The sequence below is a fragment of the Narcine bancroftii genome, chromosome 7, assembly GCF_036971445.1.
Source record: "Narcine bancroftii isolate sNarBan1 chromosome 7, sNarBan1.hap1, whole genome shotgun sequence".
NCBI lineage: Eukaryota > Metazoa > Chordata > Chondrichthyes > Torpediniformes > Narcinidae > Narcine > Narcine bancroftii.
In genome coordinates, this window is record NC_091475.1 from 99867956 (window position 1) to 99940044 (window position 72089).

A 72089-nucleotide genomic window follows, 5' to 3' on the forward strand; every position below is an offset into this window, starting at 1 on the left:
AAACAAAGATTAGAATAGCTTGAAAAATATTCATCTTAATGACATTAATTAATCCAATTAAAGACATTGAAAGAGGAGACCACTGGGATAAAGATTTCTTCATCTGATTTAATAAAGCAAGGAAATTCTCTTTAAATAGATGTTTATGACTCTTAGTGACTCTTAGTAATTGTTACACCATTACTAATTGGATTTTAGTAATCCTAAATGGAAAAGCAGTATGTAATGGTGCTAGAGTGTTCAAAAGAAATAATTTGCTCTTTTCTAAATTTAATTTATATCCATAAAACTGGCCATATTAATGTTAGTTCAGTAAGTCCCCAGGCTAAGAATGTACAATTTATGGAGAACTTGCACTTGCGCACAACTTTAGCTGTTCATCGGCTTGAAAAGGGAGAATGCCATCTGCCATTTTAAGTCAGATTATGTTGCCGTTACCATTGTGTTGAGTGTGTAATTTTGTATTTGGCTACTAACTGATACGAAATAAGGCCTGTATGTATCTGTTCTGATTTGATTTAAAGACAGACTTAGGAACAGATCTTGTTCATATCCCAGGGACTGCCTGTATAGCAAGAATTGAGGAGTTAGGATCTGATACAAAAAGCAAAAGGTTATCAGCATAAAGAGAACTTTAGGAACCAATCTTCGCCTAAAAATACCTGGAGTATCCTGAGATTCTCTAAGGGAAATAGCCATAGGTTGTACGACTAAATTAAACAACAATGGACTAAGAGAGCATCCCTGTCTAGTCCCATGATAAAGTTTAAAAGGTTTAAATAATATAGAATTTGTAAGAATAGAAGCAACAGGAAATAAGTATAATAACAATCCATGAAATAAATGTGGGGCCAAAATTAAACTATTCTAATATTGCAAGTAAATATTCCCATTCAACTCTACTAGAAGCTTTTTCTGCATCTAAGAAAATAACACATGCTAAAGAAGGAACAGAAGGGGAGTATATACTATTCAATAAGTGCTGAATATTGAAACGTGAATATCTGTTTTTAATGAAACCATTTGATCCTCAGATATAATAAAAGGTAAGATGTTTTCCAATCTACTGGCCTATATTTTATAGATAATTTTTACATCAACAATTAAAAGAAAAATTGACCTGTAGGAGGCACAAGCTGAAAAATCTTTATTCATTTGAGTGATGAGAAGAATAAGAAGTGCCAAGGCTAGGAGGAAAGGAAAAGAGAGTTCTTTGCCTACTGATCCAATGGTTACTTTGATGGATTACATTAAGGAGTTCAGGTAGGATGTTAAAGATACTGTTAATCTACCAAATGCAAAGTTGGTTGAAGTTTGTAAAATAACTGAAGAACATGGAGATCAGATTAATGCCCTTGAACGGTCAGTGGAATTTATGGATTTTCAGATGAATGGAGTATTTGTGACAAACACTCAACTATTTAAATCAAATGAATACATATTGAAGAAAGTCACAGACTTAGAAGCAAGGAGCTGATGGAACAATTTGAGAATTCTTGCTCTGAAAGAGGGTACAGAATCTGGGCAACTTTGCAGAATTATTTTGGGAAGTGTTTGATGACTCATTATGACCTACTTTACCTGAACTAAACAGAGCTCATAGATTGTTTGTTTCTAAGCCTGCTCCTGGGAATGAACCCAATTTGGTGATTGTTTATTTGCATTATTTCCAAGTTAAAGATTTATTAATATGTGTATCTTGCCAAAGAGGATTGTTGACATATCATCAACAGAAGATTAGAATTGTTGAGGATTATCCCATGGAGGTGATAAAACAGTGTGCTGAATACAATGATGTTATGTCCAGGATTTATAAAGGAGGCTACAAACCCTCCTTTCGCTTCCCAGCACATCTTTGGATCACTCTCCCGGACAAGTGATATTATTGGTTGGATGTTCAGGAATTTCTCTATGACCTCCCTTTTACCTCTACTTCTGTAAATCTGTAATGCTGATTTTGTTTCTGTGTTCTTTTCTGAAGTTGCAAGAAATTTGTGATTCAGATTGTAGAAAGGATGTTCCAGTGATTTCCTTTCCTTTTTTATTTTCATTTTACCATAAGGTCTTTTTTAAAAAAAAATTTTGCGTTAAGATTAGACATTCTTTTGTGAATTTAACTTTTCACTTTTATTAGTATTTTGTTCTATTAGTTTGGAATACTGTTATTTTTACATTTATTTGGCCCAATATATTAAATTAGTAAACTGTTAAGTTAGTAAATTACTTAATACATAATTTTTTTATTAGGACCATTTCTTTTGAGCTCTTGGAATCTGACATTGTTATTTTGTTATTAGCTATATCAAGTTTAGGTCTTTCATGGCTTGTTTACATCCGGTACCACACGGATGCCAGTCTCTTCAATCTGAGGCACCTGCAAGCTCACACCAAGACACAAGAGCCCAACTCGTCCATGAACTACTCTTTGCAGACGATGCTGCTTTAGTTGCCCATTTAGAGCCAGCTCTTCAGCGCTTGATGTCCTGTTTTGCGGAAACTGCCAAAATGTTTGGCCTGGAAGTCAGCCTGAAGAAAACTGAGGTCCTCCATCAGCCAGTTCCCCACCATGACTACCAGCCCCCCCACATCTCCATCGGGCACACAAAACTCAAAACGGTCAACCAGTTTACCTATCTCAGCTGCACCATTTCATCAGATGCAAGGATCGACAACGAGATAGACAACAGACTCGCCAAGGCAAATAGCACCTTTGGAAGACTACACAAAAGAGTCTGGAAAAACAACCAACTGAAAAACCTCACAAAGATTAGCGTATACAGAGCCATTGTCATACCCACACTCCTGTTCGGCTCCGAATCATGGGTCCTCTACCGGCATCACCTACGGCTCTTAGAACGCTTCCACCAGCATTGTCTCCGCTCCATCCTCAACATTCATTGGAGCGACTTCGTCACCAACATCGAAGTACTCGAGATGGCAGAGGCCGACAGCATTGAATCCACGCTGCTGAAGATCAAACTGCGCTGGGTAGGTCACGTCTCCAGAATGGCGGACCATTGCCTTCCCAAGATTGTGTTCTATGGCGAGCTCTCCACTGGCCACCGAAGACAGAGGTGCACCAAAGAAGAGGTACAAGGACTGCCTAAAGAAATCTCTTGGTGCCTGCCACATTGACCACCACCAGTGGGCTGATATCGCCTCAAACCATGCATCTTGGCGCCTCACAGTTCGGAGGGCAGCAACCTCCTTTGAAGAAGACCGCAGAGTCCACCTCACTGACAAAAGACAAAGGAGGAAAAACCCAACACCCAACCCTAACCAACCAATTTTCCCTTGCAACCGCTGCAACCGTGTCTGCCTGTCCCGCATCGGACTTGTCAGCCACAAACGAACCTGCAGCTGACGTGAACATTACCCCTCCATAAATCTTCGTCCGCGAAGCCAAGCCAAAGAAGAAAGAGGAAAAGATATCAAGTTTAGAAGTGTTTGGAAGTTTTAATGTAGTTTACATTTAGATAAGGAGTGTTGCCTTCATGAAGTATGGGGGGCGGGGGGGGGGGTATGGTTTGTTTGGAACTTCGCTTGCTATCATTTGGAATCGGTTTTGGGGTGGGGGAGACAGAATTTGTTTAATGATTTATGAAAGAAGAGTGTTTATTTTTGAGAATAATCCTCCTCTGGAAGATTCAAATTTAATTTTCTGGGATTCTTTTAAGGCCTATTTTAGAGGACAAATTATTTAATATATAGCAATAATGAAAAAAAGGCTAATGCTGAAAGAACTGTACTTATTAATTAAATAAAGCTTTTAGATCAACAGTATGCTGTTACATTGAAATCTGAGATATTTAAAAAATAGCTTGATCTTAAAACTAAATATGACTAGCTTCTGGCTGATCCTATCAAAACACAGCTGTTGAAAAGTAAGTGCCAATTCTACATTCATGGAGATAAGCTGGGTTAACTTTTGGCTAATCAGATAAAAGGCTTAGCTGCTAAATGTCTGATTACAGAGTTTCAGAGGAAGGATGGTAGTATTACCAATGATCATGTTGACATTAATGAAATATATATATAGACAATATTATTCCAATCTTTATAAATCTGATTTTCCTGTTAATCATACTCCTATGGAATATTTTAGATCATTTGTCTTTAGAAACACAATCTCAGTTAGAGAAAGCTATTCCAAAAGAAGAGATAACAAAGACTAGTAAATCTTTACATGTTGGCAAGTCACCAGGTCCTGACGACTTTCCTGTTGAGTTATATAAAAGTTTTTTTTTCCTATCTATGCTCTGTGTTTTCTGACTCTTTTAAATCTGGCACTTTGTCTCCTGTATTTTATGAAGCAATGATCTCTCTTAACACTATTTCCTTATAATTGATCTTCTTGCTTTCCTGAAAACTTCTGATGAATAAAGTACATTAGATTTGTGTTTAAAGCATGGGATAGTTGTAGGGCGAAGGTTTGAAATAAATCTTAATTTCAGTGCTTGTCATAGGCACTATTTTCCAAGATACTCCACTGAGCCTATTATGCTTCTCATTGCATCAGCTACCCAGTTACTGATATCTTTTCTAAGGAAAATGGCCTTTTCCAGTTCACCTGTCTGTGCCTTTCTGCATCTCAATATATCACACCCAGTCTCTTATAATCCAAGGAAAATTGTGCCAGTCTCAACCATCTTTGATGTTGGCTGCAATCTCTAACCTTGATTGCAAATTGCTTTCTGCAATCATACATTATATCTTTGAGCATCCTTCTTGTAGCATAATAAACTGCTGGGGCCTAATTAATGTTTTATGCAATTGTGGAAACAAACTGTTTCTCCTGAATTATTTGACCAGGTGAATAAAAGTAAGTATCCTGAGTGCAAAACTAATCATGTAATAACCTGTTCTGGTTCTTTCAGGGATAGGTCACCTTTTAAAATCCGTCTGATCTCTGACAAGTCTTGGTTTACCACCTTTTGTGGTCTTGCACCTTTTCTGGTCTTGCTCATTTTGTGGTTTTCCTTTGGCTTATTTGCCCTCCCCAGCTGAGTTATTTCACAGTTCTTGGGACTTAATTCCTTCAGCAGTCCATTAATATCTTCCTGTAACCTAATGCATTTTTCCTTCAGATCAGGCACACTGCCAATTTTGGTTTCATTCGCAAACCTTTTATTAACGACTACCTTCCCCTCCATACACATTTATGTGCAAATCATTTATCTGTATCCTGATCTTAAATTTGTTTTGAACCCTCCTACATTTTGCCCTTCATCATTAAAAATCATCTCTTTTTCTACCACTAAGCCAATTTTTAATCTAACTTGCCACATTCTCTTATATTTCATAAGGTTTTACTTTCATTATCAATTAGTCATGTGAGAATTTGTCAAATGTCTTGCTAAAATCCATATAAATGACATAAAATGCTCTAATTTCATGGACCCTCATAATTACCTTCACAAAAATTCAATTATATTAGTCAAATGTGACCTTGCCTTAACAAGTCCTTGATTTACTCCTCCTTCTCCAAATGCTGATTAATGCTATTTCTCAGCATCTTTCAACTATGTGCCTTCTCCGGACATTAGATTGATTCAAGATTCTTTTATTGTCATGTAATAAAACAGATGTAATATTAGACAAAATTGCATTTAATCTGCTATAAGGCAAACAAAGATTATTCATGAGCAGGAATTGACCAGTGCCTGTTACAGTAGCAAAAGAGAGTCCCTTCAGAGTCACTGAGTGTCCGTAGATTCACCTCCAGTATTCCCATAGCCTCTGTAGCCACAGAGACTTAAGTCCAAACCATTGGCAACCCAAGCTCCAGATCCAAACTTGCAACACGATTAGGATGCCTTCAGTGCCTGAGGCCCTTCAGGAGCCCTTCCCATCCTTGGTAACCTCGCATCCAGGTTCTGATACCAGGTAACCCTTCAGCCAGACTCAAGCTAGTCTCAAGCAATATACAGCCTGGTGTGGGTTCTTTGACAGCAAGTTGCCAGCAGCCCACAGCCTGCGTGGGTTTCTCACCTTGAGCCTTCAACAGCCTGCTGCCTGTATGTTCATCAGCCGCAGAGCCACTCACAGGTTTGCCCCCTTGGGCAACTTTCTGTGGAGTTGTTCCTCTGCTTCTCCTTCTCAAAAGTGGGATAGTCTCCCTTCCTGGTGCCATGCACAAGTCCTCTGCTTTCCTGGAGTCTGTAACCTCCTGATGCTCCTGCCAAACACAGGGGCTGCCATCTTGGGCTCAGATCCCACAGTTGCAGGATTTTAAAAGAATACACCGTTGGCTCCTTTAACAGGCCATTTACAGTCTGAACAGTGATGTTGGTTGTTGGACTGTGCAGTAAAACCCCGTGGAGGAGTACTTTGTCTCCTTCCTCACTTTCTGCACCAGCCTCCATTTTTTTTATTAGTCTATCCCTTTCCCTTTTTAAATAATGTACCACACCAGCAATCTTCTGGCTCTCATTTGAAAATTACACATGGAGACTGTGCTTACATCTTTATGAGACAAGAATACATTTTATCTCAGGCTGTGGATTGATTCACTTTAATTCAATTTATTCAGTTTTGGATCCCTCATAGATCTCATTTGTCTATGTATCATTTTCCATACTTAACATTCTTCCCTCTCAATGTCAGTACATTTCACCTCCTTTCTCTATGAAGACAACAGAAATTATTCAGAACATTCTACATTATTATGCTTCCGTAATTAGAGTGTGATTTGGTCTCTGATAGGACTCAGTCATGCCTTTCTCACTCTTTTTGTCTTCACATACTTAAAGGATAACCTTGTGCATTGAGTGTTGGTAAGATGATTTTTTTCAAGATGATTTGAGTAAGCAAATTTAAATTCCTGGAGGATCTTTTCTGTACCCAACATGTGTGAAGGAAGCATATCAGCGCCTCTACTTCCTCAAGAGTTTGCAGAGGTTGAGTATGACATTGAAAATCTCGGCAAACTGACCGATGTCCAGTGGAAAGTGTGTTGATTGGTTGCATCATGCTCTGGTATGGGGGCACTATTATCTCTGAGTGGATATAGCCCAACACATCACATTATCGAGAACATCTCCAGGAAATGATGCTGTCGGAGAGCAGCAGCAACCATCAAGGATCCACACCACCCAGCACACGCTCTGTTCTTGCTGCTGTCATCAGGAAAGAGGTGGAGGTGCCACAAGACTCCCACCAGGTTCAAGAACAGCTACTAACCCTCCACCATCAGATTCCTCAACACAAACTCAACTAGAAAATCATTTAAAGGATCTTTACTTTGCACATTATTTATTACTGAATATGCTGTTTTTCTGTATTTGCACTGTCAGTTTGTTACATTCCTTGTTTATATTTCTCTCTTTTGTATAGGTATCTTTTTCTTGGGTACAGTTTGCACTACAAATTCTGCCTGATCTGCAGGAAAAAGAATGTTAAGGTTCAATGTTGTGTCATGTATTTGCTCTGACAATAAATCTGAACTTTGAACTTTGAGAGTTTTGCTACAAATAAATATACAAGGTTTTGATAAGATCATATCATGATATGTACGTAGTGATTTGATGTTCATCTTGGAGGGGCAATATACATGCATTAATGGCAGTGAAGAGAAGGCTCACAAGATTACTTCTGGGATAAATGAATTATGATGAAATGGAATATCCAACTAACATTATTGTAGCTGCATAGTAGTGTTCTCAACTGTTATTCGAGGTCTGAAATCCCTGAATTAAAAAAAAACTTAGAAGACCATACATGACTGGTGGCTTCTGTGGAGAGAAAGAGTTAACATATCAGATTATTAAGCTATTAGATTGAGTTATAATTTTGGTACTCTTCCAGTTGACAACATTTTCTGCAATGTGGCAGTGAGAATGTGGGAAGTGTCTTGGATTTCCAACCTGGCATATCGTTTATTATCATCCTGGCAAAAATGTCTCTCCAGACCACAGTGCACACACATAAAAGCACACAATACGTAGTACATAATGATTAAATAATTAAAACAAATATTTACATATATGTGATTTTCAAGGTTACAGGATACTGTTCATCAGCTTGCAGCATATGGGAAAATTTGTTCTTAGCATGGCAGTCCTGGTTTGATGCTCCTTTACTTTCCTGATGGTAATGGGTTGAAGATACTGTGTGCTGTCTTCTATAATTCCTTGAGACCTTTATAGACAACACTCCCAGTAAATGTTGCCTTGAGAGGAAAGGGAGACCTCAGTAATCCTCTCATGGACATCTGGTCTGATGCTTTGCAGCTACCATCCCACACAATGATGCAGCCAGACAGAAGACTCTCAATTGTGCTCCTGTAAAAGGTAATCAAAATGGAGGCCAGTAGCCTTGCACGCCTCAGCCTCTTTAGAAAGTGTAGGTGCTGCTGCACCTTTCTGACTAATAAGGAGATATTGTAATACCAGGATTGGTCATCCCTTATATGCACACAAAGGAACTTTGTGCTTTCCACTTTCTCCATCTCACTAATGTGTAGTATAGTGGAGAAACGTCATCCTTTGTCCTTCTGAAGTCCACAGTAGTCTCCTTTGTTTTGTCCACATTGATGCTCAGGTTGTTCTTCTTGCATGTTCTGGAAGTTGGAAAGGTCCTGCTCTTCCTCTATTCACAAGCAGAAAAAATTAAATGTAACTGCTCTCCCAGATATTTAGCTGCTTTAATGATTGCTATTTTCTTAATAACTTAATCCCTGCTTCCTGGAGTTTCCCTGTTCACCAATTTCCATTTTTTGCTCTCATTAGCAGCTGCATTCCCTTAAAACTGCTCTTCATGTTGGAGTAGAACACAAAGATTTCCAGCAGAAAAGATGAAATGCTAAAACTCAGTTGACAGGAGTTTGGGGAGGTTTGGTATGACATCAGAAAGCCTAGCAAATGTCTAGAAAATGTGGTGACCTGCTGCATACGGTTTGGTATAGGGACACAAATACCCCTGAGTATAAAGCTCTGCAAAAGGTAGTGCATGCAGTCCAGAACATCACAGGCATCGAGAATATATAGGGAACATTGCTCTCAGAGATCAGCAGCATCCATAAAATATCCACACCACCCACCACATGCTCTGTTCTCATTGCTACCATCAGGAAAGAAGTATAGGTGTCACGAGACTCGCACCACAGGTTCAGAAACAGCTGCTACTCCTCCACCATCAGACTCCTCAACAACAAACTCAATTAGGGACTCATTTAATGACTTAGCTTTGCATTTTATTGATTTTGTTTTGCACAGTTTGATAATATTTCTTTGTTTACATATGTATCTTGTGAACAGTTTTTTTTTGCACAACCAATAAGTGGCAATCCTGCCTGACTAACAGGAAAAATAATCTCAGGGTTGTTTGTTCTTTCATGTATTTACTCTGACAAGAAATCTGAAATCTGACACCTGTGATGTTTCTTTTATTACAATAGAGAAACTTTGGTTCTTTTTATAACAACTAGACAGCCCTAAGGACAGAATATACACATACCAGACCTCATATAGAGGCATCCATCTTGAATCTGCTCAAGATGCAACAGTGGTGGATGTCATGTGATGTAGAGGATGAAGAAGGAGATGGCCTCATGAAACTCCTGGGTCATTATAAAATAAAAGGAAAATAAAATAATTTACAGTAATTTAAACAGGAAGAAAAGAAAGAATATAACTTTATGGTGAAGATGTAGAAGAAGAAAACAAAAATTGTTGGTGAGTTTGAGCCCCCAATGAGTTTTTCAAGGGAAAAGAGTCTACTTACAGGAAGAAGCTGGGAATTGTGGTTTGTTCTGCCTCCCATGCAGACAAACTGATGCCTGGGAGGAATGGTGGAACATCTTCAGTGTTATGAAAGAAGAAAAGAAGATACTGGGCATGCACAGAGTGAAGGAGAACTGGGAGAAGCAAGAAGGAGCTCTGCCTCAAAATGGCGATTCGGAAACTGATCAAAGTACAGAAGAAGAGAATGAACTGGTAAATGTTAAACCAGTGAGCCAAGTTAAAAAAATTAAAGTACAAACTAAAGAAAAATATATAATGAAGATATAATGAAAGTACTTTTAGTGAAAGATCAAAATACTAACATGAAACTGGATCGTATTTTAAAATCAGTGAGCAGGCTAGAAACAGAAATTGGGATTTTAAATTTAAGAGTAACGGAAGTAGAAGAAAAAAATGGATGAAATTATGGAAAGAGTGGTTAAAGTGGAAAAAAAATTAAATGAATGGACTACAAAAAAATGCAAAAATATTGGAAAAGGTGGATGCTTTAGAAAATTTTAGTAGATGTAATAATATTAAAATTATTTCCCAAGTGTTGAATCTCTGGGTCTCACTGTGTTATGTTGTGCTAGTGGCCCTAAGTTTCGCGCTGACTTGTCATAGTTAGTCTTTTGTCTCCCTTGCAGATGCTTTTTTTTCCACTTAACATCTCAGTTCTTGTTTGGGTCTGCAGAGTAGGGAAGTGTGGTGTGTAGTCTACATCCCATCAGAAGCTCAGTGGGTGACATGACATATTCAAGTGGTGAAGCTCTCTAACTCAATAGAGCTAGATACAGACCAGAGCCACTGTCTTATGCTTTCTTGAGCAACTGTTTAACTATGTGAACTCCTTTTCCTGCTTTGCCATTTGACTGTGGATGCAAAGGACTCTGTCACTTGTTGGAAATCATACTCTTCTGCAAAGTTCTGTAATTCTCTATAACTGTAGCTTTGTCCATTGCCTCTGTAGACAATTTGAGGAATTCAGTGTCTTGCAAAGATCGATTTTACAAATTTGATCACACAAGCAGCAAACATGCTAGGAAGCAGCGCAATCTCTGGATAGATAGTCAATATCCAGCAAGTAATTATTTTAATCCGTGTGGACCAGATCAGTCCCAACCTTCTGTTATGGTTCTGCCAGTACATCAGTTATTATCATGGGTTGCTTTGTCTGCTTTGTGTGATGTTTCAAACAGGTCTCACAGTTTGAACCATGCTGACAATATCAGCATTTATCTCTAGCCAATAAACAGTAGTTTTGTTTCTTTTGCCATTTTTCTATTCCAAGGTGCCCCTCTGAAGTGCCAGTTAATGAAGAAACCGAAGGCTGTGTAGTTAACCAGGAATCATGGCTTTTATTAGTAGAAACTCAGTAATACAATAATGAATGATAATGGGTGCGTACACAGTTATACCCAAGGGGAGTATCTTTAGTGGTAAAGAAAATACACATCCAAAGTCAGTAGAGCAGACTAAGCACAGCGAAAGACTGACAGGATGACACAGATTCATCATAGTCTCCCTCAGGTAGAAGTTGGGTTAATATTAAAAGAACAATTTCTAAAGTAACAATGAAGCGAGTAAGCAATTCTACTGTATGCATAACATAAAATAGTCACATAAATGGCATTGAGAATGTACTGATATAGCCAATCCAAGGCTAGCAACTATCAGCGCAATCAGAATATAATGAGATGTTTATGAATATTGGAGACTTTCAGGTTGTTTTCGAACACGAGAAGACCTCTTATCAGAGCAAGTGACTTTGCAGGAGTGACGACTTTGGAAACTGGCAGTGTTGATACAGTTCCCTGGTCTGTAGTGTGAGACGGCAAGACTTCTGGACCCACTCTAGAATCACCAGCGTGAGGCTGTGGGGCCTCAGCATGACCATCTGAATGCTTAGTAGGTGTCACAGGCTAGGGTGGTGCATCTAACCTCACAAGATCACTCTGAGTGGGGGCATGCAGAGGGGGTGAATCAGGTGGGGCTAGATCTCTTGGGGGTACTGTGTCCATGCTCCCATCTGGAAATTTAACGTGGGCATAATTGGGATTAGTGTGCAGTAGTTGAACTGGCCGGACTAGGGAGGTCCATTTTGCGCATCCGAGGGTGTCTCTTCAGCAGCATGGTTCCAGGTTCAGATAGACAGGCTGGCCAGTCCAGCACAGTCCCTGATTTCCTAGGAAAAATAAACATACATACATGAGGTGTTTGATTTGCTGCTATACATAATAGGAACCGAATAGAATGTAGCACTTCAGGCAGCACCTCCTGCCACTGAGTAACAGGGTAACCATGTGTCTTTAGTGCGTTAGCCCTCTCGACCTGCCCATTGCCCTTGGGGTTGTAGCTCGTGGTGCACCTGGTGGCAATCCTCTTGCATAACAGAGTCTGGCATAGCTCTGCACTCATGAACGCTGAGCCTCTGTCTGTATGAATGTAGCTGGGAAAACTAAATATACTGAAGATTCGGTCAAGTGCCTTAATGACAGACATCATTGAGATGTCAGGACAGGGTATCGTGAAGGGAAACCTTGAATATTCATCGATTATGGTAAGGAAAAACACATTTTTGTTGTTAGAAGGTAACGGCCCTTTAAAATCTAAACTGATTCTTTCAAAAGGTCAGGTTGCTTTAATGAGAGTGGCCCCTTAAGCTTTAAACTACTGTGATTTGCATTCCGCGGAAACAAGGAAGCTTCTGGTCAGTTTTCTGACTTCTTCGAGGAAGTAAGAAAGGTTGTTAGCCCTTATATAGTGGAAGAATCTTGTAACCCCTGGGTGGCACAGCTATTAATAAAATTGAAGTGCCAGTTAATGAAGAAACCAAAGGCTGTGTAGTTAACCAGGAATCATGGCTTTTATTAGTAGAAACTCAGAAATACAATAATGAATGATAATGGGTGCATACACAGTTATACCCAAGGGGAGTATCTTTAGTGGTAAAGATAATACACGTCCAATGTCAATAGAGCAGACTAAGCACAGTGAAAGACTGACAGGATGACACAGATTCATCATAACCTCATGCAACCTTTTCAGCATCTCTTGTGCAGTGATTGAGGAATTACAATTCTGCTCTGTCTGAGCAGAAACCCATCGACAACACTCAGCTCAGCTCTGATGTTATAGTATGGCTGATATTCACCTCTAGGCCATCCTTCATTCAGATTCTTGATGACATTCTGTAGAACTGTGCCCTTTTCTGTTTCAGTTGCGATCAGATGCAGGAAGAGACTGAGTGATTAGGTTCACATAGAGATTCACGTCTGTCTCTGTGGAACTCTCATTGTGTGCTTCACTCTGTGTCATTGCCCTGGATAACACATCAGCTAACACAATAAGTTTCCTGGTGTGTACACCAATTCAAAGTCATAACATTGTAGCTTCATCATCAATCTTTGCATTTTTGGTGACATTTCACATAGATATTTTGTGATTCTTGCTATTAAGAGCTGTGGTCTGTGTCTGCCACAAATGTTGGTAGACCATACACATAAATGGAATTTCTCAAGTCCATAGACCAGATGTAGACACTCTTTCTCTATCTGTGCATATTGACATTCAGATGTGTCATCGTCCTTGATGTAGTTAGAATGGTCTTTAGTCATCCCCATTCATCCTCGTAGTTGTCCATTTGTCCTGTTACAACTTCCTTAGGTATATTGGTAAATTCATTCCAAACCTGTCTTGAAAATAAAAAGATCATTCCCAGCACTCTCAATATACCTTTTCGGTCAGTGGGTCTGGGCATCTCTGAAATTGCTTTCACTGTGCTCTTGTCTGGCTCTATACCTGCCTGTGACAGTTTATCTCCCAAAATGGTGATTTCCTTCACACCAAACTGACATTTTTCTCTGTTTGACTTTAATCCATATTTCTGGATGCATTGTAGCACTTTGATGAGCCTCTTGTTGTGTTGTTCCTGTGTGGATCCCTATAGGATTATGTCATCCATGTACACACGTACCCCATTTATGCCTTCTATGATGTACTCCATTGTCCTGTGAAACACTTCTGGAGCTGAGAACATTCCAAAAAGCATCCTCAGATAGGAGTATCAGCCAAACAGTGTATTAAATGTACAGTATTTTGTGTTATCATCATATAGTTTTATTTGCCAGAAGCCCTGGGATGCATCCAATTTGGTGAAAAACTTGCACTGACCATTTCACTTGTCATTTTATCCCTGGTTGGAATCTGATAATATTCCCTCTTTATATTGGTATTCAAGTCGTTTGGGTCCATGCACATGAATTGACTTGTTGTGACTGTTCTTTTTGACACACACAATTGAATTCACCCTTTGTTTGCTCCTCCACTTTCTTTATGATCGCTAGTGCGGTCATTCGGTCGAGTTCTTGCTTGAGCTTTTCTTTTAGTGGCGCTGGAACCCACCTCAGGGCATACACTACTGTCTGTGTATCATCCTTTAACTGTATCTTTTAGGTAAATGGCAGACCTCCAAACCCATTGAAGATGTCATGAAATTAATTCAGTATTTCCTCTACTCTATTCTGCCCATTGGTCACTGTTAATGTAATACATCGTTTTGACTAGGTTTAAGTTTTCATATGCTTTCTCACCAATCAGTGAATAATGTCCATCTGGGGCTACTGTGAACATGAGGTGGTGCCATTTATCTTTAACATACCTTTCGTATGATGTTCTGTCCATTGTAAGCTTTGAGTAATACAGGATTTTCATGAAGGTATAGCTTTATCTTCATTGCCCTGATGTAATGCTCAGAGATCAAATTGACTTTGGCCCGGCATCTAACTTGAAATAAATATTTGTTAATTTGTATGCAATGACACAGTCCATTTATCCTGCTCAATATTGTTCACTTCCTGCACCACCATGCTCACGAAAACTGTATCACTGAGAGCTGTTTCTTCTCTAGTGTGTACAGTGTCTTCTCTAGTGTGAACACTTTTACTTCAGTTTAGTTTTCCTTTTGGAAAAACATTGCTTTGCATTGTGATTCTGCTCTTTGCACTTGTTACAGATCCTTCCTTAAGATGGGTATTGCTTCTGCGCATGTTTGGTGATGCATCGTTTACAATTGAATCTCTCATTTTTTTTTGTTGGTTCCTGAATCTTATTTTTTGTTTGTGTGTGTGTCCAGACACTGTGGCTACAAATATGCCTTCATTTTAACTGGCATTTACACTATCACCAAATTTCTTTGCATGCTGAAGAGATAAATCCCTGGCATGGCTTATCGACTCAGCTCCAGCTAAAGTAAGCTCCGTCTCTTGCAGCAGCATCTCACTTTCTTATTAGGCAACAAGGAGGTTGAAGAGGAGGTGTGTTGGCTGAGCGATAGTGTGGTAAGTACAAAAAGCTTACTTACCGGTCATGGGCCTACTCGGGTGATGAGGAGGTCAAAGAGGAGATGCATTGGCTGAGCGACGGGCATTAAATACATAAAGTAAACTTACTGGTAGGTTTAATTGATAAGAGACCAATAAAAGGAGGGGAAGGACAAGGAGCGGACAGTGAGGAGCAGCCCAGTGAATGAGTGGCACAGCGAAGGAGTGGGACTTGGGACTTCCAGGCTTTGGCTCAACAGGCTTTGGCGAAAGCAGATGAGGAGAAAGGTAAGCTGTATTATTTGCCTTTCTTAATAAGTTTAATATAGAATTCAGAGTCATGCCTATTGGGTTAATGCTCTGTTCTGGGTGTCAGATGTGGGAACCATGGGTAGCTTCCACCCTCCCCAATGGCCATATTTGCACCAGGTCTACCGAGATGGGGAACGGGAACTGCAGTGTGATGATCTTCAGCTTATTTGAGAGAGTGAAGAAATGGTAGATAGGACCTTCACCCTCCCCAATGGTCACACATGCATTGGGTACACCAGGATGCAGCTCCTTAAGGACTAAATTAGGGAGATGGAGTTGCAGTTTGATGACCTGTGGCTCATTAGGGAGAGGGAAGAGGTAATTGATAGCACATACTGGGAGGTAGTTACCCCTATGTGGTGATACATCACTAGCCTACTGCAGGGGGCGATCTCTGTACCTGCAGGAAGACCACCGGAGGACAGACCACACCTGGCTGGTTGTCAATCAGCCGACCTGAATAGATCTAACTTCACCTGGCTAGCTGTCAATCAACCGCCCGGGATATAATCCTGAGCCGGCCCCTCCCGAGCCAGTCACCCAGGAGTCACCAGTACAGCTACCACTGTAGCAGAGACTTTAACTGAATAAAGCCTGTTGTACAGTCTTTCTCGAGTTTTGTTTCTGCTTACTGCTGCAGCCGTGCATCACAATTTATTCAGTTAAAAATTTAGACCTGCTTTGGAAAAGCTCCAAACACGTCAAGGGCCTAGAGATCGGCCCTTCCCACCCAGAAGCCCAAGCATACTTCAAAATCTGGAGGCACGCAGTCAAGGCAGTCATCCAGGCACACTCTAATGTGGTAAACACGGATCAGAAAAAACTCGTGGTGCTCCGCACGAAGTTGGGTCCCTGTGCCTTCCAGGCCCTCAAAGACTACACAGAGTACCCGGAAGCAATGGCTACCCTGGAGGCCATGTATAAGCCCCAAATGAACGTGGTCTATGCCAGATACCTCCGGAGTATTTGGGCCCGACAGAGGAAGCCTACCTGGGAGCCCTGCGTGAGGTAGCTCGTCCATGCCTGGCAGATCCCGGGGTGAACGAAAAGGAAGTCGAGAGATTGGTCAGGGATGCCTGTGTTCGAGGTCTGTGCTCAAGAACCGCCCACCAGAAGTTACTAGAAGACAGTATCTACTCCCTGGCCCGAACTATGGCTCATTGGAGACTGCAGCCGTCCATGCTGAAGCCTTTGACTCCCGACTTCCCCAAGCCTCCGCGTGGACAGCCGCCATGACTCAGGGACCACTGGTAAATGAACGCATAGCTGCCGCAAGTGCCCCACGCCCGTGTAAGTACTGTGGGTCCCGGTGTGGGTCAGATCGATGATCATGCCAAAACTGCCCGGCAAGAAACCAGTTCTGTTCATGATGTAGCAAGAAAGGCTACTACACAAAAGTATGCATCTTGGGGCCCGCCGGCAGCTCAGCTGCCCTCTACGATCACCTTGCTACCCCCCCCCCCCTGGACACAGCCACGTGCGAGGGCCAAGCGCCACTATTATTGACCCAGTGACTTCCATCCTCCTTGCCAGCCCCACTGCCGGCCCTGTGTGCTTGCCCTACACAAAGCCTTGCCAGCCAAAGCCAGCGAAGATGTCACTTCTGCCACCACAGATGATGTCAAATCTCCCACGCAGGGCGCAATGATGTCACCTCCCCCGAACAGGAAGCATGATCGATTGGTAGAACCAACCATGCCACCACCACGTGCACCCACAGGCGCCACCATCTTGTGTCGGCCGAGCACTGCCGCCATCTTTGGCCTATTGTCCTGACCCAACTCACAACCCTACCTCCCACCCGAATAGAGCAAATACGATGATGACGTGGACGACGTGGTCAACGTGGGCGCTGACCAGGCCGCCCTCCCGACGCATCCCAAGCCTGTAGGCATCACCACTCACCTCCATCTACGCACCCCACGCCTGTGAAGGATGCCACCAGCTGCCACTCGCCTCAACCATTGGGGAGCAGTTACTCAGACACTGAGATGGTCCTAGTGGTCACTACACTAAAGAGAGACATACATCATGGCCTTGGGTGCTCCATGATGGACTTTGCAATTAACGGTCAGGTAAAAAATGCCTGTTCGACAGAAGCAGCCTGAGAGCTTCATACACCCGAACATTGAGACTTACAATCTACCCTATAGGCTTTGCTATCGCTTTCGCCGCCCAGAACCACTCCATAAAAACTCTCAGGTACTGCTCCATTGACCTGACTGTGGTGGGAAGACATACAATGGGTTCAGGCTCCTGGTCATGCCCAAACTCTGTTCCCCAGTCCTCCTAGGCTTAGATTTCTATTGCCACTTACAGAGCATCACCCTCACATTCAGTGGGGTCCTACCCCCGCTTATGCTTCACAGCGTGCTGTCCGACCAGCCCCAGCCCACCTGCGGCCTCTCCACACTGCACATCACCCCTCCCGCCCTCTTTTCCTATCTCATGCTAAACTGCAAACAGATAGTGGCCAGAAGCAGGCGCTATTGCGCAGCCTATAGGGAATTCATTAAAGCGGAGGTAAAGCGGTTCCTGGCAGAGAGCGTCATAGAACCCAGCACCTGCCCATGGAGAGCCCAAGTCCTGGTGGTCAAAGAGGGCAGCAAACCGAGAATGGTCATAGTCAACAGTCAGACCATTAACCGGTACACCCAGCTGGATGCTTACCCCTTACCCAGGATAGCTGACATGGTCAATGAGATAGCCTGCTACAGGGTCTTCTCCACAATTGACCTGAAGTCAGCCTATCATCAGTTCCTGATCCACGCGTGGGACAAGCCCTACACTGCCTTCGAGGCAGACGGGGATCTTTATCAGTTCTGCTGAGTTCCATTCAGGGTCACTAATGGGGTATCTGTTTTTCAGCGCGAAATGGACCGCATGGTTGACCGGCACTAGCTGAGAGTGACTTTTCCATATCTGGACAATGTCACCATCTGTGGCCAAGTCCAGCAGGACTACGATGGCAACCTGGAGAGATTTCTCTGGACGGCCGAGGAGCTTATAACAAGAAGTATGTGTTCTGCATCACCCACCTCGCCATCCTGGGGTACATCGTGGCACATGGTGTCATCAGCCCCGATCTAGAGCACATGTGCCCATTAATGGAGCTACCCGTCCCACACACACTCAACGCCCTCCGCAAGTGCCTCAGCCTCTTTTATTACTACTCCTGGTGGGTTCCCCCCTTCTCAGACAAGGTCTGCCCACTGGCCCAGGCCACCACCTTTCCCCTCCCACCCGATGTAGCCCTCACCGCCTCCCTCAACCAGGAGGGGCGACTCATTGCCTTCTTCTCAAGGAGCCTCCATGGTTCTGAGCTCGGGCACTCTGCCATTGAAAAGGAGGCGCAAGCGATTGTGGAAGCGGTCCACCACTGGCATTACTACCTGGCAGGCAGGAGATTCACCCTCCTTACTGACCAGCATGTAGTGTTGTACATGTTCAACACCACCCACAAAGGTAAGATCAAAAACTACCAGATCTCGAGCTGGAAAGTCAAGCTAACAACATTCAGCTACAACTTTCAGTACCGAACGGGGAAGTTGAACGAATCCCCCCGATGCCCTATCCCAGATCTGCGCGTCAGCCCAGGCTGACCAACTGCAGACACTCCACGAATCCCTCTGCAACCCGGGCGTCACACGCCACTACCATTTCATCAACTTGCAAAATCTCCCATACACAATTCAGGAAGTTCGGTTCATGACTGAGGCATGCCAGGTCTGTGCGGAATGCAAGCCCCGCTTCTTCCGTCCATGTCATGAAGGCCACCCGGCCTTTCGAATGCCTCAGTATTGACTTCAAGGGCCCCCTGCCTTCCATGAACCGGAATGTCAACTTCTTCGCGCGATAGACAAGTACTCCCAATTTCCCTTCGCCATCCTGTGCCCAGACACATCCACAGCCACCATCATCAGGGCACTAACACAGATCTTCATTCTGTTCAGGTACCCCACGTTCATCCACAGCAACCGGGGGTCCAGCTTCACGAGTGAGGAGCTGTACCAGTACCTGACAGCAAGGGGCATCGCAACTAGTTGCGTGGCTAGTTACAACCCGAGGGTCAATGGACAGGTGAGGCGTGAAAATGGGGTAATCTGGAAGGCAGTCCTCCTGGCCCTTAAATCAAAAGGCTGGTCCATGGACTATTGGCAGGAAGTTCCCCCCCCCCCCCCCCCCAAGGTGCTCCATGCCATCAGGTCGCTCCTGTGCAAGGCTACCAACGAGGATACCCCCCCCCCCCCCCATGAATGCCTGTTTTTATTCCCGAGAAAATTGGTGACTGGAATCTCTCTCCCAGCGTGGCTCATATCTCTGGGACTGGTGCCTCTGCGTAAACACGCAAGGGCCCACAAGGCCAACCCCCTGGTCAAACTGGAGTTCCTCCTACATGCCAATCATAACTACACCTACGTCAGGTATACCAATGGTCGGGAGGACATTGTCTCAATCAGGGATCTGGCCTCAGCAGGTGCACCTACACCAGCCTCCACTGCCCCAGGACTATGTCGACCCAATGCAGCTTCCCCATCTTGAATACTCATTGCACACTCATGCTGCAGTGGATGACCTTTCTCCCCTGCCCCTCCAACACCTCACAGCCTTGCCAATCCTGGCTGCCCTGGCCACCCCACCATGCTATGCCATGCTAACCACTCCAGAGCCAGCCCTAGCCGCCCCATCTAGTTCTCCCAGCATGCCCTCACTGACCTTTGACCAGGAGCCAACTCTTCGACGGTCACAGAGACTCCGACGGCCGCTGGACCGTCTAAACCTGTAAATACATATATACCACCTATGAATGTTGCTAAATCCCCCTCTCCGGGACAATTTTAAAGAAGGGGATAAATGAGGTGATACACCACTAGCCTACTGCAGGGGGGCGATCTCTGCATCTGCAGGAAGACCACCGGAGGACAGACCACACCTGGCCAGCTGTCAATCAACCGCCCGGGATATAATCCTGAGCTGGCCCCTCCTGAGCCAGTAACTCGGGAGCCACCAGTACAGCTACCACTATAGCAGAGACTTTTAACTGAATAAAGCCTGTTGTACAGTCTTTCTCGAGTTTTGTGTCTGCTTCCTGCTGCAGCAGTGCATCACACCCTACACTGGAGGTGTTGGGTAAGTGGTCAACTGTCAGGAAGTGGGAGGGAGGAAAAATGCCAGGTTAGTGGATAGTACCCCATGGCTATTCCTCTCAGAAAAAGGTATATTGTATTGGATGCTGCAAAGGGGATGACCTGACAGAGGATGGCCACGGTGACCAGGTCACTGGCACTGAACCTGGTGCTGTGATGCAAAGGGAAGGAAGAGGAATGCAGTGGTCATGGGGGACTTCATGGTCAGGGGTACAGACAAGGGATTCCGTGAGCCTGATAGATATGCCCGCATGGTGTGTTGCCTCCCAGGTGCCAGAGTATGAGATATCTCAAATCGGGTCCAGAGTATTCTGAGAGGAGAGGGTGAGCACCCTGATGTCTTGGTAGATGTGGGTACCAATGACATAGATAAAAAAGATGGAGGAAGTCCTGAAGAGGGATAACAGTGAGTTAGGATGGAAGCTAAGAGACAGGACCTCTAGAGTAGTAATCTCCAGATTGCTACCTGTGCCGAGTGCAAGTGGGGGAAAAAATGGAAGGATGAGACAGATGAATGTATGGCTGAGGGGCTGGTACAGAAGGCAGGGTTTCAGATTCTTAGACCCTTGGGATCTCTTCTGGGGGAGGCATGACCTCTACAAGAGGGATGGGTTATACCTGAACTCAAAAGGGGCCAATATCTTGGTGGGCAGTTTTAATAGAGTTGTGGGGTATGGTTTAAACTAATTTAGCATGGGGATGAGAACCTGAGTGATAGGGCAATGGATAGGAAAGAGAAAATACGAAAAGTTCAGATAGGCAGTGAAATTTAAAGGGCAGAAAGGGATTGGAGAGTATGGCCAAGTGTGTCAGGTAACAAGGTGAGGTGTGTGGGGAGTAACAGATTAAAGGTATTATACATGAATGTACAGAATACAAGAAATAAAATGGATGAACTTAAGGCTCAACTGCATATTGGAGGGTATGATGTTATGGGAATAATGGAGATGTGTTTGCAGGAGGGCCATGATTTGGAAATTAATATTCCAGGGTATACGTCCAATCAAAAGGACAGACAGGTGTGATAGAGTATATAGATATGTTTTTGGGAGAAAAAATGGGAAAGGTTTGTTAGAGTAGGTTACATACAAACACTTTAAAACAGATCTTATTTAAAATACTGGAGATCTGCTAATCTGCTAAGGCCCCACAGCCTTTACAAGAGCTTTGGAGAGTGCCCAAAAGACCACTAATGGATTGTTGTTTCTAAAAAGGCAACAGAGAAAAGATCTTGTTGGAGCCGCAGATTATCTGGAGCTGTTCTAAGAGCGTCATGTGGTTTGGCAAGCAGAGAGAGAAAAAAACAGGCTTTTTATCTCTCGGAGGGAGAGAGAGAGAGAGAGAGAGAGAGACAGAGATAGAGATCAGTTCTACAGTGTTACAACCAGCAACAGCAGCTGGGACTGGAATAGGACAAGCTGGCAAGCTTGTGGAAAGCCTTATTTTGAAGATGGGATGTGAGTTCTAATTCAGCCTGTCAAAGCCCTTGTGGTTCATGCAAGAGGAGAGGACTGGCTGTCTAATGTTTCACTTGAAATAAGAGAAACAAAATGGAACTGTGGTGATCTGAAAGAAAAAAGATTATCATTTGGAAAACCCTGATAGGGCAAGTTTCGTCAGCAAGACACTGAAATGGCTGATTAAAAAGGAATTAGTTGTGGAGATCCTGGAAAAGCAAATCTCTCTCTCTGAAAACCGACAAGAACCTTCCTGAGTGGTAACCAAGCACTGAAGCCTGGGGAACTTTATAAATGTTAGATTCTGTGCACAATGCAGATTCTGCAACCAGTGAACTTGGAGGAACGAGAAGTAAGATTGGACTGTGAACCAAAGAACTTTTCTGAACTTACACACATATTACATACACATGAGCATAGAATTAGAAGGAGATTAAGTTAGGTTAGTTAAGTAAATTGTGATAAGTTGAAGTGTGATTCTGTTTTCATGTTTAAAGATAATTAAAAGCAACTTTTGATTAAGTAACCATTTGGCTTGATGAATATCTATTGCTGCTGGGTTTATGGGTCATCTGGGCTCATAACAATGGTGGGTAGAGGGGGTGGGGTGGCTCTGTTAGTGAGGACTGATTTTCAGTCCCTTGAAAGGAGTGACATAAATCCAGGTGGAGAAAAGTCTGTTTGGATAGAGTTGAGGAGTTGCAAGGACAAGGGGACCATAATGGGAGACATATAGAGGCCCCCAAACAGTAGCTCGGATATAGGAAGCAGAATAAATCAGGAGTTAAGATTGGCATGTCAGAATGGTAATGATACAGTTGTTATGGGAGATTTCAACATTCAGGTAGACTGGGAAAATCTTGTTGGTGCAGGACTGCAAGAAAGTGAGTTTATAGAATGTCTCCGGGATACATTTTAGAGAAGCTTGTGATGGACCCCACCAGGGGGGAAGACAATTCTGGATTTGGTGTTGTGTAACAATGCAGATTTGATAAGGGACCTTGAAATAAGTGAGCCATTAGGTAACAGTGACTATAATATGGTAAGTTTTAATATGCAATTTGAAAGGGAGAAGGAAAGAATGTCAGAAGTATCAGTATTACAGTTGAATAAAGGGGATTATGCAGCCATGAGGGAGGAGCCTACCATTATACAATGGAAGGATACCCTGGCTGGGAGAACAATGGAACAAAAATGGCAGGTATTTCTGGGCATTTTTCAGAAGGTACAGGACCAGTTCATTCCAAAGCGGAAGAAAGGTTCTAAGGTGAGAAAAGGGCAACCGTGGCTGATAGAGGAAGTCAAGAACAGTATCAAGACCAAGGAGAGGAAGTATAGTATAGCAAAGAGGAAGGGGAAGCTAAGGGATTGGGAAACCTTCAAAGAGCAACACAAGGTAACTAAGAAAGCTATACAGGAGGAAAAAATGAGGTACGAGAGTAAACTTGCCAATAATATAAAAGAGGATAGTAAAAGGTTCTTTAAGTATGTAAAGAGGAAAAAATATATAGTTAGGACCAAATTGGGCCCTTAAAAACAGAAGCAGGTGAAATTATTACAGGAAGCAAGGAAATGGTTTACTAGTTTAACAGATACTTTAGATCTGTCTTCACCAGGGAAGATGAAGGTAAAGGTCAGATAAGGGGTAGAGGTCCTGCGGTATCGAAGGAATTGATAGAAATTCCAACGGTAATGGAGGAATTGATGGAAATCCAGATTCAGAAGCAGGTGGTGTTGAGCAAATTGAAAGGACTGAAGGCTGATAAGTCTCCAAGGCCTGATGGACTGCATCTCAGGGTGCTTAGGAAGGTTACTCTTGAAATTGTGGATGCATTGTTCAACATTTTGCAGTGTTCTATAGATTCAGGAGAGGTGCCTGTGGATTGGAGGATGGCTAATATTGTGCCACTTTTTAAGAAAGGAGGGAAGGAGAGAACGGGAAATTATAGACTGGTTAGCCTGACGTCAGTAGTGGGGAAGATATTAGAATCTACTATAAAAGAAGAAATAACAGAACACTTAGACAGAAGTAATAGTATCCTTACAAGTCAGCATGGATTTCTGAAGGGAAAATCATGCTTGACTATCTGAAATTTTGAGAATGTGACAAGGAGGGTGGATATGGGAAAGCCAATGGATGTGGTGTACTTGGATTTTTGGAAGGCTTTTGATAAGGTCTCACATAGAAGATTAATATGCAAAATCAGAGAGCATTGTATTGGTGGTTGGGTGCTGACATGGATAGAAAATTGGTTGACAGACAGGAAACAAAGGGTAGGGATTAACAGGTCACTTTCAGATGGCAGGATATGAAAAGTGGGGTCCCGCAGGGCTCTGTGCTGGGTCCTCAGTTGTTTATTATACATATTCATGATTTAGATAAAGGGATTATAAATAACATTAACAAATTTGCATGAGATGAAACTGGGAGGCAGGGGAGGAGGTCAGGAAAATGCAGGGGGACTTAAACAGGTTAGGTGAGTGGGCAGATGCATGAAAGATGCAGTTTAATGTAGATAAATGTGAGATATCCTCTTTGATGACAGGAACAGGAAGGCGGATTATTTTTTAAATGGAGTCGTTGGGGAGTTGGGAAGTGCAACGTGATCTAGGTGTACCTGTACATCAGTCACTAAAAGCTGCATTCAGGTTCAACAAGCTGTGGAAAAAGGTAAATGGCATGTTAGCCTTCATTAAAAAGTGGAATAGAGTATAGGAGTAAAGATGTCCTTCTGCAGTTGTATAGGGCCCTGGTGAGACCACACCTGGAGTACTGTGACCAGTTCTGGTCTCCTAATTTGAGGAAGGATATTCTCGCTATTGAGGGAGTGCAGTGTAGATTCACAAGGTTTGTTCACAGGTTGGTGGGACTGATGAATACCAAAAGGTTGGATAAACTGGGGTTGTATGTGTTGGAAATTAGAAGGATGAGGGGAAATATGAATGAGGTATAAAAGATTATTAAGGGATTGGACACGATGGAAACTGATTACACTTTCCCGATGTTGGGGGAGACTAGGACTAGAGGCCATAGTTTAAGAATATAGGGAAGGCCCTTTAAGACAGAGATGAGAATTTTTTTTTACTCAGAGAGTTGATGGTCTGTGGAATGCTTTCTGCAGAGGGTGGTAGAGGTGGGTTCTCTGGATAAGTTCAAGAGGGAGTTAGAGAATGTTCTTGTGGACAGGAGAATTAAGAGTTATGGGGAAAAGGCAGGGAAAGGGTACTGATAGTGGAAGATCATCCATGATCTAAATGAATGGCAGTGCTGGCTCAATGGGTCAAATAGCCTACTCCAGCACCTATTGTCTATTGCTTATTATCATTAATTCTGAACACAATTTGATCACAAATCATTGAATCTTGCAGTGATCCAAAACTACATATTCTTTCTTTTAATTTTAAGTCTGATTTTAAAAAGTATCAAATCTCTATCCCTGCAATTGCATACATGAGCAAAACACATAGCTCTCAAAGGATCCATTTTCCTTTGGTGAACTGTGTACATCAAACATCTTGATAACCTTGTCAAATTTGCTCTGGTCTTCTGCCTCAGCAAAAATAAATATATTGAAAACCTCTAGTGCTTGAGGTCCTGCCACAGTAAGTAGCAGTGCAATCTTACATGTATCTGGTTTGCTATCGATTTCAGGTACAGCATAAAGCCTCCACTCATTGTCGCCATTTCCAGCCCAATTTACAGCATTAGGAGTTTTAAACTCTCCATATTTTTACTGCTGATATTGACTGTTACTCACTCTGCACACTATGGTTTCTTTTTTTTTCTTTCACTCCTTTGCACAGCAGAACTTGGCTATTTCTTTCATTCCAGGAACCATGCACACTCCTGGTACCATGTGATGTTTCTTTTATTACAATAAAGAAACTTGGGTTATTTGAATAACAACTAGATTTATTAACTAAGCAAACAGCCCCAATGACAGAGCATACACATACCTCTTGTGGAGGCATCCATCTTGAATCTAACCAAGATGCAACATTCCCCAGATGTTACACACTCTGCCTCCGACTCCTTCTGGTGGTAGCACTCTTATTACTACAACACGCAGATCCTCCAGTGCAGAGACTGCAAATATTGGAATTTGAAGCTAAACACAATCAGCTGGAGGAACTCCGTGACTCATGCAGCATTAATGGAAGAATAGAAATGTTGATGTTATGAGCTGAAACCCTTTATTGAGACTGGTCTAAGAGGTAGAAGCAGGAACTGCAGGGTTGGGGCATTATCTGTTGGTATCTGTGGAGGGGCGGTCTCCTGATACAATAAGATCTATGACAGTCAGAGAGAAAATGGTCTGGTGTTTACTGGTGGTGTTGTGTTAGAGGATATGAGCAGGTAACAGAGAGCTGATGTCTCCCTGTACTTGACAAATGGCTTAAGATCAAAACATTGACCATTATTTTTCTCCCATTGATACTCAACTTGATCTGCTGAGCTCCTCCACCAAATTGCATTTACCCTCTAATAACCATATTGTTTCCAAATGTGCATCCGGAGAACAGGAAGGAGATAAAAAATCTGTTGTCATGGTGTCAGTATATCAATCCCTTCCTTAATGCAGCAAAACAAAGGAGCTGCTCATACATCAATAAGCTGTCCTGATCCAACTATGTTGACGTTATAGCCAAGGAAGCTCTAACGTAGATATCAATGGCTCAACGTTCTCAGAAACCTAAGGAAATTTAGTATATCCCCAATATCAATTTCTAGAGATGCACCATAAAAAGTATCCCATCAGATGCATCATAGATTGATATGTGAACTGCTCTGTCGAAGATATAAAGAAATTGTGGAGAGTTGTGAACACAGTTCAAGCCATCATGCAAACCAATATCCCCATCCACTGATTGCATCTAAATCTCCCACTGCATCAGGAAAGTGTCTTAATAAACCCATTCCACCCAAGGCCACATTGTTGATTTTTACTAAAGTTAGACCAGAATAGTGCTTTTGACAGAACTACCCAGAGACCCAGACTAATAATTTTAATAATTTGTAGTCCTGTATTCAAATACCAGCAGGACAGTATACAAATTAAATTTATTTCATGAACTTTGAAATAAAGAATAATTGTGACCATGAAACTATGATTGATATTAAAACTCATTTTATTCACTAATGATATGCTATGAGAACTTATTGTTATGTACAAAAGTATATTATGTACAGATGCAATGAAATTCTTTTTGCTGCAGCCACATACATTAAGAAACACAAAAGCAAATTAAATTACTTCTATGTGCCATAAGACAAAAATATATGAAATGATAGATGAATAAATATTCAGAGTTGCATTTCAGGGAATGAAAATGATCTTCTAACCTGGTTGTGACTTGAAGTGGGACATAAAAGTGGCTAAATTAGAGAATAATTAAAAGCCAAACAGTTAAAGGGCAAGAGGGATGGACAATAAATGCTCATCTGTCCCCACTCACAAATTCATTTAAAAAATAGGTTGAACATGAATATTAGCATCTTATCAAAAACCATATATTAAATATAAACACAAAAGTAAATATTCACTGCTTAAATCCTTTTGAATTAAAATATAAAAAAATTTGGAATGCAGGTTACAAAATTATCATTGCTTGAAGTTATTCTTTGGAAAGGCATTAAACAACATTAAAAGCAGCCTTCAATCAATTAAAATGTGTGTTGTATTCCCTTTGCTTCTCCTGGAAAATAGAAATTAATACATATGGCACAATGACAGGATATCTACAGAGCACCATATGGTGAAAGAGGAGAGAGGAAATAACATGCTGAGGTCAGAAAGGCAAGTGATCAAATGTGTGAAATATCATTTCCATTTTGACCCCGTGCCCCAATCAATTTTAGATAGCAGAGAGGTTAGTTAGTGGTAACTGCAATACAACTTAACTGCTGTGTGCTGAAGCGCTTTGAGGTTAAAAGTTGATTTTGCATCTACTGCACTTCAGTCTTCCTTTGAGTGAAGGAAAACTATTAAGGTATTATCTCGACTGACACTCTTACGACTGTTGTTAATCAAGTAATGGCCTTTTTAAAATTCTTCAAAACATTAAACTGGGAATTTACTATTCAATATAATTTTGGTCACTAGATTTTGAAATTAAAGCTTCCACTACATATTGTTAGGAGCTTCAGATTGCCTAGGTTTGTGTAATAAGAATGAACTTTATTTGCAGAAAATTCTGCAAATCTGCACTGACAGATAAAAAAATTACATTCTGAACATGTGGCATTGCATCCGTGCTGTTTACCATAATTGAACTGGGTACATTTAAACTTTAAATGTTAACCAGGAAGATATTGAAAGTGCACAAACTATGGCATTGCTCTGGAGAACCAAACTGAAGTACTTCCAGGTTTAACTTAATGTTTAAATAGTTAACAAAATACTTGGACCAGAGCAGTTCGTTCATCCCTTATGATGTCATTTGTGCTATTCCTGGAGCTTAACATTCTATAGCCCCATTCACACTTGTATGCCACTAAATTGGCTATTCAGTGTCCTGGGATAGGAATGGGGGTTTGGCTTTTCACATTTGACCACTCCTAACTTTGGAACCCTTTCACACTTGCAAGGAGCAATCCCCGGGGTTAGGACAGTTCTACCTTCTACTGGTAACGTCATGACTCATCAAGTGATGGTGAACCTTCCCTAAATTCTGATCAATATATTATAATCTTATTTTTAAACAAAATTAATCATGCATAATTATAACATAATTAAGCTTTATGTACAGCACAGTATGAGCCCTTCAGCTCCTGTTGTTGTGCCAACCTATATAAACCTTTATAAGGAACCGTGCGAAAGTGTGAGCAATAAATAGTAATCGCGGACAATTTTTAAACAGGGTAGGAAAGTTGGTAGTACTTTAGCGCACAATTTATATAGCGTGAGAAGTTTGTAGTGCTATAGCGCTCAATTTATATAGCGTGGTAAAGTTGGTTGCACTATCGTGTACTATTTATTAATACCGTGGAAAAAAAGCAATGGCTGACCTGCCCTCCCAGAATTCCATGTGACAGAGAAAGGGCTGAATGCCCAAGTGCATACATGGAGCACTCATAGAGGGGTTTCTCTGCTGCACGACATTCTGGAAGTCAGGTCCACCATTGCCTTTTCCCAAAGCTCTTTATAAACTGCGCACTATCACACTAACAATTTCCCCACACTGTTTAAAAATTGTCCGCTATTGTATTTATTTCTTCTCACTCTTCCACTGCAACTTTCCCATGGCAAAGTTTATACCTTCATTTTAATCTTTTCTTCCTGCACTCATGCAAAAACTTTCATCATTTCAGTCCCACAATCCAATGAACCCTTTCACACTTGCCTGGTTGCAACGCCAGCGTCTGCAGACACCAGGATTTGTACTAGAGGTCAAGGCTGTCAATCCCCAGCATGAGATGATGTCATTTGACACCAGCATTGAGCTTATTTTGCTTTCACACTTGCCACTTTGAAGGCTGATTGGTGTTTGATTCCTGTGATCACTTGCAAGTGTGAAAGGGGCTTATGTTGTTCACCATTTAAAAAAAACCCCTTATATTGTAATTTAAAAAACACAATAACTATGTCTATAATGCAGAACATTGCAATGTAGCTTTATTGTAAATTTAGTAGGTAAAGTATGCAACTTTTATTTTTTTTAATTGATTTTCTGATAATGTTGACAATTTGAAAACAGCACATTAACTTTTAAATACATCATAATAAAGTCAGCCTGAAGAAAACTGAGGTCCTCCATCAGCCAGCTCCCCACCATGACCACCAGCCCCCCCCCCCCACCCACATCTCCATCGGGCACACAGAACTCAAAACGGTCAACCAGTTTACCTACCTTGTCTGCACCATTTCATCTGATGCAAGGATCGACAATGAGAGAGACAACAGACTCTCCCAGGCAAATAGCGCCTTTGGAAGACTACACAAAAGAGTCTGGAAAAACAACCACCTGAAGAAACACACAAAGATCAGCATGTACAGAGCCGTTGTCATACCCACATTCCTGTTCGGCTCCGAATCATGGGTCCTCTACCGGCATCACCTACAGCTCCTAGAACGCACCATCCTCAACATTCATTGGAATGACTTCATCACCAACATCGAAGTACTCGAGCTGGCAGAGTCCGCAAGCATCAAATTCATGCTGCTGAAGACCCAACTGTGCTGGGTGGGTCACGTCTCCAGAATGGAGGACCATCGCCGTCCCAAGATTGTGTTCTATGGTGAGCACTCCACTGGCCACCGAAAAAGAAGTGCACCAAAGAAGAGGTACAAGGACTGCTTAAAGAAATCTCTTGGTGCCTGCCACATTGACCACCGCCAGTGGGCTGATATCGCCTCAAACCGTGCATCTTGGTGCCTCACAGTTCGGCGGGCAGCAACCTCCTTTGAAGAAGACTGCAGAGCCCACCTCACTGACAAAAGACAAAGGAGGAAAAACCCAACACCCAACCCCAACCAACCAATTTTCCCTTGCAACCATGCCTGCCTGTCCTGCATCAGACTTGTCAGTCACCAACGAGCCTGCAGCAGACGTGGACATACCCCTCCATTAATCTTCGTCCGCGAAGTCAAGCCAAAGAAAAAAAAAAGTAAAGGTTCAACATTTGATTAATTTAGTGAATTTAAGTTTAATGAACAAATTTCTTGAAGCAAAATAATTCATTGTTGTGTGGGAAGTAATCTGCATTAGTTCATGATAATTAGTAACTGTGAGGTTTCCCGGAATCCATTTAACCCAAGCTTTTTAAAAGTCATCAGTGTTTTATCCATCAAGAGTGATTGTTGCAGGCAAATCTTAAAAGACCATTGCATTGTCATTTGCTAATCCCTTCTATATTCACCTTTTTAAATTTGCAACACATTTTCATCACCAGACTTCACTGTACAATTAATAATTTTCCAACAGAATTTTTCCACTACTACGTTTCAGAGATTCCTAGGTCAACTCAATTGGTTTAAAGGATAAATTTCCCAATGCTACTTTTCAGAGATTCCTAGGTCAACTCAATTGGTTTAAAGGATAAAATTCCCAATGCTACATTTCAGAGATTCCTAGGTCAACTCAATCGGTTTCAGGATAAAATTCCCAATGCTATGCTTCAGAGATTCCTAGGTCAACTCAATTGGTTTAAAGGATAAAATTCCCAATGCTTCATTTCAGACATTCCTAGGTCAACTCAATTGGTTTCAGGATAAAATTCCCAATGCTATGCTTCAGAGATTCCTAGGTCAACTCAATTGGTTTAAAGGATAAAATTCCCAATGCTACTTTTCAGAGATTCCTAGGTCAACTCAATTGGTTTAAAGGATAAAATTCCCAATGCTACTTTTCAGAGATTCCTAGGTCAACTCAATCGGTTTCAGGATAAAATTCCTAATGCTATGCTTCAGAGATTCCTAGGTCAACTCAATTGGTTTAAAGGATAAAATTCCCAATGCTATGTTTCAGAAATTTCTAGGTTAACTCAATCGGTTTCAGGATAAAATTCCCAATGCTATGCTTCAGAGATTCCTAGGTCAACTCAATTGGTTTAAAGGATAAAATTCCCAATGCTACGTTTCAGAGATTCCTAGGTCAACTCAATTGGTTTAAAGGATAAATTTTCCAATGCTTCATTTCAGAGATTCCTAGATCAACTCAATTGGTTTAAAGGATAAATTTTCCAATGCTTCATTTCAGAGATTCCTAGGTCAACTCAATTGGTTTAAAGGATAAATTTCCCAATGCTACTTTTCAGAGATTCCGAGGTCAACTCAATTGGTTTAAAGGATAAAATTCCCAATGCTACGTTTCAGAGATTCCTAGGTCAACTCAATCGGTTTCAGGATAAAATTCCCAATGCTATGCTTCAGAGATTCCTAGGTCAACTCAATTGGTTTAAAGGATAAATTTTCCAATGCTACTTTTCAGAGATTCCTAAGTCAACTCAATTGACTTAAAGGATAAAATTCCCAATGCTACGCTTCAGAGATTCCTAGGTCAACTCAATCGGCTTCAGGATAAAATTCCCAATGCTATGCTTCAGAGATTCCTAGGTCAACTCAATTGGTTTAAAGGATAAAATTCCCAATGCTTCATTTCAGAGATTCCTAGGTCAACTCAATTGGTTTAAAGGATAAAATTCCCAATGCTTCATTTCAGAGATTCCTAGGTCAACTCAATTGGTTTAAAGGATAAAATTCCCAATGCTTCATTTCAGAGATTCCTAGGTCAACTCAATTGGTTTAAAGGATAAATTTTCCAATGCTACTTTTCAGAGATTCCTAAGTCAACTCAATTGACTTAAAGGATAAAATTCCCAATGCTACGCTTCAGAGATTCCTAGGTCAACTCAATCGGCTTCAGGATAAAATTCCCAATGCTATGCTTCAGAGATTCCTAGGTCAACTCAATTGGTTTAAAGGATAAAATTCCCAATGCTTCATTTCAGAGATTCCTAGGTCAACTCAATTGGTTTAAAGGATAAAATTCCCAATGCTTCATTTCAGAGATTCCTAGGTCAACTCAATTGGTTTAAAGGATAAATTTCCCAATGCTACTTTTCAGAGATTCCTAAGTCAACTCAATTGGTTTAAAGGATAAAATTCCCAATGCTTCATTTCAGAGATTCCTAGGTCAACTCAATTGGTTTAAAGGATAAATTTCCCAATGCTACTTTTCAGAGATTCCTAAGTCAACTCAATTGGTTTAAAGGATAACATTCCCAATGTAAAATGATTCTGGCCAGTCAGCTACTTCAAATATATTTCCAGTGCATGATAGTAGACATATAGATTTATAGTAAATTCATGCAGCAAGTGAGTGTTATGTAATTAAGGACTATTATATGCAAAATGTCTTATTTATCCTTACGGCATTATAGTTTGCAGTCAAGACACCAGCTTGACTTCTGAGCTATTACTACCCAAGATAAATTTGACTTCCATTTACATCCATTTCACAACAACATAAAATTATACTTGAGATCATGTAGAAACTGCCTATAAGATTGTTGTCTGTAAACATTTTAGGAAAGAGTATCAAAATATTTTTAAATTTAAAACTAATTTAACTCTGTTGGAATTCAGGTCAGCAAACTTCAATATATCTGTCTCTGATACTTCCCTTGCACATCATTTATATTTTGCAATTGCCAGCAGCTAAAGAACACTAAAGCCAAATTAATGATATCAGCATCTAATTGCTGGTCTAATTGCTGGTGATGTAGTTGTAATTAAGTAATTAATCCCAGATGTGGGATAAGAATTACATTCCAATCATTGGCCAGCTGGAAGTGGACCTATTTAAATTATGGCTTGAATATTGATTGTTTGGTAACCACATGCATATTTATCAGTTGATTTTATTGAGGTTGCAATGGATTTTTTAAAACTTATACTGAGTAGGATACAAAGGTGTCTTCAGATGACAAAAAAGACTAATGATGTTAATGGTGAACAGATTTATAGTAAAAGTGAATAGACTATCCCAGTGGTACTCAACCTTTTTCTTTCTGCTCACATACCACTTTAAATATGCCATCGGTGCTCTGTGATTAGTAAGGGATTGCTTAAGGTGGTATGTGGGTGGAAAGAAAAAGCTTGAAAACCACTGTTTGAATCGTGCATAATTGACTTATTATATCCATGATTTAATAGCACCAAAGGAAATAGGCCAATGGCAATTTTTCTCAAGCAAAATATTTCAGTAAAAACTGGGTCTGGAGCCGTGATTCTCAACTTTCAGGGATTACTTAAAGTGATATGTGAGTGGAAAGAAAAAGGTTGAGAACCTCTGGTCTATCCTCTTCCAATACTTCAGTATCTTCTGTAGCCCAGTGGTAGCAATCTCACCAATCAAAAGGTAATGGGATCACACTCATTGCAGAGTCATGCACTTTAGGTTGACAACTCAGCATATTACTAAGAGAATTATGCTGAATGTGTATCTTTCAGATGAGACATTATGATAATGCATAATGCTTACTTAAGCTGTAAAGCATTAAGCATGAATAATCTCAACACAAAGAAGATAAAAATAAAATTGGCCCAATAAGTGGTAGATCAGCTCCCATCATGAGAAAGTTTTGGCCCATTCTTGTGCAAAAACTTAAATTAAAAATAAAACTTGCTTGGTTTCTTAATTCATTCTGGAAATGTTGGGTGACATTCCCTCTTTTGCTGAAGAACTCTTGCTATCAGATTTCTCTAATTATTTGCTGGAAATTGTGCCTGATTGTTATGTGTCAGTGGTACATTGAAATAGCTCTGTGTATATTTAAAGATGACATCTGTTGCAAAATTGGCCTAAGCATTTTAGCCTTGAATTTCAAAGGTTTCCCAGCATTATTCTTATAGCTATTGTTAACATCAATGTGCATGGCATTCATTTCCAGTTTTAGAGGCATAAATTGGGTTATATTGGAGCAATTAATCTTGTTGGTCTTCACAATTCAACTAGGAGTACATTGTGCTACATTTCAGTTTTATTTTATATTTCAAATGACACAATATCAAGGTGCTTGACTACCCATTTTTAAAATTTACTGAAGATACTAGTGTCCAAAGGAAAGGGGATGGGAAATCATATCCAATACAAACCTTATCCTGATGGCCTCCTTTGTGTGGAGCTACAAAAAAAAAGAGATTACATTTGTTCAAACATCCCCACCCCACTCCCCACCCTGCTGTGCAATTTCCAGAGTCAATCGATCTCTTAACTCTGGTTTATTCTCCTATAAAACAGAGAGTTCCAAATAAAGGGAGTTGTTTCAATATTTCAAAGGATTTTCCATTTCAGCCTGCAACCTCCTTCATATCTAACTATTTCGGTCATGAAACCTTGCCTTAGAATCCTTGCCAGAATCATATTACTTCAGTACAAAGAAAAGAGAAAATAAAAGAAAATGCAAACAGCCACTTATATCGGCCCAGATACAAACATCATCAGAACATAACACTGGCAAATGGCTTAAAGTGTTTAAAGAAGGCGAAGGCTGTTGCATGTTACAATATTATCCTTCCTTTATAAATACTATTGTAAGCCCACACATCAGCAGGTGCCATGATTATCCTTACTTGACAATGGGGGTAATCAGAACCAAATGTGATGGAGCTTCAATAGATGGGGGGGCAGGGGGAACAGTGGAAATGGATTTAGATTGTGAAAAAAGAGATAGTTAAAATGTATAAATGTCAGCACGAAGAGCATTATAGATATCTGATCAAATCATGGAACTCCATCTGATTTCCATTTTTGCTTTCAATTTAGAAACTATGACCATGGTCAGATAGCACCGTAACCTCTCTGGTATTCCACAAGTGCATGGCCTAGTGAGTTTCCTGCCTCATCCACCCACAACTCATTCCAACCCACATCATAGTGCACCATATCTTTCTGGCCTCTTTGGCACTTCAGGTTCCCTTTGACTAAATCTAAGTGTTCAATCCTACTTCTGTAAAATTCTGTGTCTCCTCTTTGGCAGGGATTATGTATGTGATAGGCACAGTAGCTTTGGCCCTTGTAGAAATAGAGCATGGCCAAGGCCTAATTTGACAAATTGGGTAAAGACCCTTTGGGAAACTTTGAGATCCCAGTTTAATGCATGGTTTTGGGTGCAAATATCAAGAAGAATTAGTTAAGGACATATCTGATCAACTACATGATTTTTTTTAAACAAGAAAACTGAAGGGTGTGAGAGGTATATTGTTGCAGACCAAAAATGAATGAAACTTTGTCAATGCTGTTTCTTGACCCATTGTTGCTCTCATAGTTTAAAAATTGTCATATATTTATTGCATTGCATGCATTTGTTTCATTCATATTGCTTCATTTGCTAGTTATCTCCAAATGAACTAACGTTTGATGGTGTTTAAATGCTAAAAGACAGAATTTTTCTGGTAAAGAAGCTTCAGAAAGTCAAGTATCTGTATTCCTCTAATCTGAATTTGCAATAAAATAAATATGTGTGGCAACACTGTGTCAGGTAAAGAGGTATTGAGGAAAATCACAGGATCTTACATATTCTTACTTGATGCTATTACAAAATAGGATGTAAAATAGTTGGAAAATCCTACAAAAGTATTCCGACAGGCAAGATGACAATTGTCATAGCATAACGTTGACATCAATAGAGAGATATCATAGTGACCGAAAAGTTTGTTACTTTGAATTTCTCAGTGATTTTCATAAGTTGAAGATGATTTGAAAAAAAAAATCAATTTGCTGCTGGTTTGACTTAATTTTAAAAATAGTCATACCTATTTTATATTATTTTGCTTTGTTAATGAAAGAATTCCTGAGAAAAATTAATGTATTGTTAGACCCTCTCAGACTGATCCTACTAGGAACAAAGGACTATTTCAAAATCTTTAGCAGCAATCATTCATCCTCACTGACACTCCAGGGCTCAGAGCAACAAATCAACAGGCTCAAAGATTAATGTTCCTAAAAAATATAATCAATAATTCATATCAACTGTAATTTTTAGGTAACCTCTTTGTAATTCACTGCCTCATGAACAAATATGGACAATATTAAAAGAAAATGAACATTTGTCTGAAACTATTGATTATAAATAGGAATACATTTCTCTTTCTTTAGGCACACTGCTAATACTTCAGTGTCAGATGTGAATTATTGTTTTAATTATCTAATGCCATGCATGTCAAAATGTATGTCTTTTGGTTAAAAGAACAATCATTGCAGGATGGTAATGAGGAGGCGTACAGGACTGAGATAGAGCAGCTAGTTTATTGGTGTTACAACAACCTTGCTCTCAACATTAGCAAACCTATGCTACTGATTGTGGACTTCAGGAGGTGGAAATCAGGAGAACCTGAACAAGTCTTCTTCGAGGAGTCAGCAGTGAAAAAGGTTAAGAACTTCAAATCCCAGAGTTTCAGCATCTTGGGAGATCTATCTTGAGGCCTCCATGTTGATCCAATCACATAGAAAGCTCGTCACTTCATAAAGAATTTGAGGAGATTTGGTATGTCAACAGAAACTTCTACAAGTGCACCATGGAGAGTATTCTGATCGGTTGCTTCACTGTCTAGTATGGTGTGCCAATGGACTGGACAGGAAAAGTTTACAGTTGTCTTCACTCCATCGAGGGGATCTACAAGAGGCAGTGTCTTAAAAGGGTAGTGTCTATTCTCAAGGACCCTTACCATCCAGGTCATCAGGAATGAAGCACAGGAGCCTGAATACGAACACCCAGAAGCATAAAAACAGTTTAATTCCCTTGGCCAACAGATTTCTGAATGGACAATGAACCACAGACACTACCTCACTCTCTTCTTTTGTACTAATTAATTTGTTTTTAAATATAATTTGTACCATCAAAATAGTGAATTCCATGACATGTTCATAACAATAATTTCTGATCCTGATTGTAATGTCAGATATCCTATGTTTGAATCTATATTATTATTTATTGTTGTGAACCCTATTCTCATGTTACATAAATTGTATGTGAAATAAAATATTGCAATGTAAGACTGACTTTGAATGTTGGAACAGTACTTCAGAAAACAATCCTGTTTAAACATAACCACTTTACAAATTTACTTGCATTAAAGTAACATGTTACAGGGCCTCAAGATGTTCAAATGTCCTATCGAGCTTATCATGAACTTTTTTTTAAAGTCTAGTCACTGTTGCATTTTGGAATCTCCACTCTTAAGTTTACACAAAGTTGGATCTAACAATGACTGTATAATCTGATCTATATATTGATTAAGGAATGTATAGTGGCAAAGCCACCTTTAAGTACTTGGTGAATTTGCTTCAATATTGCTATGGAGCACTATTCGTCTAACAGAAAATGTAGATAGAGCCTTGGTTTAATATTCTTTTGAAAGATAGTATCTTCAGTGATGCAGCATTCACACAGCACTGTTGTGAAGTCTCAGGCTGAATTAATGACTCAATTAGCTGGAGAGGCTATCACTGAGCTGACAGGTAAAATTGAGTCAAATGTCACAATTGTTGTGTTTTGTTCTCTTGGAAACAAAATACTTCAAAGTTGCCATTTACCTTAAAATTGACAAAGGATAAATAAAGGAATAGTTCCTGGTTTATTTGCTTGAGCAACATTTAATAAATTGTCTCCGGACCCCGAGTTCTATATTGTTCATCTCTTTGGTTAATCCTGCTTTTTCAAATAAATGCGATTGGGAGTTCAACCTATTACTCAAGATATTATATGCATTCGATGTATATGGATATTATAGCATTTCAAAGATGTCATTAAACATTTTGGTACATCTGTCAATAAGGATTTACAGTGCTGTGGTAAAATGTCAATATTTATCCAAGTTAATGCAAACAAATTCAGGGCTTCAAGGTGTGATTCTAAAAACAAAAGCCCAAAATTATTAAAAGATTGCAGCTGATGAATCTGATAGCATCCCCTGCCAGTGAAAATCAGGTGTAGACATAAATTTGTTGTGCATCTCCATTTGTGATCCAAGAATCCATTCATTTTAAGAGAAATTTGCAGCTGACAACTGAGGGTCATAAAGCTACTCAACTTTTAAATGATTTATGATTGTTTCATTGTAAATAATACAAATGTATAAAGAACAGAGATCCTCAATGCAAGTGCTGGAGAATCTCAACACATTCACATTAAATTCAAAGGTGGAACACACTGACAGATTCCATCTCGAGTCTCCCAGGCTCTGGACTGGTTTATACAAAGCAAATTGAAATATGTTAATTAAAGGCCTATACCAGCACTCTGATAGTGATATACCTCATTATTTCCTGCATTTAGGACCAATTTGAAAATTACCATCAAATCTGTTTACCCATCTCTTCATATTTCAAATCACAACCAAATGTGCAAAAAACTGGTTAAATTGCAACATATCTAGTTTCTGTCAATCACCTTAGACCAGTGGTTCTCAAACTTTTTATTTCTACTCACATACCACTTTAAATATTCCATATACCATAGCCCAGCTTGCTTGGCCATGGCACACGAACCATGGGTGTAAAGGGGCCAGTACTGCGCACACTTCCTTTGCTCCTTTGCGTAGGCCCGAGGACAGGTTCACGTCCTCCCCCTCAAAAGATGCACACAAACTCAAGCGAGCATGTTGGAACATCAGAACCATGCTAGACAAGGTTGACAGCCACCGACCTGAACGTCGGTCTGCCCTCATCGCACATGAACTCCTCAGACTCGACATCGACATAGCCACACTCAGCGAAGTCCGCCTTGCAGATGTAGGCAGCCTCCAAGAACACGGAGCGGACTACACACTCTACTGGTCTGGCAAGCCACAGGCTGAACGACGCCTATCTGGTGTTGGCTTCATGGTCAAGAACTCCATTGCCTCCAAACTCGAAAACCTCCCGACAGGCCACTCTGACCGGATCATGTCCATGCGACTCCCCCTTCAAAACAAGCGATGCATCACTCTCATCAGTGTCTATGCTCCAACCCTTCAGGCAGAACCAGCAGAAAAAGACAAGTTCTACACTGATCTGAGCAACCTCATCCAAAGCACCCCCACAGCCGACAAGGTTGTCATCCTTGGTAACTTCAACGCTCGAGTCGGCAAAGACTCAGAAACCTGGCTAGGAATCCTTGGCAAGCATGGTGTCGGCAAGTGCAATGACAACGGGTGCCTCTTCTTGGAACTCTGCGCAGAACAGCAGCTTGTCATTACTAACATCCTTTTCCAGCAGAGAGACAGCCTGAAGACGACCTGGATGCATCCCCGATCCAAACACTGGCACCTCCTGGACTACGTTCTGGTGAGAGGAAGAGACAAACGAGATGTGCTCCACACCAGGGTCATGCCCAGCGCGGAATGCCACACTGACCACCGGCTTGTTCACTGCAAGCTCAGCCTTCACTTCAAGCCAAAGTTCAAGAACAGTGGAGTCCCCAGAAAGAGGTTCAATGTTGGAAACTTGCAGTCAGACGTAGTGAGAGGAAACTTCCAGGCAAACCTCCAAGCAAAGCTCGAGGATGCAAACTGCCTCATGGGCACGTCTCCTGAAACCCTCTGGGATCAGCTGAAAACGCCCATACTGCAATCCAGGGAAGAGGTACTGGGCTTCTCCTCCAGGAAAAACAAGGACTGGTTTGACAAAAACAACCAGGAAATCCAGGAGCTGCTGGCAAAGAAGCGATCTGCCCACCAGGCTCACCTTGCAAAGCCTTCCTGGCCAGAGAAAAAAACGAGCCTTCGGTCTAGCATGCAGCCACCTTCAGCGCAAACTCTGGGAGATCCAGAATGAGTGGTGGACTAGCCTCGCCAAACGAACCCAGCTTAGTGCCGACATTGGCGACTTCAGGGGTTTTTATGAGACACTAAATGTGGTGTACTGCCCCTCACCCCAAGTCCAAAGCCCTCTGCGCAGCTCAGAAGGTGAAGTCCTCCTCAGCGACAAGATCTCAATCCTCAATCAATGGTCAGAACACTTCCAATCCCTTTTCAGTGCCAACCGCTCAGTCCAAGAAACCGCCCTGCTCCAGCTCCCTCAACAACCCTTGAGGCTAGAGCTGGATGAGGTCCTTAACCGGGAAGAGACATATAAGCCAATTGAGCAACTGAAAAGTGGCAAAGCAGCAGGTATGGATGGAATCCCCCCAGAGGTCTGGAAGGCTGGCGGCAAAGCTCTGCATGCCAAACTGCATGAGTTTTTCATGCTCTGCTGGGACCAAGGAAAGCTGCCTCAGGACCTTCGTGATGCCATCATCATCACCCTGTACAAAAACAAAGGTGAGAAATCAGACTGCTCAAACTACAGGGGAACCATGCTGCTCTCCATTGCAGGCAAAATTTTCACTAGGATTCTCCTTAATAGTCTAATACCTAGTGTTGCCGAAAATGTCCTCCCAGAATCACAGTGTGGCTTTTGTGCAAACAGAGGAACTACTGACATGGTGTTTGCCCATAGACAGCTCCAAGAAAAGTGCAGAGAACAAAACAAAGGACTCTACATCACCTTTGTTGACCACACCAAAGTCTTTGACACCGTGAGCAGGAAAGGGCTCTGGCAAATATAAGAGCGCCTTGGATGCCCCCCTAAGTTCCTCAACATGGTTATCCAACTGCATGAAAACCAAGAAGGTCGGGTCAGATACAGCAATGAGTTCTCCGAACCCTTCTCCATTGACAACGGCGTGAAGCAAGGCTGTGTCCTTGCACCAACCCCCTTTACTATCTTCTTCAGCATGATGCTGAAACAAGCCATGAAAGACCTCAACAATGAAGATGGTACTGCACGGATTGCAGTCTCTTCAATCTGAGCCGCCTGCAAGCTCACACCAAGACACAAGAGCAATTTGTCCGTGAACTACTCTTTGCAGATGATGCCGCTTTAGTTGCCCATTCAGCACCAGCTCTCCAGTGCATAACGTCCTGTTTTGCGGAAACTGCCAAAATGTTTGGCCTGGAAGTCAGCCTGAAGAAAACTGAGGTCCTCCATCAGCCAGCTCCCCACCATGACCACCAGCCCCACCACACCTTCATCGGGCACACAGAACTCAAAACGGTCAACCAGTTTACCTACCTCGGCTGCACCATTTCAACTGATGCAAGGATCGACAAAGAGATAGACAACAGACTCGCCAAGGCAAATAGCACCTTTGGAAGACTACACAAAAGAGTCTGGAAAAACAACCACCTGAAGAAACACACAAAGATCAGCGTGTACAGAGTCGTTGTCATACCCACGCTCCTGTTTGGCTCTGAATCATGGGTCCTCTACCGGCATCACCTACGGCTCCTAGAATGCTTCCATCAGCGCTGACTCCGCTCCATCCTCAACATTTATTGGAATGACTTCATCACCAACATTGAAGTACTTGAGCTGGCAGGGTCTGCAAGCATCGAATCCATGCTGCTGAAGACCCAACTGTGCTGGGTGGGTCATGTCTCCAGAATGAAGGACCATCGCCTTCCCAAGATCGTGTTCTATGGCGAGCTCTCCACTGGCCACCGAGACAGAGGTGCACCAAAGAAGAGGTACAAGGATTGCTTAAAGAAATCTCTTGGTGCCTGCCACATTGACCACCGCCAGTGGGCTGATATCGCCTCCAACCGTGCATCTTGGCATCTCACAGTTCGGCGGGCAGCAACCTTCTTTGAAGACGACCGCAGAGCCCACCTCACTGACAAAAGACAAAGGAGGAAAAACCCAACACCCAACCCCAACCAATCAATTTTCCCTTGCAACCGCTGCAACCGTGCCTGCCTGTCCCGCATCGGACTTGTCTGTCACCAATGAGCCTGCAGCAGACGTGGACATACCCCCCCATAAATCTTCGTCTGCGAAGCCAAGCCAAAAAATACCATAGGTGATCTGTGATTAGTAAGGGATTGCTTAAGGTGGTATGTGGATGGAAAGAAAAAGTCTACAAACCAGTGTTTTAATCATACCTATTCAACTTATAAAGTGCACAGTTTCAGAACTCCAAAGGAAATGGACTAATAACAATTTTTCCTCAGGCAAAATATTTCAGTAACAATTGGGTCTAGAGCAGTGATTCTCAACCTTCCCTTCCCACTCACATACCACCTTAAGCAATCCCTTTCTAATCACAGAGCACTGATGGCATAGGGATTACTTAAAGTGGTATATGAATGGGAAAAAAACAGGTTGAGAACAACAGCCTTAGACCCTCTAAATACCATCCTTTGGCTATATTATTAATTAATGAATGAAGAGTCATTTACTCAAAATTATCCAGTTGGAAAAAATATCAATAAATATATACTTCAGTCGACAAGGTTAATAATTATAAATCTGTACTAATTCAAAGGTATTCCAATGGGATTAATTTGTTAGAAATAGAATCAGAATTTATTGTCATGAACAAGTCAAGAAAGTTGTTGTTTTGTGGCATCGTCATAGTGCAATCATTCATATTAACTATCTTACAAAAAAACATGCACAAAAAGTCAAAGTAAGGCAGTATCTTTGGTTCATTAATCATTCAGGAATCTGATGGAAGAGGGGAAGATGCTCAATTTTGTGTCTGCATTTTTAATTTTGTCTGACCTTGTCACGGACAATTTTCCTAATCATAGAGAAAGGTGGCTAAGATCTTATTCTGTTTTATATTTCTCAGCATTTGACAGACTTCTTTTTGATCATAGGGCAATGAACTCTACCTGATTAGTTCACATCAAAGGAAAGCAGGCTGTTTAAAGAGAGAGTTCTTGATCTTCCACTGCATTTCTCATTGGATCCAAATATTTACCCTTGGCATAAGATGAAGAAGTAAGTTTGCCTTTTGGTTTTAAAATGCATTATTTATAATTATCTTTTTAATGTTCTGCATATTGAAAACAACTGAACTAGAGGATGAAGCAAACTTTTTCTTTCCAATCACATACCACTTCACGTAATCCCTATGCCATCAGTGCTCTGTGATTAGTAAGGGACCAACATCGAAGTACTCGAGCTGGCAGAGTCTGCAAGCATCGAATCCATGCTGCTGAAGACCAAACTGCGCTGGGTGGGTCACGTCTCCAGAATGGAGGACCATCGCCTTTCCAAGATCGTGTTCTATGGCGAGCTCTCCACTGGCCACCGAGACAGAGGTGCACTAAAGAAGAGGTACAGGGACTGCTTAAAGAAATCTCTTGGTGCCTGCCACATTGACCACCGCTAGTGGGCTGATATCGCCTCCAACCGTGCATCTTGGTGCCTCACAGTTCGGCGGGCAGCAACCTCCTTTGAAGAAGACTGCAGAGCCCACCTCACTGACAAAAGACAAAGGAGGAAAGACCCAACACCCAACCCCAACCAACCAATTTTCCCTTGCAACCGTTGCAACCGTGCCTGCCTGTCCTGCATCGGACTTGTCAGTCACCAACGAGCCTGCAGCAGACGTGGACATACCCTTCCATAAATCTTCGTCCGCGAAGCCAAGCCAAAGAGCACTTAAGGTTATATGTGAGTGGGAAGGGAAGGTTGAGAATCACTGCTCTAAGTGCAATTGTAACTGAAATATTTTGCTTGAGAAAAATTTTCATTGGACCATTTCCTTTGGAGTTATGAAACAGTGCACATAATGAGTCAATTAAGTACAATTAAAACAGTGGTTTTCAAACTTTATGACATAGGAATTACTTAAGGTGGTATGTGAGTGGAAAGAACAAGTTTGAAAACCACTGCTGTAGTTTAATGAAACTTAAATTTGCCATGAAAGTCACTGACTTTGATTTTGAAGAAGAATATAATTTTGGGTATCCTTGCATTTTTCTGCATGGTAATGTATCTACTCTAAAAAATCTACCTCTTTGAAGGGCTGTCATTGTCCAACAAAGTTTTCACATGGATCAGATCCCTTTTAAACTTACAGCTTTAGACTTTATCCATTGAAGTATTTTGTCACTTCATTGTTTATTCTTATTCCTTTTTCATAATTATTCTAATATGATATTATTATGGTTAATATTATCTTGTGGCAGCGCACATCCTCATAGCGAACCGGCCCTGCTTGTATTGCAATGTGGCGGGGCAGCCATGGAGAAATGGCGTCATCTCTGACTCCAGCATCCCTTCAAGCATGCACCCTGGGCAGCGATTATGATGTCACAATGCACCAGGTGACTGAGCTCATGCTGCCCTTAAAGGGGCGTGTTGAATTTGAATAAAAACAGTCGTTAATGACCCTCAACATGGTGACTGTGTTTCTTCTACTGCTCACACCGCCACAGTGGTGACCCCGACAAGCCCAGACGTTTTACTAGATTTAAAACACCATGGATTCAGCAGAAGTTAATGCTGTCTCCATCAAGCTTTCCCCCTTTTGGACCCACTGACCGAGAATGTGGTTCAGACAGGCGGAAGCACAATTTCAACTCCGCAACATCTCCTCAGACACCACAATGTACTATTATGTCATGAGCGCTCTGGACCAAGATACGGCAGCGAGGGTGGACGATATCATCCACCACCCCTGGCTACGGGCAAGTACACTACCCTCAAAGACCTGCTGCTTGGAACTTTTGGGCTAACTCCCCAGCAACGGGCTTTCAGGCTTCTCCACCTAGAGAGGCTTGGGAACCATAGTCCATTGGCGCTGATGGGCAAAATGCTGGCCCTGGCGGAAGACCACAGGCCTTGTTTTCTCTTCCACCAGATATTCCTGGAACAGATGCCGGAGGACATCCAGCTGCTTCTCACAGATGAAGACTTCTCAAACCTGAGGAGAGCAGCAGCCTGAGCGGATGTCCTCTGGTGCATGAAGAGGGAGAACGAGGCAGCCCTCAAACAGGTGGCACGACAGGAGCCAGCCAACTGCAAGCCGCTCCCAAGACCAAGCCAGAGGAGGGCCAGTCAACCTAGTGTTTCTACCACCAGCGCTGGGGGGGGGGGGGGGGGGGGGCGCAAGGCCGTAAGTGTCACCAGCCCTGCGGGTTTCAGGAGAATGATCATGCCAGCCACCATTAATGGTTGCGACGGCTGCCCACACAAACAGCCTCCTTCATGTGATGGACAGATCCACTGGGCAGCGATTCCTGGTGGACGCAAGGGCTGAGATCAGCGTCCTTTCCCCCACATTATTAGAGACTCGCACCCTATCTCGAGGCCCAACTCTGCGGGCAGCCAATGGCTCCATCATCAGGACCTATGGCACCCGCAGGGCACAGATCCAGATTGGGAAGGAAACGTTCCACTGGAGGTTCATCCTAGCCTCCGTGGGCACCGCGCTGTTAGGGGCCGGCTTCCTCAGAGCTCGCAGCCTACTGGTTGACATGAAGGGCAAAAGGCTGGTCAATGACTGAATGTTTCACTCCACCCGACTGGACACAGCAGAAGCCCACAGGCCCAAAATTGCCACCATATCCGCCACCAGGGATGAGTTCGACGAGATCTTTCATGAATTCCCTGCCATCTTAGAGCCACGGTTCAACGCCGTCCTTCCCCAGCAGGTGGTCTTCCACCACATCACTACACAGGGCCCCCCACTGCATGCTAGACCCAGACACCTGCCGCCTGAGAAGCTCCAGTAGGCAAAGAGGGAGTTCTCCAGGCTCCAGGAACTGGGAATCGTCTGGCGCTCAGACAGTGCCTGGGCATCGTCACTCCATATGGTCCCAAAATTGTCCGGGGGCTGGAGACTGTGCGTGGACTACTGTCAGTTGAATGACACAACCTCCCCCGACAGGTACCCAATGCCCCATATACAGGACTTCTCCGCCAATCTCCATGGTGTACGGGTCTTCTCCAAAGTGGACCTCATGCTGGGATATCATTAGATCCAAGTGCATCCAGATGACGTGGGTAAGACTGCTATTATCACCCCTTTCGGCCTTCGAGTTCCTGCGTATGCCCTTTGGTCTAAAGAACGTGGCCTAAATGTTCCAGCTTCTCATGGACGTGGTTGGAAAAGACCTGGGCTTTGTGTTCATTTACCTGGATGATATTCTCATTGCCAGTTGCAACTGCGACAAACACAAAGCCCACCTCTGCACACTCTTTGCCTGGCTGGCGGACTTTGGCCTCACGGTCAATGCGGCCAAATGCCAGTTCGGGAAGGAGTCCCTCCAGTTCCTGGGGCACACCATTTCGGCAGCTGGGGCCGCGCCAGCACCAGAGAAGGTGGCGGCTGTTCTTCGATTCCCCAAACCCTCCACCCTGAAAGGCCTCCAAGAGTTCATGAGGATGGTGAACTTTTACCATCATTTCATCCCCGGAGCCATGCGCACCATGCGCCCATTGTTCGCGCTCATGGCCACCAAAGAAAAGATGTTGTCAGAGGAGACGGACAGGGCTCTCATTGCAACAAAAGAGGCTCTAGCCAGCGCCACGCTGCTGGTGCACTTGTGTCTGGAGGCTCACACGGTGCTCTCCGTGGATGCCTCAGCTACGGCAGTGGGGGGGGGGGGTGTGAGGATGCTGGAACAGTGGCTCGATGGAAAATGGCCCCCCTGGCCTTTTTCAGCAAGCAGCTGCATCTGCCAGAGCTCAAATACAGCACTTTCAACCGGAAATTTCTGGCGCTGTATTTGGCCATCGCCATTTCTGCTAATTCCTCGAGGGCATGCCGTTCACAGCCTTCATGGATCAGAAGTCCCTCACTCAAGCACTAGCGATGGCCAAGGATCTGTGGCCCACTAGACAGCAGCGCCACCTCTTGTACGTGTCTGAGTTCACAACCGACATCCGACACAGGGCTGGCAAGGACAATTTAGTGGCAGATGCACTCTCCTGTCCAGCCATCAACACCCTTGCGCCCAGCCTAGATTATGAGCAACTGGCAGAGAGGAATGATGCGGAGACGCAGGCCTTGTGGACCGCCACCTCGGGCCTCAAACTCAAGGATGTCCGGGTGCCCAGCAACCCAGACACATTGCTCTGCGACGTCTCAACAGGCATGCCGCGCTGGTGGTCCCGCCACACTGGAGGGCGAAGGTCTTCAGTCTGATCCACGACTTCACTCACCCAGCGGTAAAGACAACTGTGCAGATGTTCACGGAGCAGTTTGTGTGACATGGGCTGAAGAAGGAGGTAGCGAAATTGGCCAGGATCTGTACCAGGTGCCAGACCTCCAAGGTCCAGTGACACATGCTAGCCCCCATCGAGAACTTCGACCCGGCGGTTCGCAGATTTCAACACATCCATGTTGATGTTGTCGAGCCCCTGCCGGTGTCAAAGGAGGCTCGTTACCTCCTCATGGTGGTGGATCGGGCCACAAGGTGGCCGGAGGCCAGCCTGATTAAGGAGGCCTCTGCGGAGATGTGCACCAGGACTCTGGTCAACCAATGGATCGCCCATTTCGGAGTCCCAGCGCACATCGACGGAGGGGCACAGTTCACGTCTGCCCTGTGGACTCAGATGGCGAAGCTCCTGGGGGTAAAGCTCCAACACACCACAGCATACCGCCCACAGCCCAACAGGTTGGTGGAGAGGTTCCACAGGCACCTGAAGGCATCGCTTATGGCCAGGCTCTCTGGACCAGACTGGGTGGACAAACTACCCTGGGTCCGCCTTGGGATTAGGACAGCACCCAAGAAGGACCTGCAGGCTTCAGCAGCAGAGATGGCCTATGGCGCACCGCTTTCCCTGCCGGGTGAGTTTTTCGGCCCAGACCCTGACACCAATGCCACCGACAAAAACCTGCTGGCAGACCTATGCAGCAACTGGCCTCCCTAGCTCCCCTACCCCAGCATGCCACGGCACCCAGCCGTTTCATCTCTCCAAAGAGCTTGTCTTGGCCCAGTTTGTTTTCATGTGGAGGGGATTGTACGAGGGGCCATACAAAGTCTTGCACCACTCCGACGGAACATTCACCCTGGACACTGGGGGGAGAGAGGAACTTTTTACGGTGGACCACCTGAAGGCGGCCCATCTAGACATCACATTTGGTGCAGACAGCAACGCCCAAGCACCGGGGCCGGCCGCCAAAGCAACAGGACGTGTAGCTGGTTCTGGGGGAGGTGGGGGAGTGTTGTGTGGTGGCACACATCCTCATGGCAAACCAACCCCGCTTGAATTGCCATGGTGCGTGGCAGCCACGGGGAAATGGCATCATCAGAGGTTTCTCTCCGACTCCAGCATCCCTTCCAGCGCCCACCCTGGGCAGCGATTATGATGTCACAATGCACCAGGTGACTGAGCTCATGCTGCCCTTATAGGGGCGTACTAAATTTGAATAAAAACTGTCATTAACGACCCTCAATGTGGTGGCTGTGTTTCTTCCACTGCTCACACCACCACAATCTATAGGCTTCCCATTAAAAGTGCTCGTCTCCATTCATCAGAACCACATTCCAGTACTCTTTTACTGGGCTGGAAAAACAATGGTTCAAAAGTACTCTTGCATATATTTCTCTTTTGTTCTTTACATCATTAGCTTCATTCCCATCTGAAGATTATTGAAAAATCACACTTTCCGCATGCAGAAGTTCCTCCTAATATTCCCTTCAAACATTTCACCTTTCACACTTAACCCATGTTCTCTAGTTTTTTTGTCACACCAAACCTCAGTGGAAAAAAATCCTGTTTGCAATTATACTAACTATAATTCTCATAATTTTATATTGCTCTATAAAATCTCCCTTCATTCTCCAAAGCTCCAGGGAATAAAGTCCTAACCTACTTAATTCTTCCCTGTAACATAGCTCCTCAAGTTCTGGCATCATCTTTGAAAATCATCTCTGCTATGCTGCTATTTAAGAACCCAGAATCAAACATATTTTTACCAATCACACAATCATACTGTCCCACCACTTTGAAAAATTTAAATCCATGTACTTTGATTTCAATATTCTTGCATAATTTTTAGAACAGAACCATTTAATGGATATTGTCATTTGAATTATTTTTCCAAAATATGAAACTAAATACATCTCTGTATTAAATGTATTTTGAAACTTGACTGCCAGTTGAAAAATTCTTTAAGATCTACTGTCAGAAATAAAACTTCTCACACATGAGTCTCTTTAAAACTGATGACACGACAAGCTTTATTTACAAGTCTGCAGAGTTGGACTCAACTGGCTTCTCACCAGTTAAGCCCCGATACATACAGTGCATTGATTTTTATACCCTTGTTGTTTGCCCTTCCCCTTCTTATTAATACTGTTTTAATTGGTTAGTATTGCAAAAGCATTCTAAGTACAACTGCATTTTTAATTATCACGTTCGTTACGTACGCTGCGAACTCTACATACACTAAATTCTGTTTCTCACCCTTCTTATCAATCTTTTGTCTCCTGCATGTCTCTCACTATGACCATGAAAAGATATGTTTAAAAAACATATCCAGCTGAACTTTTTGTCCTTGGCTGCTAGTAAGCTCCCTGTCCGTTCTGGCTTCCCTTTTTATGATTAATCATCACATTTTAACTTAAGCCATTTTAACCTAAATTCTCTATCTATAACAATCCACCCCTTTCTCTCTTTAAAATGTGTGTATTATATATATATATATGAATGGGGATTTTAACTCGGGGAAGAGAAACGTCTCATGATAAATTAATTTCGTGCTGAAGTAAAATTCTAACGGGGTCTCCCAGTTCCCCTGGTTGCATAGCCTGTTGGACCATGGAAATCACTAGGCTGCGTAGACAGGGAATAAAACAGGGCAAAACAAGCAGGAGGAATAAAATACCTCCGATGACCCACAACTTCTCATTGGAACAGTACGCTGGTGTATGCAAAACCAGAGTCCATCAGGGCATGGTGGGCCTGAGTCACCCTACCAACTGTCAAGAGGGAAAGGAGTGGTATTAGGAATCTGTATATAATGACCCATAGTATTTCCTCCTCTTTCCACACAAGGGGTATATGGATGTTGGGTGGTATTTTCTGCCCAGCATTTCTCAGGAACTATGGGAAATAAAATTACCCTCCTTACTTCCCCAAGTGCGGTCCTGAAACAGGACCACTGTGTCTCTGCATTTCTTACATTTCACTCCTGATAAAGACATAGGCAAACTAAGAAAAATCAAAGAACATAACAATAACATTGTGAATCAAGTCTTTCTGCGAAATCGCAAGGTAAGAGGTTTTTCTCCAGGAACACAAGTCCAATCTGAGTTCGTATCAGGGTCCTGAGGCGCCTCTACAGGTCCCTTAAATCTGGATGCGTGCGTCCACCCCTTCTCTCTTGTTCGTGCTGCAGCCTCTGTAGTTAAGAGAACTTGGTATGGACCTTCCCACTGGGGCTGGAGTTTTTCAGTTTTCCAGGTCTTGATGAGAATCCAGTCTCCTGGTTCCACTCTGTGTAAAGAAAAGTCTAGAGGCGGTGTTTGTGCCAATAGTCCTCTCTTTCGTAAATCTGTAAGAGAGCGTGACAGTGCCTGTAAATAGTTCCTAACAAATATATCCCCTTCCCCCAAGGTGGGACACCCCTCAACTGTACTCCAGAAGGGAAGCCCAAACATCATTTCATAAGGGGACAACCCTACATCTTTTCGTGGGGGAGTACGAATTCTCAATAAAGCCAGGGGCAGACACTTTATCCAAGGCATTTTAGTTTCCACCATTAATTTTGTCAATTGCATTTTTAGGATTCCATTCATACGTTCAACCCTCCCTGAGCTTTGTGGATGCCAAGGGGTATGCAATTTCCAAGAGACCTGCAATGCATTACAAATCAATTGCTGGATTTTTGAACAAAAATGTGGACCCCTGTCTGAATCTATAGAATCCATTATACCATATCTGGGGATTATCTGCTCTAGGAGGAGGCGAGCTACTGTAGAGGCTGTAGCATTTACTGTTGGGAAGGCTTCCACCCATCGGGTAAAGTGACCTATTACCACCAACAGATACTTCCATCTTTGGACTTGAGGTAACTCTGTGAAGTCGATCTGGATACTTTGAAAAGGGCGTATGGCTAATGGTTGACCTCCCATGGTCCCTGTCCTCATTATCTTCTTATTAATTTTTGTGCATAGGTGACAGTTCTGCACCTCCTGTTGGGCCAAGGTGTAGATTCCCTTACACACATATTCTCGAAGCACTGTGTCACATAAGGCTTGGGTGCCCCAGTGGCTCTGATGATGCAGGTGTTTTAAAATATTGTGAGTTATTTCTTTATTTAGAACCATTCTTCCATCTGGTGTCTTCCATGTTCCATCAGGCTTGCGCCCAGCTGAGCCATGTCCTTTTCTTCCTTAGCAGTGAAAATGGGAGCCTTCTTTATACCTTGTCTTATTGGGATTAAGGTCAGCAAACGGACTTCTTGTTGCATGGCTGCCCTTTTGGCTTCTTCATCAGCCAGTCTGTTTCCAATTGCTGTCGGGGTATCTCCCCTCTGATGGCCTGGTATGTAGACCACTGCTATTTCCTGGGGTAATGTCAAGGCTTCTAAAGTCAGAGTAATCATCTGTTCGTGTGCCAATTCCTTTCCTCTTGATGTAATTAGACCACGCTCCTTCCAGATCTTACCAAAGGTATGCACTACCCCGTATGCGTATTTGGAATCAGTGTAAATCGTTCCAGTTTTCTCTGCCAGTATTCTGAGGGCTCTCTGCAAGGCATATAGTTCACAGGACTGTGCTGACCAGCTTCCGGGTAGTCTCGTGGATTCTACTACTTTCCAAGTATTTCCTTCTATTATAGCATACCCACTTCTTCTCATTCCGTCAACACATCTGGCGGAGCCGTCAATGTAGAATTCATATCCTTCTCCCAGAGGAGTATCGCAAAGGTCTTCTCGGGTCTTGGTCTGAAGATCCGTCAACTCGACACAGTCGTGCTCCACCTCTCTCTCTGTTTCACTGCCGTATAAAAACTGAGCTGGGTTGCAGCTATTAATCTTTGCAAACTGTAGATCTTCTCCGACCATTAAAATGGTTTCATACTTTAATATGCGAGAATCAGTCAGCCATCGATGGGCAGTTTGTGTTAATAAAACACTCACAGAATGGGAGGTGTACACAGTCATCTTTCCTCCAAAAGTAAGTTTACGTGCTTCCTCTACCAACAGAGGAGCAGCCGCTACTCCCTGGATACACGTCGGCCATCCGCGAGACACTGGGTCCATCATTTTGGAAAGGAAAGCCACTGGGTGTCACTGACCGCCTTTTTCCTGTGTTAAAACTCCCACAGCTGTTCCTTGGTTATGAGTGACAAATAGCTGGAAGGGCTGTTTTAAAGAGGGCAGAGTGAGTACCGGGGCTCGTGTCAGGCGATGCTTCAAGTCCTCAAACCATCCCTCCTCCTCCTGGGTCCATTTCAATGGATATTCATTTTCATTTGTCAGCTTTTCATACATAAACTTCACCAACGCTGAGTAGTCCTCTATCCATAACCTACAGTAACCTAAGAGTCCCAGGAATTGTCTTATTTCCTTCTTATTACGGGGTAACGGCATTCTAGTGATTCCCGCAATCCGTTCAGGGGTAATCCGTTTCTGTCCTTTACTTATCTGGTGTCCCAGATATACCACAGTTCTCTCAACGAACTGTAACTTGTTCCTGGACACCCGTAGACCCTTTTTCCCCAGATAATTCAAGAGTCTAATTGTATCTCCCCTCATTTCTTGTTCCTTGGGTCCTGATAATAGTAAATCGTCCACATACTGCATTAGTTGGGAATCATCAGATTGTGGATAGTCCGCCAGGATTTGTTCTAGCATTTGTCCAAACAGGTTTGGAGATTCAGTGAACCCTTGGGGCAATACAGTCCACCGAAGCTGTCTCCGTCTACCTGTCCATGGATTTTCCCATTCAAACGCGAACATATCTCTACTTTCCTCTTCTAATGGACACGTCCAGAAGGCATCCTTCAAGTCGATAACACTAAACCACTCATGGTCTGGGGGAATCCGACTCATAATAGTATAGGGATTAGGCACCACTGGGTGGCGGGTCTGAACAATAGCATTCAAACTGAGTTCAGCGGCTCCTAGTCCCTTGCTCGTCGCTTCGGGCGGCTTGAGCGAGTGGTATCCGGACAAGACCTCTTGTTGTTACCATCGGCTGGATTTAACCTCCTAGGAAGGGACTTACAGGCTCTCCTAGGTTTGGGTGCTCTCCCTGTGGACGGAGAAGTGCAAGTCCACCTCTGTGCTCTAAAGGAAGAGGATGAACGGCAGATTGACGAGAGAGTCTGGTATAAGGAGGGAAATCGAAGAGGTCTGGACATCCCACCTTTACATGTCACATTAATACCAGGTCATCAGCCGGTAAGGAAACGTCAGTATCCTATTTCTTTGGAAGGGAGAAAAGGGCTATAGCCGGTAATTGAGACTCTAATACGAGACGGACTATTAGAAGAATGCATGTCACCTTATAACACCCCTATACTCCCAGTGAAAAAGTCAGATGGATCCTATCGCCTAGTTCAGGATCTAAGAAGTTTTATTTCTGACAAATGGGGGCTCGTCCGGGATCTACACTCCAGCCGTGAGGGGAGGCGAGAAGAGGGACATCGGAGGTGGTGCACCCCGCTGAGTTCAGCGGCTCCTAGTCCCTTGCTCGTCGCTTCGGGCGGCTTGAGCGAGTGGTATCCGGACAAGGTGACACGACAAGACGGAGAGGAGAAGGGTGACGGTTCAATCCCCGAGAAGACACCGGTAAGTGACGACTTACGATTGTGGTGTGGGGATTGGGTAACAGGTGTAACGGGATACACCTGTTTGGATAAAAAAAAACCTAACGTAATAGATCAGGTATAGAGCTTTTGTCGTGGCGTGAGGACCCTGTCGTGGGACTCTAGGATAGACCCCAGGGAAACCTCGGCGGTAACCGAAGGAGGGACAGCACCTCCGACGAAGTGCCGAGAAGAGAGGGGTCGACCCCAGGGAAACCTCAGCGGTAACCGAAGGAGGGACAGTACCTCCGACGAGGCGTCTGAGAAGAAGGGAGTAGGGTCCAGAACGAGAGGGTCCTCAGCAACGATAAACGGATCTAGGTGGGAAAATGGGAGGATCAAAATCTAAGGGCTCGTCTGATAATTCAGGACAATTCCTGGGAGTTCCCCTTGACAGCCCTTTGGGGAGAATGTTTGAAAATTGGGATAGTAAAAGATATCGAGACAAAAACAAGAAAAAGATGGTTCAATATTGTCTCCTTTGGTCGAAACAACCTATTAAAGGTTCCTCGGTCTGGTGGCCGAAATTTGGATCTGATGAGGATTGGGTTAGACAAGCATTAAACATATATGTAAATTCGAGACCAAAGGTGAATCAAGAAGAGTCAGCATATGCATTTTGTTGGGTTCCCTGGCCAGGATCCTTAACAAAATGTTTTAAATTGAGGGTAGCGGGAGAAAAGAAGTGGGAACCTCTGGACAACCTTCCCCCTCCTTATATTCCCCCGGTGCCTACTGCGCCCGAGGAAAGCTCATTACCGGAGGGGAAAGGTGATGAATCTGATTGCCCCGAAAGGGGCCGGGAAAAAAAGAATGAATTAAGGGAGTCGGACCCTAAACTTCCACCGGTAAACTGACCCTGGACAAGATCCCAGACTGGTCCAGGACCATCAAAGTTTTCAATAAGCCTAAATCCCCTGAGGGAAGTTCCTATGGGAGGACCGGGAGGGGGAACGGGATATGTGAATGTTCCCCTAACTAGTACAGAGGTGCGGGGATTTAAGAAAGAAATGAAAAAGTTATTGGAAGATCCTATAGGACTGGCCGAACAGCTCGACCAATTCCTGGGACCAAACACATATACGTGGGAAGAGATGCAGGCAATAATGGGAACATTATTCTCACCCCAGGAGAGGCAGATGATTCGACGGGCTGCCCTCCTCATGTGGGAATATGAACAACCTGGGGACCCCAGACCCCATGAACAAAAATATCCCTTAAATGAACCCAGGTGGGACAAACGAACACCCGAGGGATTGGCAAGTATGAGACAATATAGAGAGTGGACAATTAAAGGGATACGGGAGGCTGTGCCAAAGGGTCACAATTTCACCAAGGCATTTGGGAACCACCAGGGGAAAGACGAGTTCCCTACTGATTTCTTGGAGAGGGTGAGAAAGAATGTCCAACAGTATGCGGGCGTGGACCCTAGTACACCAATGGGTGAACAGCTTATTCGAATTGAATTTGTTTCCAAATCATGGCCGGACATTAGAAAGAAACTAGAAAAAGAGGAGGACTGGAGCGAAAAACCCCTAAGCGACCTGTTAAAAAAGGCGCAAAAAGTATATGTGCAGAGAGAAGAAGAAGATCAAAAGAGGGCGACAAAGGTTATGGTACAGACTATCCGACAGATGAATGCCGAATCCAGAGGGGAAAGAAAACAAAACCTTCCTCTAAACAATCCAAGATATCCAAGAGAGGGAAGACCCCGGAGGTTCGTTAAGTGCTATTACTGCAATGAGGAAGGACACTTTAAGAGGGAATTCCCCCGATACAAGAGGGAATTGCGTGCCCTCGAACTTATGGAAGAAGATTAGGGGGGTCAGGAGTTCCAAATGTTGGGGACCAAGTATAAGAGGGAACCCCTGGTAAAACTAAAAATTGGTCCCAAGGGAGAAGAGGTGGTGTTTATGGTGGACACAGGAGCGGAACGAAGTAGTGTAATAACTGTGCCAATCGGGACTGAACCTGTAAAAAGTAATTTGAAAATTTCTGGGATAGAAGGTGCTCCCAGAATGGTAACAATAATTCCCCAAGTAACAGTGAAACTGGAAGAAAGAGAAGGGGTACAAGACCTCTTGTTGTTACCATCGGCTGGATTTAACCTCCTAGGAAGGGACTTACAGGCTCTCCTAGGTTTGGGTGCTCTCCCTGTGGACGGAGAAGTGCAAGTCCACCTCTGTGCTCTAAAGGAAGAGGATGAACGGCAGATTGACGAGAGAGTCTGGTATAAGGAGGGAAATCGAGGAGGTCTGGACATCCCACCTTTACATGTCACATTAATACCAGGTCATCAGCCGGTAAGGAAACGTCAGTATCCTATTTCTTTGGAAGGGAGAAAAGGGCTACAGCCGGTAATTGAGACTCTAATACGAGACGGACTATTAGAAGAATGCATGTCACCTTATAACACCCCTATACTCCCAGTGAAAAAGTCAGATGGATCCTATCGCCTAGTTCAGGATCTAAGAAGTTTTATTTCTGACATCTACCATGTACAAAACCATGTTTACTACTCCTAATCAGTCCCTGGCTATCCAAATAATTGTATATTCCACCAACCTACCACCAACATCAGAACTCACAGGCCTATAATTACCTGATTTAATTTTAGAACTTTTTTTAAACAGTGGAATAACATGAGCTACCCTCCAATCTTCCGATATCTCCCTTGTAGCTAATGACGATTGAAATATTTCTGTCAGAGCCCCTGCTATTTCTACATTAACCTCTCTCAAGGTCCTAGGGAATTGTATTGACAGGACCCAGACACTTATCCACCTTTATTCTCTTTAAAATAGCCAGTACTACCTCCTCATTAATCTGTATATTTTCCATGACTAGTTTTCCTTACTTCACCTGACTCAATATTACTTTCCTTAGAGAATACTGAAGAAAAAAAAATCATTTAAAATTTCCCTCCAACTCTTCTGACTCTTCACAGAGCCTATCCCTCTGATCCTCAAGGGGCCAAATTTTATTCCTCACTATTTTACTTTTAAAGTACCTGTAGAAACCCTTTAGATTTATTTATTTTTTTGCCTTGCCTGCCAAAGCAGCCTTTTATCTCCTTTTAGCCTTTCTATTTTCTCAAGTTTATTTTTGCGCTCTTTATATTTCTCAAGCACCTCATCTATTCCCTGTTGTACACATCCCTCTATCTCCAAACCAAATTCCCAATATCCCTTGAAAACCAAGGCTCCCTATATTTTCTAACCTTTCCTTTAATCTTCACAGGGACATACTGACTCTGAATTTTCCTTTGAATATCCTTTGGATATTCCAAAGGATCCTTTGCATCCTTCCCAGAAAGTAAATGATCCTAATCCACGCCTTCTAAATCCTTTCACATCTCCTTGAAATTAGCCTTGTTCTAATCAAGAATCTCAACCTTAGTCTTAGCCCCATCCTTTTCCATAATTAACCTGAAATTGATTGTATTATGATCACTAGACCTAAAGTGTTCCCCAATACAAACCTTTGTCATTTGACCTATCTCATTCCCTAATAGGAGATCCAATACCGCTCCCTCTCTACTTTGTTCTTCCATGTATTGATTTAGAAAAACTTTCCTTTAACACATTTGACAAACTCCAACCTATCCAGCCCTTTTACAGTTTGGGCATCCCAGTCAATTTGTGGAAAGTTAAAATCTCCAATAATCACCACCTTATGTTTAGTACACATATATGCTATCCCCTTGCAAATTTGCTCCTTTCATTCCCTCTGTCCATTAGGAGGTTCGTAATACACCCCCATTAGTGTTTTCATGCCTTTCCAATTCCTCACTTCCTCCCAAATAGCCTCACTGGATCTATCTATCTTGCCATAGCTCTGCTGCAATGTTTTCTCCTTCAAACAATACAACTCCACCTCCTTTTACCCCCCCTGCTCTATCACGTTTAAAGCAACAGAATCCTAGAACATATAGCTGTCTATCATGCCCCTCCTGCAACCCACAATATCATATTTCCATGTGTCAATCCATGCTCTAAGCTCATCCACCTTACTTACCAAGCTCCTTGTATTGAAATAGATATACCTGAGAGAATGTCCCCCATATTCACTCCTTTGGTTACCAACTACTTTTAGTACCCCTTCTCCTTCATTAATTTTAACAATCAGATTCCTCTCTCCCTTCAAATCTAGTGTCTTTCTACCCTAATTTCCATACACTCATTGTGTTTACCACCCCCCACACCAAATTAGTGAAAACCTCCCAACAGATTTGGCAAACCTGTCTGGTAGGATATTGGTCCCCCTCCAGTTCAGGTGGAACCTGTCCTTTTTATAGAGGTCAGACCTTCCCCAGAAGAGTTTCCAATGATCCACAAATCTGAACTCCTTCCCCGTGCACCAACTCTTTAGCCACATATTCATCCACCACATTTTCCTATTCCTACCCTTTAGCGCATAGCACAGGCAGCAATCCTGAGATTACCACCCTTAAGGTCCGGATTTTTAACTTCTTCCCTAACTCCCCATATTCTTCCTTCCAGAAACCTCTGAAATCTGCTGTTATATTTACTTCCACCTCTACCCTGAGAGCAAATTCCAGGCACCTTTCATTCTGTGCTTTAAATCAATAAATAAACAACCATACAAACAAAAAGAGATAGATAACTAAATGAAGAATGAAAAGAAAACCTTGCCCCGCATGTTTTCTGAATCTCCCACTCCCCCCTCCCCCCACTCCCCCCTCCCCCCACCACACCTCCAGACTCTTGGTATGTGACATTTTTACACTGGGAGAAGGAATCGGAAGCTCCAGAGAAAATATTCCATGCTTGTCCAATGTCTCTTGATTATCTTATAATCCAAGGGTAATCCTAGTAATCTCTTCCATACTTTTACCAAATCATCCACATGCTTTCTGTTGTGAGAATGAAAAACTTGGTGGCTGCTTTCCAAGCTTTACTCAAGTTCATTGTGCAGTTATAATTAGAATTTAGAATTATTTAGAACAATTAAGAATAACTTTGAAATATTAGACTTATGTAACAGGGTGACTAGATTTCACACAATATTCCAAATGTGGCCTTCACCAAAGTATTGATTACTGGTTACAATAAATCCTTGCTCTTGTTCTTAGTGATGCACATGATGAATATAAGCCTTCCTTTGATTAAGTACACAGCGTCACTCATCATCCAAGGTTCTATTACCTTGTCATCGCTGTCTACTTCCTTATTGCAATGTCAATCTAATTAGATGCTCTTATTTAAAAAAACCTCCCACATATCAGTTGTGAGCTTGTCTGACAACAGCTGCCCCCAATCAATTCCCATTATCTCCTGTCTCATAATGTAATAATTTGTACCCCCCCCCCACTCATTTATTGTTTTCCCCCTCAAGGTCTAGGCTTATGTATATTGACAAATGGAAATTAAGGAATTGTGATAACTACTCCCAAAATATACTTCCACTGAAACTTTTCATATGGCCAGGCTCATTTCCCAGTAGAAGGTGTACTTTTGCCCCTTTTCTGGTTGGTTCTGTTTTCTAATGCTTCAAGAAGCCCTCCTATATGCACGTAACTAATTCTGCCCTATAAAAGCCTTTAGCACTAAAGATGTCCCTGTCAATATTTTGGAAATTAAAGCCTCTCACAATGATAACCCTCCAGCACTTTTGTGTATTAACTTCAATCACAGTATCTGCAGACTTTCTTGTTACACACTTTGACAATCCTGTTGCTTTTATATTCTTCCGTGATTTGCCTACACATCTGCATCTCTTGATGGATATTGGGAGATCTTTAATATGATCATGATAAACTCATTGCACCTTTCTTACTTTTGATCTCTATCCATACTGCCTCAGTAGATGAGTCTGTCCAAACATCCACTGAAAGTGCAGCTGTGTCACTTCTTAGTAATGAATCATCCACCTTTTTAAAAAAAACCTGTGCTTTCTATCCCATTGAACCACAACATTGAGCTCCCATTGCCATCCCTCTTGAAGCCAAGTCTTTGTAATGGCTACAAAATCATGTACTAAACCAAGTTCAATGTTCACCTGCCTTATCCATAAAGCTCCTTGCATTAAAATAAATTCACTTCAGCTTGACAGTTTGCTGTCATCCTTTACCAGTCCCTTCCTGTCCGTCCTTTAAGACAGTGGTTCCCAACCTTTTTCTTTTCCCTATGCCATTGGTGCTCTGTGATTAGTAAGGGATTGCTTAAGATGGTATGTGGGTGGAAAGAAAAAGGTTGAAAACCACTGTTTTAATTGTAATTAATTGACTTATTATGTGCACAGTTTCACAACTCCAAAGGAAATGGGCCAATGACAATTTGTCATGAACAAAATATTTTAGTAACAATTGGGTCTAGAACAGTGCTTCTCAACCTTCCCTTCCCAGTCACATACCACCTTAAGCAATCCCTTACTAATCACAGAGCACCAATGGCATAGGGAATACTTAAATTGGTATGTGAGTGAAAAGAAAAAGGTTGGAAACCACTGGTTTAAGACAATAACATTTCCTATCCCCTCAACTTTTCCACTTGCTACACTGCTCCTCTGGTTCCCAACCCAATACCATTTTAATTTTAACCCTCCCAAGTAGCATTGGCTAATTTCCCAAAGAAAACATTGGTTCCCTCCAGATTAGATGTCACCCAGTGGTTCTCAAACTTTTTCTTTCCGCTTACATTCCACTTTCAGTATTCCCTATGCCTTAGGTCACACATGTCAAACTCAGGCCCACGGGCCAAATTTGGCCCGTGATATAATTATATTTGGCCCGCAAGATCATATCAAATATGTATTAGTGGCCCGCTGGCCACTGCGCCAGTATAGCGCATGCACAGCTAATACCACAAATCCCAGAATGCTTTGTAAATGTGTTGGCGCTGACCCGTCAGCCCGCTAATCTCCCCACCTCCTCTGTTTACTTTCATTAGCTTCTGCAACCTGTCGCCTAACTCACATGTAATAAACCCCTTACGAAAAATGGCCAAAGGAAAGACAGAAAACAGGACCTTTCAAGAGAGGTGGGAGGCAAACTCTGACCCCAGAGTTTGATGAACTTGCATCTAAGAAGAGATGCCAAGTATCTGGTTTAGACCCAGGTGCATCAGAGTAAATCACAGTGGAGCAAGCTAAGATTGGATTAATATTTTCTTTGGTTAACGTTGGACTGTTCATAGTTGAAAGATTGGATTTTCATTGAAGCAAGTTGTTATTTTTTTGACTTGTTGGCTTGTGAGAAAAAAAACATTTAAAAGGAGCTTAAAGGCTATAGAGAAATATTATTTATCGAATATTTTATTTCTCATTTGTTAATGCTTCTTCTGGAAAGAGTTTAACCAAAACTATTATTAAACATTTATTTTAATAAGAAAAAAGTTTAACATTACTTGTGTTGAAAGAAGAGAAAACATGCAGATGTTGTTGAAAATTTTCAATAAATATTTAGTTTGGCCCACAACTTAGTCCAATTTTTAAATTTTGGCCCTCTGTGAATTTGAGTTTGACACCCCTGCCTTAGGTGCTCTGTGATTAGTAAGGGATTGCTTAAGGTGGTATGTGACTGGAAAGAAAAAGTTTTAAAGCCACTGTTTTAATTGTACCTAATTGACTTGTTGTCTGCATGGTTTCACAACTCCAAAGGAAATGGGCCAATGACAATTTGTCTTGAGCAAAATATTTTAGTAACAGTAATTCTCAACCTTCCCTTCCCACTCACATACCATCTCAAACAATTCCTTACTAATTACAGAGCACGGATGGCATTCTTTGGCTTGGCTTCGCGGATGAAGATTTATGGAGGGGTATGTCCACATCTGCTGCAGGCTCGTTGGTGACTGACAAGTCCGATGTGGGACAGGCAGGCACGGTTGCAGCAGTTGCAAGGGAAAATTGGTGGGTTGGGGTTGGGTGTTGGGTTTTTCCTCCTTTGACTTTTGTCAGTGAGGTGGGCTCTGCGGTCTTCTTCAAAGGAGGTTGCTGCCCGCCGAACTGTGAGGCGCCAAGATGCACAGTTGGAGGCGATATCAGCCCTCTGGTGGTGGTCAATGTGGCAGGCACCAAGAGATTTATTTAAGGAGTCCTTGTACCTCTTCTTTGGTGCACCTCTGTCTCGGTGGCCAGTGAAGAGCTCGCCATATAACACGATCTTGGGAAGGCGATGGTCCTCCATTCTGGAGACGTGACACACCCAGCGCAGTTGGGTCTTCAGCAGCGTGGATTTGATGCTTGCGGACTCTGTCAGCTCGAGTACTTCGATGTTGGTGATGAAGTCACTCCAATGAATGTTGAGGATGGAGCGGAGACAGCGCTGATGGAAGCGTTCTAGGAGCTGTAGGTGATGCCGGTAGAGGACCCATGATTCAGAGCTGAACAGGAGCATGGATATGACAACGGCTCTGTACACGCTGATCTTTGTGTGTTTCTTCAGGTGGTTGTTTTTTCAGACTTTTTTGTGTAGTCTTCCAAAGGTGCTATTTGCCTTGGCAAGTCTGTTGTCTATCTCGTTGTCGATCCTTGCATCAGATGAAATGGTGCAGCCGAGGTAGGTAAACTGGTTGACCATTTTGAGTTCTGTATGCCCGATGGAGATGTGGAGGGGATGGTAGTCATGGTGGGGAGCTGGCTGATGGAGGACCTCAGTTTTCTTCAGGCTGACTTCCAGGCCAAACATTTTGGCAGTTTCCTCAAAACAGGATGTCATGCGCTGGAGAGCTCGCTCTCAATGGGCAACTAAAGTGGCATCGTCTACAAAGACAGATGGCATAGGGATTACTTAAAATGGTATATGAGTGGAAAAAAAAAGTTGAGAACCACTGGTGTAACCCATTGTTCTTGTACAAGTGCCACCAGGCCGAGAAGTTAACCCAATTATCCCACTATCTGAAGCCCTCTCCTGCACCATTTCCTTAGTTACATTAAACATACTGGGGGTTGTATGTCATTTGGGTGTAATTGAACAGCAACGGCTCATGAGCCAAAAGGCCATGTTAACATACTATATTGTGCACAGTACATTTGAAAAAATAAACTTAACTAACTTCCTAATTATTAACTCCTGAGTTGATAACCCTGGAAGTCATGCTTTTTAACTGAGTATTAACTCCCTAAAATCCTTCTGCACCTCATTTCCCTTTTTGCCTAAGCAATTGGCAATATAACATTCAACAACCTTTAGTATCAACATAGTTAAGTGAAATTGACTTATTTTGCATTAAGATATGCTACTCCCATGGTAATATAATTCTGAGATAGGGGATGATATTGTAATTATATTCCCCTTGTCTCCATATTGTTACAGAGTTCTGTGTTGTGTATTGGCCTATGTGTGGTTTTATGTGACAATTTGCCTTAGAGAGCCAAGGTGAAGGTGGACTGCTGAGAGAGTGGGAGACAGACTGGGCATGTGCAGAAAATTATCCAAAAATTTCTGGACTTGGATGACAAACCACCACTGGGGGTGCTGTGGAGTGGAAGAAGGCCAAGAGCATGAGTCATGGTCTGGAAGACAGTTTAGAATGTTGGGCATTTTTAAACGGATGAACATTCCGAAGGTAGCCAGAAGGATCTGGACCAAGCCATTGTTCCTCTCTCTGCAAGCAACACAAGAAGACAATTTTGAATTTCGTGCTCTCTCTCTCAAAGATCTTTTGGCTTCAGTTTACCAAAAAAAAATGGATTTTGTTTATGATCTTTGCTTCAGTTGAGATTGAAGTTTTGTGAACCTTGTGTGCTTTGTATTTGTTTTGTGTCTAAGTTTTTCTGTGGGCTGGTTGGAAATATAACTTAGACTTTAATTACATATGTTATATTTATGCTGGGGAATTTATTAGTTTTACATTGTTATAGAAATTTGCATAGTAACCAGTGGGCATTGTTATAAAAGTGGGGGGGGGGGGGGATTTTGAATTAAAGTTTGAAGGTGAATTTTTGTTAATAAAGTAATTGTTCATCTTTACCCCTGTGTGATGTGCCACCTTTGTGGTTGCTGGTTTGATCTTGTAACAATATATTATTGTTATTATCTCTGGACAGTCAGTTAAATAGAGTATTTTAGCTCCATTTAAATGGATAAATATGGCCTTATTTAATGTCTCATCTGTAACATAACCTCCACAATAGTGCAATTCTCCCTTAATCATGGCTGAAGTTGACAAAAAAGGGTTTTAATTCATGGTTATCTGAATCAAAGAATTGTGTAATTACATCTGCAGTTGGCCAAACAATCCTTTGAACTTAGAGTTGTTTCAACTTCAGAAACTATTTGACAACTCTAATGCAATTTCACTTAAACCCTTCCCCCTCCCAAAGGCCTTTCTCCCTTCCTTCAGTTTTCAAATATAAAACCAGAATGATGATGGCCATAAAGCAGGGACACCTACATTTTGTTAATCTATTTTTTTTATATAGATGTTTCAGTAGTTCTATTGCCAAAATAAATAAGACAGAGACTAACATGAAAAAAGGTATCCAACAGAAAAGAATAGTTATAAGGTCTTCAGAGATTAACAGATTAATTCCCAAAGTTCTGTACTGATTGCACTGTTTTCTGGGTGTTAATATTAATCCAAGTTGATATCTATTCTTTAATGTGCCTGTAAAAAGATTCCCCTGTATTATAGTGAAACATTACAGAAGAATTCTATTTAATATTTCTCTCTTAAAAACATTACAAAAAAAATCAGACTATCTGGTCATTGTCACATTTGTTGGATCTGGCTGTGTGCAAATTTGCTGTGATTTTTCCTACATTAAAGGCTATGAAAGCAAAATATTTTTAAGCCTTTCATCCACTAACTTAATTTACTTTTAACATTTTAAGAACTGTTTGATTTAAACTTGTTACTTCTCTGTGAAGATTGAACTCCAGTAACATTTTGTTACAAATGTCTCCAAAAGATAATGTATGACAGAACATAACAGCTCATTATTTTCATTTCAAAATTGCACTTTCCTGAGATGCATTTCCTTGAAGATTCCTTCCAGTGGGATCAGCTTTATCACATGTTACCCTTCCCAATACTGAAAATCAGAAGTTTTGAATTATAAAATATAAAGATTTTTTTTGGTTAAAGATCTTCAAGTACTGTAGAATAATAAATAACCACCATCATCCAGGTCACAAACTCTTCTCGCTGCTACCTTCGTGAAAAAGGTACTGAAGCCTCATCAACTCCAGGCACAAGGACAATATTTTTTCCTATACTTTCCAGAGACTTGAACCTACCGTTAACCACTCAAATTATAAACTGCAAAGAAACCTGTCTGATCCACTGAAATGCCACTTTTTCTGCTTGTACTACTGTATCTGTGGATATTCATTATCTATCTTTTATATTTCTCTTTCCAATCAGTAATCTAATGTATATTTTTGGATTTGTTTTTTAGACTGTACCTGTTTAGCTGCAGCAAGTAAGAATTTTGGTGCATGCGTATCTGTATGACAAAAATTTATTACTGCATTATCATTACTTATGTTTTAAAAAGACAAGTGTGAGGTTAAAAAAAAAGGAAAAGAGCCTAGCAACTGCATGAGACATAGAGCAAGGATCAAAGGGGTGCAGCACCCCTTGTACGGGGTTTGGGCCCCCAATTTAGAAAATTTCAAAAAATTTGCACACAAAATTGCCAGTTTCAAGCCTCTTTTAGGGCATTTCAAAGCAAAAATGGACACTACAAAATAATATAAATATAGCGCCTTTTCCATTGGCACCCTGTCCCAGGAATTAATTGGGAATTAACTGGGACAGGGTCCAGTGGAAAAGGAACACTGTCTGAGCACCAGTGTCAAATGATGTCATTTCATGCCAGGGATTAACCACCTCTACCCCTACACGTATCCCTGGTGTTTGCTGACGCCAGTATGCTAATAAAACCATTGGAAACGGGACAGCAAAGTCACCAGTTGCCAGTTAAAAGTAAAACACTCCGATCCCCGGGGATGATTTGTCTTCAGTGGAAAAACAATTAGTGTCCCAGTTAAGGGTGGCCCAGTGGAGACGGCACAAAGGGCTTCCTATCCCGGGACACTGAACAGCCAATTAAGTAGGATGCCAGTGGAAAAGGGGGCTTATGTCACTGAATACTAATAACATTTTAATTGACTTTGAAAATGTATAAACTTGCAGTTATTTGTTAATTTATTCTTTCTCCATGCCTTTTTGTTATCTTCATGGTGTGTTTGTGTTTTGCTTTGGCTGCTGCTGATAACAAGTCCTTCTTGGATAGGGCTTTAGAGGTGGGAGCTGAATTTGAGGGGTTTGTAATCCCAACAATCTTTCTTTCCCTCTCTAGTACAGTTTCTAACCTGGCTGATCCTGAACCAGCCCCGAGGGCCGCTTGCTCACTGTTTAATGGGGTTACTACTCTACCATAGACACCCTCTTCCCTGCCTCCCGTGTAAGGGTGGTGTAACCTCCCTGCCCACCTGTCGCCTCCCTGAAGCTCAGCCACTTTGAACAGCACAAGAGGTTGGCTGTCCCTGTCCCCCACTGGAGTAGGTACCATGGCCTTCTTTCGCGATTCAGTCCCAACAAAGGCCCCAGCCCTGTTTTCCCCCACTTTGCAAATGGCAGATCTCTCCTTGCCTTTTTCAATCTGGGGAAAATAGTCATGGTAGCAGGTCAGGAGCCAGCCGCCTGCCATGCTCCATCCCCTCTGAAATGACCGCAGTCTGAGATGGGCGATGGGGGTGGTCCTGGCAACCAAGAGCTTCCCAATAATTGGCTCTGAGCCAAGAGCCTGCTCCTTCCTCTGGCGATGGGCCCAGATCTGAGCATCTGCTCCTCCTCCTGGCGATGGGCCCTGATTCGCACTCCTTATTTAGCTAATAGGCTCTGATCCAAGCTCTTGAACATGAAAATCATGCAGAAACATGGAAAATGGATTTTAAAATTGCAGAAATCTGTGGAAATGTGGAAAATTCACATGCCCGTTAAAAGTGTTTGCTTCATTCTAAATTGACTTCAGTTTGCCAATATTTGTAAAATTCAAAACAAGTTTTAAACTGAGAAGCATTTATAATTTAGTCAACTGATATATTTGACCAAACTTTATTCTAAAAGCAGGACTTTACAATACAACAAACTGGCCTAAAATTAGCATAAGAGATGTAATAGATTTTCAAAGTGCAAACTGTCTCACCAAGATTACTGGATGCAATTAGGTTAAACAAAATGTTTTGAAAGTTGATTAAACTTAATTCATTTACTATCCATTTTATTTAGATTATTATATATAAAGTATAATCCATTTGATTTTTACATTGAGCATTCAGTGAAGAACAACTTCATATAAGCCTATTGAACATGTAAGTGTTTGACATGAATGTAGTGGATGTAATTTATAATATTAATCTTTGCCCTAAAAACATTTTTGGAGAGTCTGGAACTAATATGAAAATAGTTAAAATACTTTGCCTATAATCTTTCACTTGAAATTTTTAATTAATATTTATATTTTAGTTTTAACTTTGTTAAAGTTGTACGAGCTATTCAAACAAGAGCATTTTATTTTATTAGTTACCTCAAAAATATCTTTGCAGTTTGTGGTGCACTGTTACAGGTAAACAGTGTACAACAGGCTTTAATGGGTAAAGACATCCACAGAGCAGGGCTGGCTGTGCTGCTGTAAACTCTGAGGGAGTCTTCCGAGGGCCGGCTCAGGCTTATATCCCGGAGGGTGATTGACACTCGACTGGGTGGGTATTGATCTATTCAGGTTGGCTGATTAACAGCCGGCCAGGTGTTGTCCTGTCCCCCATACTCTCCTGCAGGTACAGAGGTTTTCCCCTGCAGTAGGCCAGTGGTGTACCACCACATTCACCCCTTCTTTAAAATTATTCCGGGGGGGGGGGGGGGTAGTGCAGTAACAAAAGAAAAATCATACACAATATATAGTATTTACAGGATGAGACAATCCAGCAGCCATTGGAGTCTCTGCGACTGTCGCAGAACTGGCTCCTGGTCACTGGTTGGAGGGGGTATGGGGGTGCTGGCAGTGGGGGTTGGAGTGACTGCCATGGTGCAGTGTGGAGGGGTGGCTGTAGGAGCCAGGGTCAAGGTGTGTGTGTTGCATCGGATGAGTGGGAGGGCAGTTTCGTCACCCACGGCTGAAGTGGACCTCTGGTACTCAAGGAGGTCCTGGGTGCCCCAAAGCTGCCCAGGGTCGGGGATGTATGCCAGGTCGGCGTCGTCCTGGGCTGGAGGATGCTGTGCTATGGTGGGTGCTCCTGCTGGTGTCAGATCTCTGGTTGAGACGGTGTCCTCCCTGCCACTGCTGAACCTAACATAGGCGTAGTTGTGGTTCACGTGTAGGAGGAAAACCTGTTTGATCAGGGGTTCAACCTTTTGTGCCCATATGTGTTTAAGCAGGAGCACCAGTCCCGGGGATGCGAGCCATGCTGGGAGGGGCATTCTGGTCGTCATTGGTAGCCATGCAGAGGAGTGACCTAATGGCATGGAGCGCCTCGGGCAGGGCGTCCTGTCAGTAATCTACAAACCACCCGTTTGACTTGAGGGCCAGGAGGACTGCCTTTCAGATTACCACGTTTTCTCGTTCCACTTGCCCATTGCCTCTCGGGTTGTAACTAGTCATGCGACTAGTCAAGATGCCCCTTGCAGTCAGGTACTGGCGCAGCTCTTCACTCATAAAACTAGACCCCTGATCGCTTTGAGTAAATGTGGGGTAGCCAAACATAGTAAAGATCTGCACAGGGCTCTGATGACGGTGGCCGTGGAGGTATCCAGGCAAGAGATAGCAAATGGGAAGCAGGAGAACTCGTCCACTACTGTGAGGAAGTAGACATTTTGGTTCGTGGAAGGTAGGGACCCCTTGAAATCCATCAGGAGGTGCTCGAGTGCCCTTTATGACATGAGCCTGGGGTGGGTGGAAGAAACGAGGTTTACACTCCACGCAGACCAGGCATGCCTTGGTCATGGCCCTGACGTCCCTGATGGTGTACGGAAGGTTCCGGGACTTAATAAAATGGTACAATCGGGTGACGCCCGGGTGGCAGAGGGACTTATGCAGTGCCTGCAGTTTGTCATCATGGAGAGACGCGCAAGTCTGGGAGTGGGCATCAGAGGAGTTATTAAACTTTCCCAGATGGTACTGGATGTCGTAGCTGTAGGTTGCCAGCTTGACTCTCCAGTGCAAGATCTTGTCATTCTTGATCTTGCTCTTGTGAGCGGTGTTGAACATGAACACCACAGCCTACTGGTTGATGAGGAGGGTGAATCTCCTGCCAGCCAGGTAGTGGCGCCAGTGGCAGACTGTTTCGATGATTGCCTGGGCCTCCTTTTCAATAGCGGAATGCCCTAGCTCGGAGCCGTGGAAGGTTCTGGAAAAGAAGGCGATGGAGCGCCCTCCCCCCCCCCCCTTAGTTGAGAGTAGTGGCAAGGGCTACATTGGAGGCATCACTCTCCACCTGGAAAGGGGAGTCCTCATCCACAGACTACATCATGGTGTCTGCGATATCCTGCGTGTTGCACGTGAAAGCTGCCTGTGCCTCGGGTGGGAGGGGAAAAGTTGTAGCCTGGGCCAGTGGATGGACCTTGTCTGAGAAGTGAGGAACCCACTGCGAATAGTAGGTGAATAAGCCAAGGCATTTGCAGAGGACTTTTAGCTTGGGGGGGAGGGGTAGCTCCATTAATGGGTGCATTCGCTCTGGATCTGGGCCATTGACCCCAAATGTACCAGTTCCACTGAGTTCCCTTTGGGGTGACGATGTACCCCAGGATGGCGAAGCGGGTGGGGCTGAACACGCACGTCTCCTTGTTGTAAGTGAGGTTCAGCTCTTCGGCCGTCTGGAGGAATTTCTCCAGGTTGGCATCGTGGTCCTGCTGGTCATGGCTGCAGATGATGACGCTATCCAGGTATGGGAATGACACCTTCAGCTTGTACCAGTCCACCATACAATCAATCTCCCACTGGAAGATGGAGACCCCGTTCGTGACCCCAAAGGGAACCCAGTGGAACTGGTACAGGCACCCGTCCACCTCGAAGGTGATGTTGGGCTTGTCCCACAGGTGAATGGGGATTTGGTGATAGGCTGTCTTCAGGTCAGTCATGGAGAAAACCCGATAGTGTGCTATCTCATTGACCATGTCGGCTATCCTCATCAGGGGGTAGGTGTCTAGTTGGGTGTACTGGTTTATGGTGTGGCTGTAATCCACGACCATCCTCGGTTTACTTTGCCCTTTGACCACCAGGACTTGGGATCTCCAAGGGCTGTTGCTGGATTCTATGGCATCTTCTGCCTGAAGCCGCTGCACCTCCGCCTTGATAAAATCTCTGTCTGCGGCACAATAGCGCCTACTTCTGGTGGTGATTGGCTTGCAGTCTGGTGTGAGGTGTGAGAAGAGTATGGGGGGGGTGATGCACAGTGTGGAGAGGCTGCAGGTTGGCTGGGGCTGGTAGTCGGCATGCTGTGTAGCGTGAGTGGAGGTTGGGGCCCCCCGAAGGCAAGGGTGTTGCTCTGCAGGTGGCACTGGAAATCTAGGCCCAGCAGGACTGGGGTGCAGAGTTTGGGCATGACCAGGAGCCTGAACCCCATGTATGTCTCCCCCCAACCCTCCAGTTATATCAGCCAAACAGCACCTGAGGGTACCAACAGTCCAGTCCTTGGCGGAGATGGCAAAAGAGAAGGTGATGGGGTGGATTTTCAGCTTAAGGGAGTGGGCCACGCTCGGGTGAATGAAACTCTCAGTGCTGCCACTGTCGAACAGGCACTTTGTTACCTGTCGTTGATTTGCACGTCCATCATGGAGTGCCCGAGGTCATAGGGAATGTTCCTGGTCAGAACCATGTCGGGGTCCAAGTAATTTTCCTCTGGCTGTGGAATCGAGTCATGGTCGTGGGTGTCCTCTGCAGGCAGTGTGTGAGGTGAGTATTGACCAGTGATGCCCTCCGTAGTTGAGGGGTGCGGTCGTGGAGTGCAGTGTGCAGTGATTAATGGTGTCCAGAGGCATGGAGATCATCGGTAGGGTGGCCTGGTCATTGCCCGCGTTGACCACGTCATTGTGGAGTGATTAATGGTGTCCAGAGGTGTTGGGAGCATTTGTAGGGTGACCTGGTCATCACCCATGTTGACCATGTCGTCATCGGAGGGCCCCGGTGTCAGCCTCTGCCCGGCCCAAGATAGTGGTGCTGCATGGGAGGCCGAGGTATGGCTGGCCTGCTTCACTGGCTGTGTTAGTTGCGCTGGGGCAAGTGGTGTCATTGCGGTCGGTGGAAGTGATGTCACTCCATATGCCAGAAGTGACATCACACCATAGGCCAGAAGTGATGTCACTGTAGTCTTTGGCGAGCGCCGCTGATGAGGGCGTGGGCTGGTTTGGGTGCACAGGACATGCGCGGCGATAGTTGCTGGTGGGGCCGGAAGCAGTGCCGCTGGGGTCAGGGATGCTAGAAGTGGTAGCAGGGCAATGGCGTTGTTGCCCGGTACGCCCACATGGTGGAGTCCACTGGGGAGGTCGGGAGGTCATAGAGGGCCGCTGAGCTGCCGGCTGGCTTTGAGAGGCCCACTTTAGCAAAGTGGCCTTTCTTGCCGCATCGGGAGCAGTATTGGTTCCTAGCCAGGCAGTTTTGTTGCAATCTATGGTCTGACCCACACTGGGACCCACAGTACTTACAGGGGTGCCGGGCTCCCACCACAGCAATGTTTTCTTCCTCAGCTTGGCCTAGGGCCACAACAGCAGTATGAAGCAACCACGAGGAGGCCTGGGGGAGCCTGGAGTCAAAGACTTCTCTGTGCAGGCTGCAGCTTCCAGGGTTCAGACTACTTCCACTGTCTTGGCCAGGGGGTAGATATTTTCTTCCAGCAGCTTCTGCCAGATGGCCCTTGAGCATAGCCCTCAGACAAAGGAGTCCCAGATCAGTTTCTCAACTTCCTCTTCATTTACCCTGGGTTCAGCCAGACATGGTCGGGCCAACTCACGCAGGTGTCCCAGGTAAGACTCAGCCGTCTTCCCAGGTTGCTGGGCTCGGATATTTAGGAGGTACCTTGTGAAGACCGCATTCATCGGGGGGGGGGGGGGGCTTTGTACAAGGTCTCGAGAGTGTCCATTGCCTCTTTGTACTTGGAGTAGCCTTTGGTTGCCTGGAAGGCACGAGGACCCAGCTTGG